Source organism: Vigna unguiculata, chromosome 2, assembly GCF_004118075.2.
Source record: "Vigna unguiculata cultivar IT97K-499-35 chromosome 2, ASM411807v1, whole genome shotgun sequence".
Lineage (NCBI taxonomy): Eukaryota > Viridiplantae > Streptophyta > Magnoliopsida > Fabales > Fabaceae > Vigna > Vigna unguiculata.
Window position 1 is genome coordinate 60,052 of NC_040280.1, and position 72,089 is coordinate 132,140.

Consider the following 72,089-nt stretch of genomic DNA (forward strand, 5'->3'; position numbering starts at 1 on the left):
TACGTATAAAGATTGGCACGAGATGCTTCCTTTCGCTTTGCATGGGTATCGCACTTCAGTACGTACATCGACTGGGGCAACGCCTTTCTCTCTGGTATACGGAATGGAGGCAGTGCTACCTTTCGAAGTAGAAATTCCATCCCTACGAGTGTTAATGGAGACCCAATTGGAAGAGGCTGAATGGATTCAAGCTCGGTTTGACCAGCTCAACCTCATTGAGGAGAAGAGGCTAACAGCAGTGTGTCACGGGCAGTTATACCAAAGAAGAATGAAAAAGCGTTCGACAAGAGGGTGCGCCCTAGAGAGCTCCATGAAGGCGAGCTAGTCTTGAAGAAGATCTTGCCTATACAGAAGGATCATAGGGGCAAGTGGACTCCAAATTATGAAGACCCATATGTGGTGAAGAGGGCATTTTCTGGTGGGGCACTAATTCTCACAAGGATGGATGGGGAGGAGTTACCGTTACCGGTCAATTCTGACGCGGTCAAGAAATTTTATGCATGATGATTCCTTGATAGGATACGCTACTAGGGGATACCGACATTGTATCCAAAGTTTGTGGTACTCTGCTTTGTATTTCGTTCAATTAATACAATTTGGTTTTTTTCCATAAATTTGAAACAATTGATGTCACGCTGAGCTCGTAAAGAGAACAAGTAACAGATAGTCTAAAAAAAAAGGGAAAAGAAGAATAAAGCCATATACATACCAATGAGGCATCACAGGTATGATCTCTAAGAGCAGGCCCGCTTCTAAAGGGTGTCGTGGAAGTAAAATAATAAAATAAATAAATAAATAAATAAATAAAATAAAATAAAATAGAGAAGGAAATCATCTTTGGAATTTGTTGTTAATAAAGTTGTCAAGTGCATTGCATTTTCAAAAAATGAGGAGAAAAAGGGAATAAAAATACAAAAAGTGGGGAGAAGGGAAAGTTTTTTCCATGGTTTGTCACTCTAAGCATAACTTGTGTTCATCCCTTGTTGAAGCATCTGCATTCATATTGCTCGAACCTCCAATTCGTTCATTCCCCTCTAAAATAAAGGATTGCCCTAGGAAATAAAGAAGAGTGTACTATGGCAGGTTTTTTAGTTGACCTTGTCTGACAATAGGCCAAAGCCACAAGTTGGGAAGAACAAAAAGGATTGTTTGTTAGAACGAAAAACCTACAAAGGCGATATGGGAGAAGAAAAGAAGATGAAAGTAGAATGGGTTAGATGCTGCCGAATTTTGGCTTAGAGCTAAGTTCATGTGAAAATAAGGCGAACAAACTTTGGAATGACGTGTGGCCTCCTTCCCCTACCAGAATGTAAAAGAAAAATCATATATCCATTTGCACCCCCTTTGAGCCAAAATAAAAAAAGCTTCTTTCAGTATCCCTGGACAAGAATCATCAGCATGTCAAGTTACCCGAAACACAAAAGAGGTGTTCAAACAGATCAATGAAGAAGAAATCTAGAAATGCATGTTAGAAAATCACAGTGATAACAATGCAAAGGACATGAAGGATGTGAAAAAGGGGAAGAAAAATGAAAATAACGATGATAGAACACCACGAAATTTCAAGTGAAAGGCTTACAGGGTGTCACGCAAATGATTCTTGTTCCAAAATTAATACCTGCAAACTCATACTTGGGCCTTATTAACCATTTCTTTCATAAACCTCTAACCCCTAGCCACGCTACAAGCCAAGAAAAGTCCACATTGATTGAAGAATGTTTGTCTTGATCTTCTCATGAGCTTAACTCGTGGACAAAAGTAAGCGGTTGACAACACAAATCGGCAATAAAAAAAAAGGGAGGGAGAGTGAGTAAAAAAAAAATAAAGTAATAAAGATAGAAAATGGAGGAAAAATTTCCCATCAGCCTGTGAGTTAAGCAAAAGATTCAAATTGGGGCAATCCTTTCCGTCTCATCAAACTACGCTCTTGTCCAACGCAATAAAACTGGGGCAGTTTTTTTAAAACCTTGCATGTTTCCTCTTTAGTATTAACCTTGCCACCGGTAATGTTGCCCATGAACAATTGTTCAGCCTCTTACAAAACTTGTTCCTATCCCTCATTCATTCGTGAGTTCGAGCTAGCATGTTTTGCATGATGTGCAAAAACAAAAAAAAAAAAGAAAAAAAAAAAGAGAAAGAAAGAAAGAGAAGGTATTAAACTCATAGTTTTGCAATGTGCACCAGGATCTTTCACCAATCCCCACTATTTTTGCTTGAACATAATATCAGGGACGTGACTTGAACATGCCTTGGATTTGACGACGACGTTGACAATTAATTCCAAAACAAGAGCATCTTTGAACAAAAAAAAAAACAAACAAACAAATAAAAAGAAGAAAGACCTTCACATGAATTTTATCCATGCATCCATCTCACCATATTACATCATCATCACGTAAAAAAAAAAAAAAGAAGAAAGACCTTCACATGAATTTTTATCCATGCATCCATGCGTTCATCATGTTACGTCATCATTCAAAAAGTGGATTCAAAAGTTCAGTCAGGACAAATGCTTTGCACAAGCTTCACCAATGATAGGCATTCACGGAATGTTTGCCGGCACATGGAAATCATCTGCAGGTTATCCTTTCAAATAACGACCCCCTCCTTGGGATTGGTCAAGTACAGATCCTCAGATCCTCACGACCCTCTCCTTAGGAATGGTCAACTCTTGTGTTCTCCTTTCGGATAATGACCCTCTCCTTGGAATTGGTCAACTACAGATCCTCAGATCCTCACGACCCTCTCCTTAGGAACGGTCAGGTCCTTGTGTTCTCTTTTCGGACAACGACCCTCTCCTTAGGAATGGTCAGGTCCAAGTTATGACCCTCTCCTTGGGAATGGTCAAATCCATTTGTCGTATTGAGACCCTCTGCAAGGCAATGGTCATCGATTTCATACATAAAGGTCCTCTCCTTTGGAATGGTCATTGATTCTCTTTATTGCATTGAGACCCTCTCCATGGGAATGGTCATCAATTCCTTTACTTTACATAGGGCCCTTTGTAAAGAAAGGATCATTGATTTCTTGATTTACATCAAGATCCTCTACAAGGCAATGGTTATCGATTTCTTTACATAGAGACACTCTCCATAGGAATGGTCAAATCCACACATAAAAATGCAAAAGAAAAAAGAAAAAAAAAGAGTCAAACTTTCAAAAAATAAAATTCCAAGAAAAACAAAATAATTTCAAAAATTGAAAACAAAAATTTAAAAGTTTGTTTTGGCATCACGACTCTCTCTAATAGAATGGTCAGTAATTTCTTTCTCCCTTTCTGGATAAGACCTAGTGGAATCCATCTTCACCTTTTGGATCCTGACCCTCTTCATATAATTGGTCACCACATCCCTTTAAATTAGTTTTTATTCACCTATTTTTGTAAAAACTCGAACGAAATTAGTGTTTTTGTCTTTACTTATCTTTTATTATAATACGAAAAGTCAATTTTCGTATTATCGATAAAATCTAAGTAAAGAGGGGCAGCTGTCAACACCCAATTTCGTCCGGATTGTTTTTTTTTCTTTTTACTACCTTATTATTTTTACTGATTTTTATTATTATTTTTATTTTTATTTCTTCCTTATCTTATTTTACTTTAATTTTATTATGTCTTTTTATCTTATTTTTATTTCTTTTTTTATTTTATTTTATTTTATTTTATTTTATTTTTCTTTCTTCTTTTTTTTCTTTTTTTTTTTAATCTTCTTCATATTCATTTTATTTTATTACTTTTTATTATTATAAAAAAAACGGAAAAAAAGAGTGAAAAAAAAAGAAAACGAAAAAAAAAGGTAAAAAGAAAAAACTTTTTTAAAAAAAAAAAAAAGAAGCAAAAAAAACGAAAAAAAAACAGGTGAAGAGAGATTTGAAAAAAAAAAGCATAGAGGCGCGGGCATTTATTTTTTTCTGCGCGCATCAGACTAGTATTTTCTTCATTTGGTACCCTTGGAGACGTGTGCAGTGGAACTGCTGCTACTCATGCACAAAAAAGGAAATTAAAGCAGCTGTATGCATGGATTGACGGAAGACTCTGCAGACGGGGCAAGGGGAAGCAACCGCCACTTCCCACCCTTTTACCTCTCTGGACACACAGAAGCTAAAAGGGGGGAATGAACAAAATTTTGAAGATAGATATTCAGATATCACAGTAGCACCCGGGGGGACGAAAAAAAAGGGAGAACTGGAGCAGGGGAGAGGCCATTGATCACACCCCTGTAACACAGAGAGACTACTAAGAGGTAAGTTTCACCGTTCAATTATTGAATGAATATGATGTTGGTTGGTTCTACTGTATTTGTTATGATTTGCTAGTGTGATGTTGTCGTCCTCGTTATTATTTGCTTATCAAACTCCTCACGCATTCCATCGCTCAACTCCAATCCTTCAACCTCAAAAACCAATTTCATTCACCACTTCACCATGATCAACCCAAAACCCAACGTTCATTTTCCTGTCCCAAATTCACCATTCTTCACAAAGTCCACATTGACTCTTCCTCCGCTAACTACCGTCCCTCCAGACCACTATCATCACCATTAGGCTTCCATCTCCACCATCCAGAACCATCACGCAAATAACCATACGCTCTTCATATATCCTGTATGCCCCTAGGTTACAAAAATCATCATCATTGACACGAACTCTTCAACCATTAGTCAACCTCTCGTTCTTGATCTTTTTCCTTCACCTGCACAAAAACCAGAGAGAACAGAACCCACATGCTCAAAACAACAGATTCACATCGTCTCAATCATCTTCTTCACGCCGCAACCCTAACTGTCCATCACAAATCAACCAATCTCGCACAATACACCAAACACTCGCGTCTCAAAATCCAGTGACCCAACATCCAATCGAAACAGAGAACCAAGAGAAGATAAACTCTCGCCGGCGGTGAGGTCGCCGGCGAATCGAAGCTCGTCGACGGTGGAGTGTGGCCACGTGGCGTTCTCGAGCCTGGTCGCGTGCGGTCGCGAGAACGGAGGAGGGATGGTCGCGTGGTGACGAGCCGCGGAGTTCTCGCGCGCCAACGGCGTCACGATTCCCTCGACGGTGACGGCGGGACCGGTGACGACCTTGAGGTGGCTGAACCCGTTGACGACGGTCTCTGGCAGGCGAGTCCTCGAGGCCATGAAGAGGATGAGTGCAGCCCTTGTCTCGCGCGCGTTGGAGAAGAAAGAAGGAGGGGACGCGTCGTCACCGGCGTCGTCACCGATGTCCCTGGTGCGGCGAGGCAGAGATGGAAGTGGTGTGTTGGTGGTAGGTGAATGGTGACGGTCTTGGTGTCGAGGGAGAAAGGAGGCTTGCCTCTTGTTTCTTTGAGCAGTTAGGTTTAGGTGATTTGTTCCATATGCCACACGTTTTTTTTTTTTTTTCACACAGCACACCCCCCCTTTTTATCTCTGCACCCCATGTTCATCATTTCTTCTCTTCTTTTAATATTCTCACTCTCTTGCATTTTGAGTCTGATCATGTTTGCTTCCTTCCCGCACCTCCATTCTCTTTATCCTTGCGCACTCCCCCTGTTTTTTTAATTGCAGCCCTTGCTTCACTATGCACACACCTCCCAGTATTTGCTGACGGCACCACCATGTTTACTGACCCCACTCCCCTTGCATGCTTTATAGTATTTTTGGGCTTGTTTTATATTTACTTGTTACACTATCATTTTTATTGTAGACACCTCATTTACTTTATGTACCTCTCACTAATTACTCATGTATCCCATGTTTTATTTTTCATTTTCATCCTTCTTAATTAATTTGTTTTTTTTATTTATTTACTTTTTCATTATTATTATTTATTTTTTATTTTTTTATTTTTTATTTATTTTATTTTATTTTTATTATTTCTAAAAAAAATCAAATATTTGAAAATTGTTAAAAATTACAAAAATAGAAAAAATCTAAAAAAAAAAACCAAAAAAATAGTTTTCTTTCACTTTATCGTGTCTGTCCGGTCGCTCGCACCGTGTGACACTCATTTTCAAAAATACCAAAAATAGTTTTTCTTTCTCTTTTCGCGTCTGTCCGACCGCTCGCGTCGTGTGGCACATACTTTCAAGTAATTCAAAAATACTAAAAATATAAATTTCAAAATATAAAAAAAACAAACATATCTTCTAAAGAACTACGTAACCCTGATTTCTCATTTTTAATGAGAATACGTAGGACCAAGGTCAACCCTTGTCGGGCCCAAAAAATTAAAAAAATATTTTTGTTTCTTTTGTCTTTGTTTTTTTTGGGAAAATAAACATTTTAAAAATCACATCAACTTTGCATTTTTAATTAAAGGTACCGCCCTTGTGGCGACTCCAAATCTTTTCAAACTCGTTTTCTTTTTGGTTCGTCGTCCCGTCGCGATCCCGGTTGTGACAGGGTTCGTATCGAATGTTGAATTCTGATAGCTCGACGGCCTAGGATGACATCCGTCTTGCTAGGTCTGGTTTTTGTAGTATTTTTTGGATTGGGTAGTTGGTTTTGACTGTGATGTTGTGGTTTTGGAAGTATGGGCGTAGGCGGCGAGCTGCGTGGACCAAGGACAAGGCTAACTTCTCCACCATTTGGTACCTGGTTTCAGGATCCTACAGCGTCCTGCTAACAAAGTACACAGGATGTTGCGTGCCTTCTAAGTCTTGGATACTAGCAGAGGTTGGCGAGTGTGTGAAGGGGCCGGGTTGTAGGGTTGTAGACACTGATGGTGTGGTCGGTAGCGGTGATGTATACTAACAAGGGTTGGCGAGTGTCCGGCTTGTGGAGGATGGGTGGTGAGGTGAGAGTGGTTTTGAGTTTCTGAAATATTTGTTCGCAGTCGTCTGTTCAGCCAGTTTGGGTAGGAAGCAAGAAATGGCTGTAAGGCAGCCTATGAGGCGTTGGACCTCTTTGATGGTAGTGGGACTACGCATCTCGATAATTGCCTTACATTTTTTGGGATTGGCCTTTATGTCGTGTTGGGTCAACATAAATCCGAGAAATTTACCACGGTCGACGCCGAATACACACTTGTCAGGGTTGAGGCGGAGGTTATATTGGCGTAACGCGGAGAAGACCGCCGAGAGGTCCTCGGCATGTTGGTGGTGGCTTGGAGACTTAACAACCATGTCGTCAACATACACTTCGACACCTTGTCCCATTAGATGGCTGAAAACTTTGTCCATCAGTCGTTGGTAGGTTGCTCCAGCGTTCTTAAGACCAAAGGGCATAACTTTGTAAAAGTAGTTGGCGTCATCCGTGATGAAGGCGGTCTTGTTCATGTCAGATGCGGCCATGGGGATTTGGTTGTATCCAGAATATGCATCCAAAAAACTAAGCACTTTATTCCCTGTCGCGTCGTCAACAAGTCGGTCGATATTGGGTAAGGGGTAGGCATTACGAGGACAGGCCTTGTTTAGATTCGTGTAGTCTATGCACATCCTCCATTTGCCATTGGTTTTCTTCACCAAGACTACATTAGAAAGCCAAGTGGTGTATTGAACTTCTTCGATGAATCATGCGCTCAGTAACTTGTCGGCCTCAACCTTAGCCGCTAGGCGGCGTTCTTCGCCAAGTTTGCACTTTTTCTGGGAGATGTATTGGGCTTCTTTGTAAATGGATAGCTTGTGGGAGGCGACTAGAGGGTCCACCCCAGGTAAGTCAACGACTGACTAGGCGAAAAGGTCTGTGTTGCTGACAAAGATAGGTGTGATGATGGCACGCTCGTCAGAGTTCAAACTGGTGCCTAAGTTGATGGAGTGGCCATTGGGAAGCTCTAGAGGGGAGGTCTCATCAATTGATTCGAGACGAACATCTCGGCCTACTCTGGGGTCTAGATCTTCGCTTGATAGGGCGATGCCGGAGCAGGTGGTCGCTCAATGTGGTTGGTTTGTTGAATTGGAAGTTGTGGGAGCAGGCTGGCCATGTAGCCTTCGCATGCCAGGCGTTGGTCGCAGTGGACAGTGAAGATGTCACCGGAAGGAGAAGGGAACTTCATGGCCAAATGGGGGGTGGAGACGATAGTGTCGAGGGTGTTGAGGGAAGGACGGACTAGGAGGACATTGTAGGATGTTGGCGCGTCGACGATAAGGAAGCGGATGGGAATGCTTTTGGTTTGGGTTCCGTCATGAAACACGGTGTGAAGGTCAATGTAGCCGCGGGTGGATACTTGTTCGCTAGAAAAGCCATAGATTGGTTCGTCATATGGGGCCATGGCAGTGTCCGGGAGCTGGAGTTTTTGATAGGTGGCCCAGTAGAGAATGTCAACAGAGCTACCCTGGTCGACAAGAACTTTCTTAACGGCATAGTTTTCAATTTCAACGGTGATGACCATGGGGTCGTCTTGTTGATGGTCGAGGCCGTGAAAGTCGTCGTCTGTGAAGATGATGGGAGGCATGCAGCGTCTGTGGTGGGAATGGGTGATATGATTAATGGATTGAATATGGCGGAGGTGTTTCTTTCTGGCAAAAGAGGTGGATCCTCCACTAGCGAAGTCACCAGAGATGGTGTTGATAGTGCCACGTAGGGGAGGATCGGCGGGGGTGATGTCGGTGCGGGCCGGTTGGGGTTCCTGGTTAGCGGGTTGGGCTGGGCGTCTATCGTGGCGAGAGTCGTGTGTAGGGCGTTTGTGGTCGGATCGAGGGGGTGGCGGGATCGAGAGGAATGATCATCTCTACGGATGAAACGACGAAAGTGACCAGCACAGACCAGTTCTTCGATTTTATCCTGGAGTGCTTTGTAGTCTTCTGTGGTGTGGCCATGATTGTGGTGGTAGCGGCAATACTTGGTCATATCAGCATTAGGAGGAGTGGTTGTCTTGCATGGTGGAGGGATGAGGTCAGCTTGTAGGGCCTCATCAAGGATGCAGGATCGGGCTACAGTAAGAGGGGCATATCTGGTGAAGCGGGGTTGGCGGGGCTCGCGTGGGTGGGTATCAGGGCGGGGAGATTGTGGGGTAGGGTTGGCGGTGGTGGCTGCATAGTCATTGCAGAATTTGGTATGGAGGGTCTGCATTTCCTCCATGCAGACATAGTCGGCCGCACGCAATTTAAGTTCGTGCATAGAGGCAGGTGGATGGAGGTAGACGTTGTTGGCGAAAGGGCCGGGTTGTAGGGTGAGTGTCATGCATTGGAGGATCATTTCTTGGTTGAGGTGTGGGGTGCGAAGAGCTGCCTTACTGAAATGATCTATAACGCTCTGAGTGGTTCGCCTTGTTCTTGTCTAATGCCCAGGAGGGAGATTGTGGTAGTTTGATGTGGGCGGCTGCCAGCGAAATGGGTGGAGAACATATGGGAGAGAGCGTCGAAGTTGTCAATGGAGTAGGGTGGAAGAGTTATGAACCATTCTAGAGCAGGGCCCTTGAGGGTAGTGGGGAAGGCTTTGCAGAAGACCGCGTCTTGGGACGTGTACAGGGCGACATGGGTGATGTAGACTTTGAGGTGTTCATCAGGGTCGGTTTCACCGGTATAGCGGTCCAGTGTGAAGGGTTCCCACTAGGCAGGAAGGGGAGTGTTGGCGATAAAGTCGGTGAAGGGGTGACGACGTCTGGGCTGGTAGTGTGGGAGCGGATGGGGAGGGATAGGATGGTTGATCATAGTGGGGAAGGTGGAGGTAAATTTGTGAGGGGGGATGTGGGTTGTCGGGAGGTATTGTGGGTTATAAGGTGGAACATGTGTAGTGTGTAGGGTGGTGGGTATATTGTAGGGGATCTGGGTGGTGGGGAGGGTAGTAGCAGGGGTAAGGGCTGCAGTGTGCCCTGGTTGGGTGGATGGGAAGTGAGTGGGATGGGTGGAGGGAATGGGTGTTTGTTGGGTGGTGGTGAAGGTGTGATGGGTAGGGTTGTATTCGCTCTCTTCTTCTGTGGGCTGGAAGGCCGGGGACCTTGCAGCCTCAGATGCCTCCTTGGCCTTTCCTTTCAGAGTGGTATCAGCTTCGATCTTTCGCTTGAGGCGAGAATTCTCATGCCGTAGCGCCTCCATCTCATCAGCGCTATGTTTCTTCAGATCTGCCAATTCTTGTTGCATTTTAGCCTGGCCGTCCAGGATGGCGGCCAGGTCAGGAGTGATGTTAGCGGGTCCTGGGGGACCAGCGTCAGCCTGCTTGTTAGCTCCAGCTCTGCTACGGGTTGAAACCATCTTCAGAGAAAAGCAGGTACTAAGGTGTTCGTCTCGTGCCCCACGGTGGGCGCCAATTGTTCCTATAGAGAACAAACAAGATAAGTTAGGCACAAGCGTCACCTTACCCACGTAATCTGCTATCTCCTCAGTTGGCCTCTTCCCGGTTGATACATGTCGGCTTGGACCCAAGAGGGGTTACCAACAGAAGGGACTCCGAAGCTCAAGTGAGTCAAAGCTTTCAAAAGGTCAAATCAGGTGATTAATGGAGTAATGAATGCGTACCTTTAATTACTGGGGTCCACACGTATTTATAGAGTATTAATTATGTTTGGTTACGACATGAGCTGGCCCTAGTTCGGGCTGCAGGTGGGCCTGGGCCTTGGCCCAGGCCCTTAGTTCGACTATCGTGGGCTTATTGGATGGCAGGAGGGCTTTCATTTCGCTAAGTCTTTAGAAACGGTCTGATCCGGTTACTTCTCCAGTTGACGGATGTCGTCTTTGCCCGTGCACTATCCTAGATTGGCCGTTTTGTTATTAGTTTAGGCTTCGTTCGGTTATGAGTTTAAGTCTATGCTGGCCCGAGTCGTGTACTTGGGTTGTTTCCGGCATATACGTAAGGGTCGTCATTTATATGGTTAAGTTGACCAGGTATGGTATAGTTAAGTTGGCCAGGTACGGTACATAAATAATAAACCAAAAAAAATTAATTAAATAAATTGGAAATTGATATCTAGAATAACAAAGCCACATCTGAAACAAACATAACTAAAAGTCTACATCCGGAAATCAAACCTCCACATCCGTAAATGCAATTCATCAGATGTCGACATTCAGAAGCATCCTTCACCGAAAGTCGACATCCGGTGAACAAAGCCCACTTCCGGAATACTATCCACATTCGCCATTTGCTTCACCGGAAGTCGACATTCGGTGCGTATACTAACCTTACAGAAGTCGACTTCTGGTGATGGTTTTAAATGCATTTTTGTACTTACGAAAGTCCACTTCCGATATTTTTCTCTTACAGAAGTCCACTTCCGGTAATGATTGACTTACGGAAATCAACTTCTGGTATTGATTGGCTTATGGAAGTCGACTTCCGATCCTAGTTTTGACAAATCTCAGTAAAACTAAATGATTCGTAAACATGGCAAGCATGGCGGGCAAAACACAAACATAGAGATAGATGAACTCACTTTGTTAAATTTGTTGTCTTGAGGAATATGGGAGACGAGAAAAAGAAGAGAGGAGAGAGCAACAAGAATGAGACCACAACAAGAAGAATCAACGCTAACCATAACACAACCACAACACAAGAGACGGAGGAAGGAGTTAGGCGAGAATGGAGTGAGGCTTGGTGGGATTTGGGGTCAGGACGACGCTAGGGTAAAATGTAGGGGTGGGTTTGTTTTCATTAAATAAGAAAAGAGGTAGGTTCAAATTCTGAAACATTTAATGCAGCGGTCAAATGATCAAAGGTTAGTTGTGGAATTTAAAAAATACTTGAGACGTAGAAAAAATATTGGAGTTATAGGAAAAAACCCAATGACCTTTGGTACAATGCCCTTTGGAAAATTATATAATTTCATTAAAAGTAACAAAGTTTCAACCAATTTAAAAGGTGGGTTATTTTTCTTTCTGAAATTAACTATTTTATTTCTTTTTAGACTTAAGTATCTTATAAATTTGGATATTTTTCGATTGAATTTTTATTAAAAATTTTCAATTTATTGATTGCTAAAGAATTTATATTTTTTAATTTAGTTATTTTCGTCATATTGAGACGGAACTATTGTTTTGTGTGGTCATCTTTTGTATTGCATCCACATTTAGAATTACGAGGTTTTGTAATTAAAATAACACAATATTATAGTTAATATAAAATGCTAAATAAATTTTATTATTTTAATATTATTTTATATTATACATAAATTTTCATATTTTTTAGCACATGGAATGGAAACAAAGATAAGAGAACAATCAGATTATTCAATTAGCGAAAAAATTAAACAAAATTTAATTAAATAGTAATAATAATAATTATTCACAAAATAATTTAAAAATGCTCAATTAAAATTTTCTAAATGTAGGAAAAAAAATTATGACTTAATTAAATCTACTATGATACACTTTTTGTAAGCCCCATTTCCTTTCAGCTTTATAAGTGTTTGGGCCTAGCCATTCGTGGGCCTAAGGCCGGAGACCCAATACCGCTTTTCAGCCCCTAACCCCTTAATTTTGTTCCATTTTCAGAGAAACCAACTTTCCCTTCTCTCATCTTTTCTTAGTAAGAGCTCTGCTAGGGCACAAAGTTCGTTCGTCTCCAAGGCAACAACACCTCTTCCTACCTCCAAGTAAGTTGAATCTTAGAGATTTCTGGTTTGTTTCTTCTCCTTTACTCTGGTTAAGCATGTTGGTCGGGTTAGGGTTCCAGCTCTTAACTTTGTTTTGGGCATGGGGTTTTTGTTTCAGCTCACTTTCTTAGTTCGTGGAGCTGTGGTGCCTGGGTTGCCTTCTCTAAGTTGTTGCTCCCTTCTCTTGCGCTTAAAAAGGTAAGGGAAGCTAGGTTCTTTTTCATGTTTTAGAAGTATGTGGTGTGTTTTTGTTCTGTTTCATGCTTGAAATGATTTAAAGAATGCTTGTGCTCGTATATGAATGAACTGTGTGGTTTGTGTTGGCTGCTTTTGGTGCTGCATGCGTGGAACAGTGGTGAGAGCTTGTATTCTCGCCCGAGCGAGCTCGTCTCGCCTAGGGGAGAATAGCAAAAGCTCACCCTGGTTCTGCTCCAGCATCTTGCTCAGGCGACCAATTCTGGTTTTGAGCGACGCATTGTTTCGCTCAAGCGAGAATGGCTCGCCCAAGCGAGTACTCGAGCAAACCAGATGTGCTCTCTGCTCGTGTCCTCGTCCTGGCGAGGAACTTTAGTTTTGGGCGAGTGGTGGTCTCGCTCAAGCGAGCTGGTCTCGCCCAAGTGAGAGCTCGTAGGGGGCTACTATTGCAGGACTCACCCAGGCGACAACGCCTAGCTTAAGCGAGACAGTAGTGGCAGCTTAAGGGAAGGCGTTTATCCTGAGCAAGAATACGGCATAATTGATTTTGTTTTCTTGAATTTATCCATGGCTTGGCTGTATGTCTTGAAAATGCATGGTTGTTTTATCTATATGCTTTGGGATGGGTGCTTTTGGTATGAGTTATGGCATGGAATTGTTGAATGATGGTTGGTGAAATGAGAATTGGATGTATGAGATGAAAGTGGTGGTTATGATATATGAAACATGAAATTGATGTGAGATAGGCGTAATTCCATGAGTCTTGTGGGGAGATCTCATGATGGTGTGTAGTGTATATATTAAGATAAGGATTCAAGTAAGGATCACATCCCAAAACTCTAAAGGGTCAGTGAGTCTTAAGTAGAGCAAACTGACCCAAGTGGTGAGAGTGGCGGGAGGCCCTAGTCTCTGGCAGGATAATGGTCTTAAGAAGAAGAAGCCGTATGCTAGGCCTCATCCACATCCTCAGGGGTCTAGAGGCTTTTCTTCCCCGCCTAGCAGGATCCAGTGCCATCATTACGGAGGACCGCATGTGAACAGTTTTTGCCCGCAGCTATCCGGTTTTCGCAGGTGCATCCATTGTGGTAGGGAGGGCCATTTTGGTAGGGATTGTCCTACCCTGAGGAGGACCGTGGCACGACCTTCATCACAGACTCAGAGTCAGACTTAGTAGAGGAAGGGAGGCAGCAGGCCTCAAGCTGCAGGCAGAGTGTATGCGATGACCAGGTCAGAGGCAGCAGGTTCAGGTAACCTTGTGATTAGTTGTTGTGTGATTTCTGGCAAGACCTGTTGTGTGCTTTTTGATTCTGGAGCGACACATTCTTTTGTGTCAGAGTCTTGTGTGTGGGAGTTGGGGTTGCCGGTGTGTGAACTATAGTTTGATCTCGTGGTATCTACTCCGGCATCTGGGTTGGTTAGGACATCTACGGTGTGTGCTAGGTGTCCGGTGAAGGTGGAGGGACGCATGTATAAAGTCAATCTCATATGCCTCCCTCTGCAAGGGCTAGATATGATCTTGGGAATGGATTGGCTCTCCGCTAATCGCATTCTCATCGACTGCCAGGAGAAGAAGCCGATGTTCTCTAACTTAGAGGAGCCTAAGTTGTTGTCTTCCCATGGGGTTATGAAGGAAATCCAGGACGGCGCACAGTGCTATATGATCTTTGCCAGGATGGAGGTTGAGAAGGAGGAAAGAATAACAGTGATACATGTGGTCAGGGAATTTGAGGATGTGTTCCCTGAAGAGGTACCAGGCTTTCCCCCGAGGAGAGAAGTCGAGTTCTCCATATACTTGGTACCAGGAGCTGGTCCTGTGTCGATAGCTCCTTACCGCATGGCCCCAGCGGAGTTGGTGGAGTTAAAGAAGCAGATAGAGGAATTGCTTGAGAAGCAGTTTATACGGCCGAGTGCTTCACCGTGGGGAGTGCTTGTTTTGCTACTAAAGAAGAAAGATGGTAGCTCAAGGTTGTGTGTGAACTACAGGCAACTGAACAAGTTGACTATCAAAAACAAGTACCCCTTGCCAAGAATAGATGATTTGATGGATCAGCTACATGGGGCATCGGTGTTCTCTAAGATTGATCTGCGATCGGGTTATCATCATATTCTGGTGAAGGCAGAGGATGTGGAGAAAATTGCTTTTAGATCCAAGTATGGGCACTACGAGTATGTGGTTATGTCGTTTGGTGTGACCAATGCTCCAGCCTTGTTCATGGACTACATGAACCGGATCTTCCGGCCATTTTTAGATAAGTTTATCGTGGTCTTCATAGACGACATTCTCATCTACTCCAGGACACATGAGGAGCATCCCGAGCATCTGAGGATAGTGCTTGGTATCCTGAGGGAGAAGCAACTATTCGCTAAGTTGTCAAAGTGTGACTTTTGGATGAGGGAGGTGCAGTTCTTGGGGCACGTGATATCGGTCCAAGGTATAGCTGTGGATCCAGCTAAGCTGGAGGCTGTGATAGAGTGGGAATGTCCCAAGTCCGTGACGGAGATTCGGAGTTTCGTGGGTCTAGAGGGCTACTATAGGAGGTTCATAGAGGGGTTCTCCAGTTTTAGTACGGAGCTAACCAGGAAGGATCAACCTTATGCATGGACTGATAGGTGTGAGGAGAGCTTCAGGGAGCTTAAGCAAAGGTTGACGAGTGCTCCAGTTTTGATCATTCCGGATGTGAGTAAACCCTTTGAGGTTTACTGTGATGCCTCTCATCATGGCCTTGGTTGTGTCTTGATGCAAGAGAGGAAGGTGGTGGCCTATGCCTCAAGGCAACTAAAGGTTCATGAGAAGAACTACCCCACTCATGATCTCGAGTTAGCAGCAGTGGTCTTTGGTTTGAAAATCTAGAGGCACTACTTGTATGGTGCGCAGTTCCGTGTGTTTAGTGACCACAAGTGCTTGAAGTACCTCTTTGATCAAAAAGAGTTGAATATAAGGCAGAGGTAGTGGATAGAGTTTTTGAAGGACTACGACTTTGAACTCCTTTATCACCCGGGGAAGGCGAACGTGGTGGCGGATGCACTGAGTAGGAAGACGATGCATGTGGCACACTTGATGATAAAAGAGATGGAGTTGCTTGAGAGCTTCAGAGATATGAAGATACAGGTTGAGTTGGAACCAGAATTCATTAGGTGTAGCACCTTGGTTATATCTAGTGACTTCCTGAGCTTGATTAAGGAAAGGCAAGCAACAGATGCTAGTCTACAGAAGGTGAAAGAGCTACTGGGATCGGATCAGGCCAAGGAGTTTGCCTTGGGTGGTGATGGTGTGTTGAGGTTCAGAGGTAAGGTCTGTGTGCCAGATGATGCTAAGTTGAGGAGACTGGTTCTTGAGGAGGGACACAAGAGTCGTTTTAGTCTGCATCTTGGCATGACTAAGATGTACCAAGACCTCAAGGATAAATTTTGGTGGCAAGGCATGAAGAAAGAGGTTGCACAGTTCGTATCCGCCTATTTGACTTGTCAAAAGGCGAAGGTGGAGCATCAGAAACCTGGTGGAATGCTCCAGCCCTTGGATATTCTGGTGTGGAAGTAGGATAGCATAGCTATGAATTTTGTTACCCACTTGCCTCGCACCGTGAGAGGACATGATGCTATATGGGTGGTGGTAGATCGATTGACAAAGAGTGCTCACTTCTTGGCAGTGAATCTTAGAATGTCTATGGCCAAGTTGGCCTAGCTCTACATCCGGGAGATAGTGAGACTTCATGGGTTGCCTAGTAGCATAGTGTCTGACAGAGACCCCCGGTTCACTTCAAGGTTCTGGCAGACGCTGCAGAAGGCTATAGGTAGCAGGCTGAGGATGAGTTATGCCTATCATCCTCAGACAGATGGCCAGTCGGAGAGGGTGATTCAGTCCTTGGAGGACTTGTTGAGGACCTGTATCTTGGACCACCTTGGCAGTTGGGATGAGGTGTTACCGCTAGTGGAGTTCACCTATAACAACAGTTACCAGGAGAGTATAGGGATTGCGCCTTATGAGGCTTTATATGGGAGGAGGTGTAGGACTCCTTTATGCTGATATCAAGATGGCGAGTTAGTTTTGGTAGGACCTGAGTTGTTGCAACAGACCACAGAGTATGTGCAGTTAGTGAGAGATAGGTTGCAAGCATCTCAGAGTCGGCAGAAAGCATATACAAACCGGAGGAGAAGACCCCTAGAGTTTGAGGCTGGTGAACATGTGTTCTTGAGGGTGACCCGAACCACTGGTGTGGGGAGGGTTATCCGCTCAAGGAAGTTGTCCCCTAAGTTCTTGGGTCCATATTAGATCTTGAGGAGGATAGGGCCTGTAGCTTATGAGATTGCATTACCACCCCAGTTGGCTAATCTCTACCCAGTATTCCATGTCTCACAGCTACAGAAGTACGTGTTTGACCCGTCACATGTGTTGGATGCGGAGGATGTGCAAGTCAAGGAGGATCTCCGGGTAGTGGTACAACCAGTGGCTATAGATGATCGCCAAGTTAAGGAGCGAAAGGGAAGAGCCACCAGTCTTGTAAAGGTCATCTGGGACTGAAGGACAAGTGACTCTACCTGGGAGCTAGAGGAGGACATGAGGAGTTCATATCCACATCTTTTCTGGTAAGTCTTAATTTTTCGAGGACGAAAAATTTTTGTTGTTGAGGAAATATTGTAAGCCCCATTTCCTTTCAGCTTTATAAGTGTTTGGGCCTAGCCATTCATGGGCCTAAGGTCGGCCTAGTAAGGAGACCCAATACCCCTCTCCAGCCCCTAACCCCTTCATTCTGTTTCATTTTCAAAGAAACCAACTTTCCCTTCTCTCATCTTTTCTCTAGTAAGAGCTCTGCTAGGACACAAAGTTCGTCCGTCTCCAAGGCAACGACACCTCTTCCTACATCCAAGTAAGTTGAATCTTAGAGATTTCTGGTCTGTTTCTTCTCCTTTCCTCTGGTTGAGCATGTTGGTCGGGTTAGGTTTCCAGCTCTTAACTTCGTTTTGGGCATGGGGTTTCTGTTTCAACTCACTTTCTTAGTTCGTGGAGCTGTGGTGCCTGGGTTGCCTTCTCTAAGTTGTTGCTCCCTTCTCTTGTGCTTAAAAAGGTAAGGGAAGTTAGGTTCTTTTTCGTGTTTTAGAAGTATGTGGTGTGTTTCTGTTCTGTTTCATGCTTGAAATGATTTAAAGAATGCTTGTGCTCGTATATGAATGAACTGTGTGGTTTGTGTTGGCTGCTTTTGGTGCTGCATGCGTGGAACAATGGTGAGAGCTTGTATTCTCGCCCGAGCGAGCTCGTCTCGCCTAGGCGAGAATAGCAGAAGCTCACCCTGGATCTGCTCGAGCATCTCGCTCAGGCGACCAATTCTGGTTTTGAGCGACGCATTATCTCGCTCAAGCGGGAATGGCTCGCCCAAGCAAGTACTCGAGGAATCCAGATGTGCTCTCTGCTCGCGTCCTCGTCCAGGCGAGGAACTTTAGTTTTGGGTGAGTGGTGGTTTCGCTCAAGTGAGCTGGTCTCGCCCAACCGAGAGCTCGTAGAGGGCTACTATTGCAGGACTCGCCCAGGCGACAACGCCTAGCTTAAGCGAGACAGTAGCGGCAGCTTAAGCGAAGGCGTTTATCCTGAGCGAGAATACGGCATAATTGATTTTGTTTTCTTGAATTTATCCATGGCTTGGCTGTATGTCTTGAAAACGCATGGTTTTTTTATCTATATGCTTTGGGATGGGTGCTTTTGGTATGAGTTATGGCATGGAATTGTTGAATGATGGTTGGTGAAATGAGAATTGGATGTATGAGATGAAAGTGGTGGTTATGATATACGAAACATGAAATTGATGTGAAATGGGCGTAATTCCATGAGTCTTGTGGGGAGATCTCATGGTGGTGTGTAGTGTATATATTAAGATAAGGATTCAAGTAAGGATCATATCCCAAAACTCTAAAAGGTCACTGAGTCTCAAGTAGAGCAAATTGACCCAAGTGGTGAGAGTGGCGGGAGGCCCTAGTCTCTGGCAGGATAATGGCCTTAGACGCTTAAAGGCTAACCTTGTGTGTGGTAGGGTGAAACCCATTGGCAATGGCTCTGTAGAGCAGTAAAGGCCACCACAAGTGCAAGCGTCCAGTGAATTCGATCTTAGTATATGTATCCGGATAATTGAGTCGTAGTGTCTTGCTTGATTGTTATAACATGATTCCTTGCGCATACTACGTTGCATGCTGGGATTGTTTCAATTACTTGTGTGCTGTAACATGTTAAATATAATTTACACTAGCTTACCCTTCTTTTTTGTGTATGTCCTGTTTTGTTTTCTCTTTTGCGATGATCACCTCTAGTGGGAGCAGATGGGGGAATTCTTGGAAATAGGTCTGATGGTAGCAGCGGTGCAGCTTAGTAAGTTCGTGTGTGTGACTTGCAAGAGCAGTTTTAAGGCTCTAAAGTCATTGTAATCCCCTGTTCTATGAACAGCTTCTTTTGCAAAACAGTACCTTTCGGTTTTACATTTAGCTCATGGCATGATGTTTTGTATGCCCTAGTAATTTCCAGTACTCTTCTTGGGATGACTGTAATAGTGAATCTTTATGCGTCCAGTTGCTCTGATTACTCGTTGATTTCTATAATTATGCAATGTTTAAATTTAGTAGATTTAATCTATTTAAATGGGATGTCACACTTTTCATTTGGACATACAAATTGTTTCTTCAGTCTAGTAAAATCATAAACAATAACATAAATATCAATTAATTTTTTTAAATATTTAAAAGAAAAAATGTTTAAATGATACATTATTGTATGACTAAAACATATCATTTTCACCCTTTAATGTAAATATTTTCGGCTTCTTTATTGGAAAAAGAAAGTGAAAGATATGGAGAATACTAACTAGTGTCCTTAGGAAATTGATTAAGAAATAACTAATGTACGTTGGATTTATCATTTTTACATTAAAAGCTGGAATAATTAATTCTATTAATTAAAATAATATAAATGTATATAACTAATTTTATAAAGACAAAAATATACTTTAAAATCTGTAAACAATAAAAATAAGCCTTTTGAAAATTTAATTAAATCTTAAATTAATACTTTAATTATTTTTTTTGTAAATTTTTTATATATTTAATACTATTTTTTGTTGATTTTTTTTTAATTTAAAATTTTAATGTTTAATTATATTTTAATTTTTAATAACATTAAAATATAATTATTTAATTATTTTTTAACTTTTAACAATAAATATTAAATAAAATATTATAACAAGTATACAATATTTATAAATATTCTTATTTTTTAAACAAAATAAAACTATATTAATTGTAATTAGGTCAGATTTCATTTAATATCATAAAATTTTTGTACATCTATCAATTAAATTTTGAAAATAAATTTTAGATACATTTTGAATCATCCTAATTCAATATGTTATTTTATATTTTTTTTCATAAAACATAAGAAATACATATGATTATCATCATCTTATTTTATATCATGTTGAGTGTGTAAAAATAACCAATTGAGAAGTAAACAATTAGCCGTGCTATTCTATTTTTTATTTTTATTTTTTTTTTCTATTACCGATTAAGAAGTAAAACACATACATTGGGATAACAAAACTTGATCAAACGATGTGCTAAACACAAATACAAATGTATCTATCTCACAAAATAATAATAATAAATACATGAATTGGTGTAATATTGTCTCAAAAGAATAACTTTTAGCTTCCTACACAAATCAAAGTACTAAATGTCAGCATTTTCCCAATATTTACAACATAAATCCAACTTTTCATGAATCAATGATAACCGGAAATCATGAAATTTCACCAGAAATAGAATAAATGAACTGTCCTAAAGCAACAATTACTTCAAGTGTGGGGAAGCTTTATGATTTTTTGTAGAACCAAAGTTCTAGCTCTTATAATGTCTCTGCTACAAGTATCAGCTTGCCCTCCTAAATCTTCAACATTCTTCATAAAAACTTCTAACTTCTTCTTGATCTCCTCTATTGCAACCTTCACGGCATCCTCTTCAATGGCAAATTCCACATTCTGCAAAAGAGATTCAATCTCAATTTCCAACCGATCAATGAGGACCCGAATGTTGTCCAAGTCCTTTATAGCAACATAGGTTCCAACTTGCATCGCGACAGTTACTTCCTTCTGTCCTCTCATGACAGTTTCATAGTTCTTCAACAATGAGTCAATCCACTTTCCCATTGAACCAATTGGGATTGCAGTAACAGCAGCTAGAACAGCTGCAACATGTGGCGTAGCAATTGCTGCAGCCACAACTGAACATATCAACACAGCAGCAACTGTAGCCACAAATATCATGCTTGATACCTTCCTCCAGGTGTGGATTTGTTTCACTTTCTTATCAAGTTTGCTTTGTCTCACTTGCAACTTCTCAAGCATGAGTATCTGCTGATTGTAAATAGACTGATACATTTGGAAGAATTCTTCAGTGAAAGGGTCACCAGCTGCCTTGAAATTCTTCAGTTCCTGTAATGTTCTGGTGTAGCGCTTCTCTCCCAACCCGATTTCCTCTTCAAACTGTTGAAGGGCCACAAGAATAAGCAATTGGCTATCCCTGGCTCGTTTCAGGCACTTCTCCAATGCAGTGCAGAAATCTAGAGTCTGCAAGCTGTTATCAAAGTACTCCTCAACAAGCTCAAACAGTTCTTGATTCTTCCATATATCTTTCTTGCAGTCTAAGATCACCTTCACAACTTCCTGATTCATTTCCAGAAGGCACTCTGTGACTTGTTTCAGAGACTCAAAAGAAAGGGACCGAACCTCGACTCCAACTGCCAAAGTATTCATGACTTGATTCGCTCGAGCTTGAACTGTGGTATCAAAGGACTGCAAATCAGAGTCAAGTTTCCATGCAGTCTCATATGACCTCAGTTCAGTTGCCATATCAGTATTGAAGTTAATTCCGGATGATGTTGCATGGGTCTTCTTGCTCATATGTGACCCCATTCTTTCAACTGAAATGATCTAATAAAGAACAAGGAATAACCAATTTCAAACTCAGTACCTGATTATCATCAGAAGAAGAAGAAATTAGCCCCACCAAGAAATTCCTTAACTGATTAGGTAAAATTCAAAGGTGTCCAGTTTGTGATTAAGGGTGCACAAATAATCTTGGCCTAATCACAAACAATTTGAGGGCAAATATAATATATTTCAAACAGGCTAATAGAGACCATTGCTACATAGATTTCTACACATGAGAAACCCTATCATATCACAATCAATTTCAAACTAACCAACCAGTGGATACAAATGCTATTTCAGATATTTGCACCCATTAGAAACATTACCACATCACAATCAACTTCAAACAAACAAATACTCGTAGAATTCTTTTCACACATTACAAACTTCACAACATTATCATCAGCATCAAACAAACCCCCGATTAAAAAGGATATTTCTTTCTCATTCATTTGCATACGAAAAAAGAACCTTTAACACACAAAACACAGTACTCCATATTATGAAGAATAGTGAACAATTAGAACAAAACAAGCAGACCCAGATGGCGAATTTTGCAAAGTACAAACCTTTGAGAGCAATTGAAGAAGATAAGAATTTGCAGAGAGTGATTACTTTTGATCCAATGATAGATTATGGCGTCACCCTGTTGATCTATTTCTAAAAAGGGAAAAAAATTGAGAGGCTCAATGTGAGGAATTTAAGACCTTGAAGACAGCTGAACACCTGTTACTTATTTACCACAAATTTGGGAGCTTTGAGATGTGAGCGAAACAATAACTTGCACGCATAAGAAGATTTCTGCAAAAACGCGTGAAGCAAACCAAAGGAATGCACGTAAGATTTTCCTTTTAACGCGCAAAAAGCGTAGAAGAAAAACAGTGACAAGGGTTCAAGAAACAAAGTGAGTGGCACAAGTCTGAACATAGGACTTCTTGAACATCATAGGAAGTGAAACTACACATGGAATCTTATATTCTTAGATTATCTGTTGAGACAAGTTTTTACATTAAAAGACCCCTCAAAACTCAACCAGACTAAAATACTTTATTATGATAGATATTTTATACTATACTAGTGAAATAATTATAAACAAATTATTATAAATGTAAGGAACTTTAGACACATATATAATAATAATTTAATTAGATAATAACAAAATATTTATATTATCAACATATATGATTAAATTTATTTCCTTTATATCAAATGTCAAGAAAAAGACATCATGTTTGTCAATAAAGTTTAAAGTTTGATGAGATTGTTATGTATTATTTCATGAAAAAGGTATAATGTTAGCTTTATCTAAATAATAATTCATCTCCATTGTGTGGAAACAAACAAAATCATTAAATTGTTCATTTAATTCCGGATCATATTAAACAAATGGAACATTCTAAGTTATACATCAAAATCTGTTATATTAAGATGATATTAGAAAAAAAAAATACAAGATAAAAAGGTGGAAAAGAAAACATTCCAAATTGGTGGTTCATAAAGCTAAGACACCTGGAAGTTGAACTTTTAAAGCATCTCAATTTAGTTACTTGATAGCCAAGATATATTTCAAATTGCACTGAACACTAAAATTAGAAGTAAAATAAAAGAATAAATATTAAAGTATGACTTATAATATTCAGAGTTCAATGTACATACGTATGAATATATTTACGAATATTAGTGGATAAAGTTCGGGTAATAGCTTCTTTATATTCCATCTGTTGTATAAATTAGAGTTATCAAAATGGGTTGAAATCTGCGAGCCAACCTAGCTCACCACAGGTTCACGCCGAGTTAGGTTGAAATTTTTTTTTTACATTTCATTACGAGTTGATTTTTGACCCGACTCACCTAGAACTCGGCTCACACAGATTGAACCCGTGGTGAGCCGGATTAGCTCACCAATCCGCAAATAAAGGGTCACACAAGTATTTTTTATTAAGTTGGGCTTTGTATTTGAGTCATGTTAGGTTTATTTTAGGCAACACATATTTTTGTAATTTTGGATTGTATTAAAGTTTATTTAGATTTTAATTAGAATTATAATATAGTTTTGACTAAAAAATGTTAAAAAAATTGTAGTTTTTTTTTAATTAAGTGAGCCCGTGAGCCAATCTGTTTAACCCACCAACCCGCGGTGGACCGGGTCGGGTTGAAATTTTTTTAGCTCACTAATTAGTCTGCCGAGTTGGGTTGGCTCACTAAGTGATCAACCCGTTTTGATCAACCCGTACCTGTTTTTGTATCTACGTAGGTATCTGTTAAGGGGATACCTGCATTTTTTTTATATCCACAAATATTAAAATATTTAACAATATTTTTTTAAAAAATGTATTTATAAAAAAATTTAAAATATTTAACAACTTTTTTTAAACATAAATTCAAATAAAATAAATACATAACATTCATAAATTTTAAAATTTTAAGCGAAGTCCAAATATAATTTAAATAATATTGAATGACAGTTTAAAAAAAATGGAGATTTTTTAAAACTAAGTGATAAAAAATAACCTATTTAAAATCATTGTGTTAATATTTTAATCATTTATTTTTAGTTTTCGTAATGCAAAGTAGAGTATAGCGGATACATGTATCCACGAATACACAATATTGTAATACCGTATCCACCATGTTAACAAGCGAATATAAAAAATATTTGTACCCATTATATGCGGATATTCATTTAAAATATTAATTTTCTACCTGTTACGAATTTTATTTGCGGATAGTTGTAGGTACAAATTATTGGCATCCTTATTCTTGTACCTAATGAAAAGATTTGGCTTTAAATAATCTCATTAGAAAAATATTTAATTAAATTTATTATTATTATTATCATTATTATTATTTTAAATGTATATATTTATGTATTAAAATATCAATTTCTTATATGAATAAAAGACACTAAAAATCTTAAATGAAATCGTCTCTATTAATAGAAAAATCTTAAATTTACTTAGTCTGGTTAGGTAATATTCATTTCTTTAAGTTAGATATAGGATAATCTTTATCATCTTTTACATTGTAACTTAAATGTATATATTTGGCTATTTTTACTGATTTTTTATAACTATTTGATCTTTATATAATTATTATTTTTATTTAATATTTATAAAATTATAATTTTTATTTCGTAATATTTAACATCACAGAAGAAAATATATATTATATAGACATTGAATATGTGACAACATTATATTTCTTTACTTTATTTTTATTTTTTTAATAAAATTATTTAATTAATATTTAAAGAAGACATTTATATTTACAAAATATGGGAAATTCTTCATGAAAATGAAATGAGATGAGATAAAATTTTATATCTATTAATTGTAAGAATGAGAAAAGAAATAAATTTTGACTTTAAAAATAGAGATGAGAGAGTCAAATTCATAGACTATTTGATACTAATTGTTATAGTCGAACGCTTACTATTAGACTAAAAATTATAGCCTATAGTTAGGACGCAACTCTTTACTTAAGAGTGCAATAGTCCAAACGCCACTTGAGACACAACCCACTTGACCTCTGTTACGGGACAATTGATGTCACATGCAACAAGAACTTCTTAAAAGTATGTATGAGGTTGACAAATTCATTAGTTTGAATGATTTTGGATTGTTTTCGTTGAAGATGCATGTTTTTCTGGTTCAACAAGGCCTCTTAAAGCTTGGGAAGATGAATCCAAGACCATGATTGAGGATGATAGGAAAGTGTTGTTGGCGAAGACTCATCATACAATTATTCTGAGTCCTTGTGACAAGGTGTTAAGACAAGTATCAAAGGAAAATATCAGAATGGAACAATGAAAAAAGATTGAAAGCTTATACATGACTAAGTCTTCAGTGAACCGAATGTATTTGAAGCAAGTATTGTGCTCACACAAGAAGAATTGTGAAAAAGCAATTAGTGATCAACTGGATGAATTGAATAAGTTGAATCTTGATTTGAAGAGCATTGACATTCAGATTGATGATAAGGACCATACATTGTTGTTCTTGTGTTATTTGTCTAAGACACATTATCTCAAAATTTAGAGCCAATTTGTTGTTCTTTTTGAAATTATTTTTCTAATAAAATAAGTTAAATTTTTATTTTTGTTTAAGTGCTTGCTCAACCTACATATTTCAAAATTAAGTAATTTTCAGTTTATTCCAATAAATAATTCCTATGTCCTTCTTAAGTTAATATTATTTTAAAAATTGCATATTCCAAAAGTACTTATTTAAAGTTTAAATAAAAACTTACCCTTAATATCTTGTCATTGGTGTTTATTAGACATAACAGAATTTTCTCCAGTGATGATAAATTGAGCTGACACAGCAATATATCTGACACAGATTAGATTCCGAATCAAACAAAGATTACAAGCAAAAACTAGACACATAAAGAAAGAAGAAGCAACAAGGAGGCATGAACTTGAACATTCAAAATGAATATGGACAGAAATTTTGCACTTGAGGAAGTGCACTTGCACAGATAACTGAAAGCAGTAACAATAATTTCTTTCCAGTGATTCAGTTACCAGAAAGACTACGGATACTCTACAGCACAGAGATGAGTTACTGAGAAGTGAACTTGTCTTCTAACTTTTGCTTTAGTCTTCCCTTTTTAGACTTCTTTAACTCCCATGGTGGCAGACACCCTTTATAGTGAGAGTGCATAAATAATGAAGACATTGAAACTTCCTTCTGAGGCATTGAGATTGATGACAAGCAACTGAAAGCAGTTCTCAGTCTTCTTTTCTCACTATCACACCCTTGAAAGTTTGGATCATGCTGAACAGTTGAAGTTTTAAGAGCATCAGGGAGTATGCAGTTGCAGAAGGAACCTGCAAGGAGGACAAAAACTCGGATCTAATGCATATGCTTTGCAGAACAAAAACTGATATCTGCAGTATAAAAATATGCCACATACCTATTCTTGCGAGACGATTGACCCATTTTGGTATAGAATTGCCAGTTAGTTTGTAACAAATATCCTCACAGAAATGGTTGCAATTCTTGACAATCAAATGATAAGTATCACCATTGTAATTTGCAGACTGACGTTCCATGAACTCTCTAATCTGGAAAGGATCTAAGCTAGTAGTTCCCATGAATATGGACTTCCTAAACTTAAAACCAGGACACTGCCGAGGTTCAACCTCAAAGACACCACTTGTTGGATAGTCATGTGCTCCAAATGCATATTCTACTCCATAAACTGTCAGCATAATAACTCCATTTTAGAAAACATTCAGGGAATCCATGATTATATTCTTTCTTTCTCCAAATACAGCTTAAGCCACAAATATTCACAGATTAAAGTGATATGTACATGCACAGATACTATTAAGAGTTCAAGATGAGTTGGAAGCTCACATTGGATAAAAATGAGTAAGATGACTAATATATAAATACAAGGACCCATAAACCTATCGTCTTAAAGTTTTGGGTTGAAAGTGGTGTCCTAGTTTCTTATACAGGCTTTTTCACAACTTATTGGTACTGAATTTCCCAGTGTCTTCCCTCATGAAAAAGCTAACACATACATAATCCTCTTCTCCAAAATATGAAGAAGTATCAATTTATTATCATCTAGCAAAACTCTAGGCACTTATTCTTTTCTAAAATAAAGAAACAATTTTGGATTCATTTGAAAAGGTTTTAACTGTCAGCTAACCTTCAACACCAGAGTGGAAAATACCAAGGCCAGCCCAATACATATAGCCATTTACTGTTGTCAAGTCATAGACATTGAGATAGACAGGTGTATTCCCAGGTATGTTGCCGGCTGATTTCACTTTAGAGAATATGCAGAAGGGGGTCACCGATTTGTCTCTAAGACGAAGACGCACAACAGAAGGCCAACCATTTTTAAAACCTGATTTCATTGTATGAGAGAACCCAGAAAGCAGTCAATGTCTATATCCTACCTGCATAAACATAAATACCAACAAAAATTCATTTTCACAAAGAACATGTTATTGAAAAAACATCAAAACTGAAAGCACATCATTATACTCTAGACAAAATGTTTTTACCATTGAACAAGGTATTCAACTGATGATTATGTGTTACAGTAAAAAAATGGATGACACTTGTTTTTTCTTGAACACATTAACTGAAAGAAAATGGATCTCTTCAACCATATAGCTTTGAAAAAATGCATTAGTAATCAATTGCCCTTTTTCCATGTTTAACATCTTTTAATCAAACTGACATCAGTAAACATTAGAGTACTACCTTCTACTTACTCAACATAAAAGAAGGTACAACATTTTCTTTATTTTAGTTCATTTATGGTGTTTGCATTAGACATGAAACAAGAAAATAATCATTTTCATCACATTATCTAGTTTAAGGTTTGTTCTCCTGTTCTGCATAAGTCACTTTTAAGCTATGCAGCAAGGAGGAGATGGCAGTTAAAGAGAGAAAATATAACATTCAAACATTGAGACATGCACCACAATGGCTAATACATAAACTAATCTTAGCTCACCAAGAAACTCATCCTATTTTTCTTAAATTTCTCTACTAAAAGTGTTTATGGAGAAGTATGCCCAAACAAACGTTTTATAAGTCATCTCCACACATGCCCAACCCACCTAAGAGGAGATTCTCTCATTTTCTCTATAACAGGTACTGCCCAACTTTTTCTCCAATGCATTGATTCTCAATCCTATCTTGTCTAATATGTTCACTCATCCAACACAATATTCTCTTCTGCCACATTGAGCTTATTCTCTTGTTGGCTCCCTTTATGAGAATGTTAATGCCTAAAAGGTATATTTCTGGCTTAAAGGAAAAATTGGAGATGTCTTCTAGCTTGTTAATACGAGGCTTTACTAGGTGGTGAATCTTCTTCCTACTTTCATTTAGAAAGTCGTCAAATTCACACGCTTTAAACAAATGATATTGATGAGTTAATAACACGAACAATAAAGTTTAGTTGGAATGGAAGAAAAGACGATCTGTGAGGTATAGATAAATGTAAAGGAACAAGTATGAGTGTGGTGAATCTGACCAACATTGAAGGACAAGACACTCAAAGTGATCAATTTCAACATACTGGTCAATAAACTAAAATGAAGTTGAGGAATACATAAACCACAACTCATTCTAACCAATTTAAAATAGAATAAATGGAAATCTACGGGTTAACAGTAACAAGTGTGTCTGAATCTGCAAGGCCTATTGTATAGATCTGGCTTGTCTTGTCTTGTGCGTTTTATGAACATTACATGGACATTTAATGTACTTCTACTAAGAACAGCATAAAATGCAGCAACATAACCAATTCGGAAGAGTTATCAGCAAGAGAGATCTTCCATACTGAAACACCATAACAACTTCCACTCATCTCTGAAAGCCTCCACAAGACTCTCTTTAAAAATCATAATAATAGTATTAGAAAAACACCAGTGCATTAAGTTTGAGAAATATTCTTAATGGGAAGACCATCATAATCCAGAGATTATGCATTGCCCACGATACAATAGGTTTAGCTACTAACGACTATGAACCCTGTTTAATCTTAACAACAAGCTTCACTACTTGTCCATCAGTAACAACAACAAACTCCACTTTACAAGGGAAGATTGCAGAGGGATAAGAAAATGAAAAACGGGGAGAGCGTGTTGCTAGAGATCGAATCCAAACACCTTAAGCAACTAAATTTACTCGAGGCAACATACCATGTTTTAAACTGAAGCTATAGGTTCTCCAGGCTTTTCCTTGCCTCAACTAAGACCATAACATTTGAACTTATCTAAGAGCTTTTGGAACAACAACAAAACTTATGTATGTAGCATCTAGAATCTTGACATTATAGAATACAAACAAGTCAATGGTTCAATTTGAGCGTTTTCATAGGATATAAAGTGATTTTGGAGCAAATACTACATGGAAAACAAAAAGTAATTTTGAAATCAGCTCCAATCAGACAACTAATAGTAATGTAACAAATACAGATAAACAACCTCGTTAAGCCATCCCAGATTCCACAAAAAGAAATGCCAATAACCATCTTTTCCTTTTAAATGAAGCCAAATGATGGATTCATAAATCATAACATGTTAAAGTTCCAACTTTCATGCAGAAAAAATAGGAGCAAAATGATGAGTAAAGTTTACATCTTTGAATAATAATAACATAACTGAAGATCTAACTGGCATATGAGGTCAACTTCAGTTACATGAAAGTGGTGGGAGAAAAATTTAGCAAAATTTAAGGGAGAAGAAAAACAGCAGGCCTCAGATCAGATTCCAAAACCAAGTAAAAAGAACAAAAAGAAAAAATAGACAAGGGTATGAGGTATGAAGTTGCTGATCTTCCACAAAAACAAAAGGGAAAAATAAAAGAATTCAGCTTTAAAGAAGGAAGGAGTGAGTGAAGAAAGTGGAGCAATGCAGGAAACATGGAAAGAAGAGAGGCAGAAACAAACCTTTTGTGCAGCAAAGGGTAGCTGAAAGAAGAGAGGGTGAAGTGAAAGAGTGGTTCAAGTTGAAAGTTTGAAAGAGCCATTGGTTGTCTGAGACAGAAAAAGAGAAAGGGGGAGAGAATGGAACAATGGTTGTGCCTGAAACTCACACATTGTCTTGGCTCTGACAGAAGTGAAGGGTGTGTATGTATTGTAGTAAAGTGAGAGTGCAGACACAAAAACTGGTTTGTCTGGTTTTGGTGCCTAATGAGGAAATGTAATCATTCATAAGTAAGCCATTTCTTTTGGAAAATGGTAGGAAGTTCATGGTGGGGTTGGCTTTGGGTTCATCAAACCCATTTTCCAATACAATTAGGAGTGGGTTGGATTATATATTGAATAATTGATACACACAAAATAAAATAAAATTGTTTTAAAATTTAAAAATTCTTGTTTCTTTTGTTATTTCATTTTGATAAGTTTCAACTATTTATATATTATATTTATATTTTTATGAAATGTACTTTTAAACAAATCAAATCAAATTTTAAATTTCAAAAATTGAGGCTAAGATGATAAGACGTAAAAACGCCTTCATCTGACATTCTAATTTCAGTGTGTACTGAGATGTTTTTAATTGTGTTTGTTGGTAGAGTTTTATGTTACACAAGAAGTGTTTTCCTTTTAAGAAGTAAAAAAAAAAAACTTATTTTCTTTTGTATATAAATATTAAGCTTGTAGTAAATTTATTATTAGAACAAGAAGTGGATAGATGTTTTAAATATGTCATGAAAATCTAGTATTTATAAAAAATAGTTTAGAAATTCATAAATGAATTCTTTATTATTTAATGTGCACATTATATTTTATTTTTTAAAATAATCAATTAAAATTAAAACATAATATATAATTACTCAATAAATATAAGTTAAATTAAAATGGAGATGAATAAGCAAAGTAAAAGATTAAAAAAAAAAGTAAGACACAGGGAATTTTGCAACCAAAAAGTGAGAATGTGAAAGAAATTGTGAGCAGACTTGACACTTTGATATTGACCGAATCATGGCATTGCTTTGAACAATGGAATGATAGATTGCAATCTTTCTCTCTCCTTATTCATTTCCTTTTTCAATAACTTCATTGGTAACACAAAAATGTTTTTAAAATAGTTATTTACAGCGGTTTTTAAATCTTATCAATATTGTATTTTTTGTTTGCATAGGTAAAAGGAAAATGAATAAGAAAACAAATTGAAATAAAAAATATGTTATTTAAAACAGTCCAAAGAAAAATTAGAAAATATTTCATTAAAAATAAAAGGTCAAAATGAAACACAAATCCTCTTAACTAACATAAGTATCTTTATAATAAGATATACATATGTTATAAAATTTAAAAAATATAATTCAGAAGGACTAGTGACTTATTAGTCCAAATATCTGGTACATTAAAATAATAATACTTTTTGTGTATAATACACATAATTGGTGCTTTTTGTCTGTATTTACAAGTTGTAATAAAAAGTATTTGAAGAAACAGCTGGAATATGATTAATTTATAAAATATATGCAATCGTCCTTTTAATAATATCTTATTCTTCTATCCTCCACATGTTGCAGGGAATCCTATGATGAGAAAACCCACTCTTTCATAAATGAAATTTTGAATCTTCAAATGCTAACAACCTCACCAATTTAAATACAATTGGGTTTTCAATAATTCACCATTCAGATGCATAGTATTTCTATTACTTTTTTCATGTGTTTGTGATATTTTATTGTAACCGACACAAATTAAAAAAATAGGATAGGGTTATTGATTTATGTTTTTTTAGTTTTAGTTAATATAATTTTTCATTATTATAATTTATCAGTACTCAGATAGACCAAATTTTATTTTTATCATGTCCAGAAACACGATGTGAACATGTTGTCCTGTTTACTTTACTACTGCAAAAGAGATATAGAGATTGTTGAGATATAACATTCTTTTATCATATTTTACTACGTAAACTAAGATAGATACTTTTTTTTTTATTTCATTATCATGTTTTTCCTTTTTAATTTTGTCAAATTTTTAAACATTTTTAATTTTATTTTTGTTCTTACCAAGTTAAGTTAAGATATGTTGAGTTATTTTTTTCATATGATTTGGTTATAGTTCTGATATATATATATATATATATATATATATATATATATATATATATATATATATATATATATATATATATATATATATATATATATATATATATATATATATATATATATATATATATATATATATATATATATATATATATATATATATATATATATATATATATATATATATATATATATATATATATATGACATTGGTCTTATACATACAAGACATTTGATACCACTTTCACCCCAAGACCTTAAGACAATCGTGTTATGAATTTTTATTAGTATATAGTGTTTAATTTTGTCTATTTTATTCAATATGAGACTTTTTGACTCACACTTAAATTATTTCCAAAAATCTCCCCTCAAGGGTAGGGATGGCGGAGCGGGGACGGGTTTGTTATCCAAAACTCATCTTTGTAAAAAAATTCATCTTCATCCCCATACTCAAACCTAATAGGTTTCAAACTTTTGTCTCATCACATCCTCATCGGGTAACGGGTATAATCTCGCACCGATGTCCGTACTCGTTTTCTTACTACTTCAATATTAATTTTAATTAATTCTCATAAAATAATAAAAAATTACGGTAAAATAAACATAATATTATCAAATATTCAATATTAGGAGGATGATTGTTTCTTTGATATCAAATGCTTCGAAATAAATCATAATTGTTTAATTTTATATTAGAATACAAAAAAAAAATCATGAGAACAAAAACATTTATTAAATTTGCAAAAATATTTTTTTTAAAATATAAAAGGAAAACAAATATTCAAATTAAAATATATTTTAAATGTTTGTTTACTTCAATTTTTTAAATTCTAATGAATCTTTTTTTATACACTAATAAAAGTTATTGTACTGCACCTAGGCGGTCCCATTGATAAAATCTGTCGATATGAATTCCCGCAGAATATCCATACAAATATCAAATATCAGATGAATCAATCAAGTAGGCGTAAGCGGCCCAAGCCGCCTACATCAGAAGATAAAACGAGAACTATTACAGACTTAAGGTACTACAAGCAAGTCCCTTAGAGCCAATAGTGATCGAACCAATGGGCCTGGCCCAAGCCCATGTCCACCTGCAACCCCAAACGATGGCCAAGTCCATGACGTGGTCAAACATAATTAATGATCTATAAATACGCATGGACCCCAACAATTAAAGGTACGCATTCATTGAGTCTAGATTCTCTACTGGTTTTTTGGTGTTGTCCTCTGCTGAGCATTAAAAATACATTGTGTTAGTATTTTAAATATCTTTTTAATATGTTTTAAAACGTCAAAATTAGTGGTAATCATGTGTATTATGAAGGCACAGTAGAGACACAGCAAAATAAAAACATAGCAGAGAATCCAAATTCGCATTCATTAATCCCTTAATCACGAGATTTGACTTTTTGAGAATCCTTTGCTGACTTGAGCGTCAGAGTCTTCTCCGCACGTAACCCCTCTTGGGTCCAGGCCAGTCCAAGCCGGGAGGAAGCCTATTAGAGAGATTGCTCAATTAGGTTTCTTTCAGACGAAGTTGATTAACGTCGTTAACAACGTGTCACGTGTCAATATGTGTTTTTTTAAATTTTTTTTAAATTTTTAAAAAATAATAATAAATGCCACGTGTCAGGTCCCTACATGTGACACGTGGCATTGTCAGTGCCACGTGTCAGTGTCACTATTACATGTCATTGTGTTGATTTCGATTTAGTCCCCATATATGTCTTTTTGTTTCAATTTAGTACCTACTTATGTATATCTGATTCAATTTTGTCCCAATTTTTTTAATAATTAAAATATTTTTGTAATCCATTTTTTATAAGATTAAAACTAAATAAGTGTAAATATTTTTACAAAATTAACTACTAATCTTTATATTGTTTCTCTCAATTTCAAACCAAATTTATTATTTATATAAATAATTTACTAATATTTTTTTATTAAAATTGACTTTTTAACATATTACTTTATAAATTTCTTTTTTATTAAGTACTTATGTTTTGTTAATTATTATTATTTTTCCAAAATAGAACAATATTGTCTCTTACTAATTTTAAACCAAAATTTCTATTTGTATGAATGTTATACTACTGTTTTTTTTATTAAAAATGACTTAATAAAATGACTTTTACCACTAAATTATAATATAAATATCAAATACTTAATTTTTGTAAAAAATTTATACTTAATTACTTTTAACTTTATAAAAATGAATTTTAATTATTAAAAAAATTAGGTCAAAATTGAATCAGATACACATAAGTAGGTACTAAATTGAAACAAAAAGACATATATGGGGACAAAAAGACATATATGGGCACTACAATGTCACATGGCACTAACAATGTCACGTGGCACACACAATGACCTGACACGTGGCATTTTTAATTTTTTTTCAAAAAATTAAAAAAAATTAAAAAATCAAATAAAATTAAAAAAAAAATTAAAAAAACCATAGACTAACATATGGCATGTCGTTAACAACGTTAGTCAACTCTATCTGAAATGGACCTAATTGAAGTACTTTTCAAAAGTTAGGATGCAATTGACACTTTTTTAAAATCGGATACCAAATTGACACACTTGTACCAAAGTGGGTACCATCGGAGTAATTAAATCATAAAAATATTAAAAAATAATAGAAATATTCAAATGTGAGACATAACAAAAATTAATTTACATACATCATTTTAACATAATTACATAAAGGTTATGATAAATTGAAAAATACATTGGAGATACGAATGAGTTTCATGACAAACCAAATAATCAGAAAAAATAAAAGATAGAAAATATATATAGGTTAAATTACTCTTTTGGTCATTCTATTTGTCAAGTAATATTAGTTTGGTCCTCAAGTTTTATTTGTCTCAATTTGGTTCTCATTTTCTTAAAAATTATTCAATTTAGTCATTATCGTTAGTTTGACCAGACGATGTTAAAGTCAACGTCACATGTCAAATTTTGGTTTTTTTGAACTTTTTGAATTTTTTTTCTTTTTTTCTTACACGTGTCACTTCACAATTGTGTCAAATGTAAAAATGATTGAATTTGGTCCCTATATTTGTTTTTAATTTCAATTTAGTCCCATTTTTTGTAAAAATTAAACAATATTGTCCCTCCTTAAATTAACACCCAATTTACTTTTTTATAAATCTTATGGTGATATTCTTACTAAAATTAATGTTTTTATTAAATTAACTTTAAATTCTATACAAAACATTAAACTTTGGTTTTGTTTTAAACTTGAAATTTAATTCCTAAACTTATGTGTGACAAGTTATTTGATTTTTAATCTTCACTAAATTTGTATAATATGATACAATTGATGTCTTTATATATGATGACAAAATTATTAATTGTTGAAATTAAGTTTGGGGTTTAACTTTGTTTAATAATAAAACTAAAAAAAGCTTGTTTAAAAATATTTAATAAAAATGTCAATTTTAGTAAGAATATCATCATAAGATTTATACAAAAAACTAAATTAAGTGTCAATTTAAGGAGGGACAATATTTGTTTTATATTTACAAAAAATAGGACTAAATTGAAACTAAAAACAAATATAGGGACCAAATTGAATCATTTTGACACGTGGCACAACTATGGAGTGACACGTGTAAAAAATTAAAACAATCAGTGGTTGAGAGAAGATTATTAAACCTTCAAGATCCAATAATGTGGTGGGAAGAGGATGATCAAACCTTCGAGACCCAATAAAATGACAAAGCCAGAACCAATGAGACATTGATAGTGAAGAAAGAAAAAATAGGATTTTGCTTGTAGAGGAAGAGTAAGGTGACACAGAGGATGAGAGAAAAGTTGGGAGTAAAAAAATTAAGGTTTGAGGCGGCAAAAGATGAGAGAAAAGTTGGGAGTGAAAAAAATAGGTGTTCCTACGGAGAACAAATAAGAGATGTCAAACACAAACGTTACCTTACCTCAATCCACAATCTCCTCAGTAGGCTTACTTCTGGCTGGCATATGCTATCTGTTGGTGTCTCGGCTTGGACCGGTTTGGACCCGAGAGGGGTTACCTGCGGAGAAGACTCCGACGCTCAAGTCAGCAAAGAAGTCTTAAAAAGTCAAATCTCGTGATTAAGGGATTAATGAATGCGTACCTTTAACTGCTGGGGTCCATGCATATTTATAGATTATTAATTATGTCTAGCCACGTCATGGGTTGGGCCCTTGTTTGGGTCGTAGGTGGGCCTGGGCTAGCCCAGGCCCCTTAGCTCGATTATCGTAGGGGCTTTGCTGGTAATGCTATGAGTCTGTCAAGTTCTCACTTAATTTTCTTAAGTTAGTGGCTTGAGCCGATTACTCTTTAGCGGCTTAGGCCAGTTACTCTTATTCGCTCAGCATATATGGTGATTATTTGCGTCCTTGGAGGTTATGTAGACAGATTTTATGGCTATAGTCAGGCTAAGCCGCCTAGGTGTAGTACACCAGTCCCCAGCCTTTGCCGGTGTATCTATAGCGGCAAAGGATGAGAAATGTTGGTGTGTTTTGTTAGGCCGGCTAGGTGTAGTACATTAGGGTTTGAGGCGGCAGAGGATAAGAAAAAAGTTGAGAGTGAAAAAATTAGGATTTGAGACGGCAGAGTATGAGAGAAAAGCTGGGAGTGAAAAATTTAGGGTTTTAGCAAAGGAGATGAATGTTTCTTGTTGAATTTAAAGCATAACAAGGAGATCACACGTGTAAAAACCACACTTTGCCACCTGTTAAGAGTGTTTATACTTCTCACTTTTGGTTAATTTTGTGTATTCTACTTTTTGTGTTTGATATGAAAAAACTTGCATTTTGTACCTGTATTATGTATAGATAGACAAAATAAATTATATAAAATAAAATTTATTTAAATAATAATATTAGTAAATGCATTTGTACAATGGTCAATATTTTACTTATAAAAGATTAAAAATAAAGTTTTTACCTTATATAAGATAAGTATATAATAAATAATAAAGTTACGCTATGTGAACAAATGAAAAGTAATATCTTATATATGAATTTATTTATAACCTAAAAACAAGTGGCCGTTGATATTATTGAAAATGACGGTTTGATTTTCTTTCAAATGTAGAATAAATATTTTATGGAGGAAAGAAAAATAAAATTATTTCATTATGAAACAAATTTTAATCCAGTTAATTACCAATTAATAAAGAACAAACTAATTTTCTCTACAATTCAAAATAATAAAACAGTGTTTCCGTTCTATTTTTTATTTATTTATTAATTTATACAATATTATACACTCACACACAACACACTAGTTTGTGTTTCGCGCCACACAGGTCTTCGTCTTTCCCTTTCTTCTTCTTCTCCTTCTCTCTCTTTCTCTTATACGCTACTCTTTCAGTTCTGCTAGATTTGAAGCTTTCATTTCACCTTTTTAGATTTTAATTGGTTCCATTTTTTAATTTGGTTTTGTTTGTTTCCCCTTATTGTTATTGTTCACTGATTCAAACGTGTTAGTTATGTGCTTTATCCTCTCGTCTTTTCTATCCTACCTTTTTACTCTTTTTCGTCTTTTAGTTTGTAGAATTTATTTTATTGGAGAATTTCCGACAGTGCAATTTTCATTCGGTGTGCATCTTTACATTACAAAAAATTGGGAATATGTGTTTGTATTTATGTTATTGGATTTTTTTTTGGCAATGCAGTGTTCATTTTTTGTAGGAGGGTTCCCTTATTATGCATATCCGTGTTGAATTGGAAGGAATAAAAATTTGGGGAGAGGGAGAGAACATTTTCAATTTTATATTTTTTAAATGGAAATAAGTTACCTTTATTATTTGTTTTGATATTATTTGGAAAGCGTTTTGAAGAGTTCATTGGGCCTATTGGAAATAGTGTTATTACCTTGTAAATTTGTTTAAGCTTATTTCAAAAGTTAAGATCCTTAATTTGTTACAGGAAGCTTCATAGTTAAGCTTATAGTTGTTTTATAAAAGTTATGTTAGGATTAGCTTCTCTGTAGATCCTTTTAGGGAAAAAAATTAAGAAGAAAATGATCAATTTGACTTCTGCATAAGCTAAATTAGCTTATGCACATGTTTAAAAAAAAATAAATAGAGAAACTACAAACACACATATATATGAGAAAAACTCAAATTTGTACATGTATAAGCTAATTTTTCTTTTCATTCTTTTTATCTTTAGAGAGCTTATTGAGAAGTTCGTTCAAACTAGCCTAGAAGATTTTTCGAATAAGTACTAATGAAACAGTTATTCTCTTTGTTTCTTGAAAGTTTGAATAGATGAAATTTGATCATCCATTATCTGCCAATGGCAATTTCAGTGGGTGTGTACAATTAACTGATGAAATTCAATTTTCAATTTAGTTTACCAAATATTTCTTGACAATTGTCCTTCTGTAGAAAATGCATTAGAAGAAAAAGGATCGTGGTCTTATATTGTTTGTACTTTCCTTTAGCACAGCTGGCTCACATGTTTAAACGAACCCATCCATGTTCATTGCTGATTCTCATTCACTTGGTATTTATTTTTATTTTTTTTAATTTAAAAGCGGTTGTTCATCTTGAAAGGTACTGAGTTACAAGCTTCTCAAGCGTGATGGGAACACAAAAATCTAATATGTTTGATACAGCTTACAATTATTTGGTGCCTGAAGATGTCAGTAATCATGCCAATGCCATCTTAACCAATTTTCCTTTTCTGCAATCTGATTTTAACTAACATCCTAATTTATTTTATTTTATTTTCTATTTGTAGCAGGAAATTCTTGACAAACCTTTGCCAACACACTGGGCTCCTTCTATGCAGGTGAAAAATATTTTCCGGTTGGAACCAATTTGTGTTGGTATTTAGATCATGCACACTTGGTGTTTGTCACGTATAAAAAAGCTGACTGTGTACATCTCTTTTAAATAGGCATATAACAATTCTGCGTCTACCCCGATTCCCTTTTTATATCAACACGCAGCTGGTTACATGCCTCTCTATATGTGGCCAAACCAGGTAGTGATATACATAACATTTGCCAATTATGTCAGGTTTCTTTCTTTGCCTATGATAAAGGGACACGTTTCTCATAGGAACTGAGATCCTAGTTAGTTAGGAAAGGGGCCATTTATGAATTGGCGTAGCTAATTATCAGGAAAATTATTGTTTTTGTACTAGAGCAGTTCTGTATTAGAAATTGCATGATGGCAGTTGCGCATAGAAAATAATTGTTGGCAGCTATGTGTTAGGAGTGTATATATGTGTGTGTATATTTGATAGTAGGTTGTGTAATTAGGAAAGGTGTAGTTATTTGCGGTTGGTAGCTATAGAAAAGTCTCTGTAGGAGACCGTAGTCTCTGGGATAGCAAGTGTTTTACTGTATTGTTTGTGTTATTTCAGTGTTCAATACAATATTTTATCAGTTTATGAATGGTGTTCTATCAGTTTCACGTTTCATTTTCACATTCTTTTATGTTTGGCCCAGGCAAACTGCACACTACTTCAATCTGATGTTTTACAGGATCCAATGAAGCTCTCCAGTAAACCTAAAGTATCTGAGGTAATCTTAAATCTTCAATAAATTTTTACAGAGTACATAAAATATTTTATCCGACCATAATTTCTATGAAATTCTAGTTTGCAGTGGGTGTAGGTTTAATAGAATGTGTACTCACATTCTTGTAGGGTTAAACTTAATTTTTTTCCCTCTTACAGCAATTTCCATGTTGATCAAGTGTATCTGTTCATATATTTGCTGATGCATACAGTACAACTTCTTTTTCATTTCGGTCAGGATGCTGTACTGGCCTTTTCAGAAATAGTACACAGGACTTTTGGCGAGCAAAACCTAAATTCAATAAAAAAATGTGCTAGAAACTTACAACCTAAAAGTTTAATACCTAAGGAATCAAGAGGAGATGGAAGCAATTCTTCGATACTGAAAAACAAGGATAGAGTGTTGTGCAGGTACATTTTGTTCTGGGACTATTTTTATTATATTTGTCCAAACCTAAATAAAATATAAAATATTATTTGTGCCACAGTGAAGCATATGGAAACAAGGGATCACTACATGAAGACCATGACACTGCTAATGTATGACGTCCTATTTTTTAAATTTTTTTTTTATTGAGGTATATTTATATGTCTGAGGAATGCAATATGTGTTCTATTACTGCTACTTTATAGAGCACTTGAAAACTGGTAACTTAGTAAAGCTTAAAGATGAACTTTTTTATTGTGTGTAGTTCAAGATGCTTAGAATCTTTGGCTGAGAAGGACTGATGACATCCTTTATGTTGCAGGATTTTCCTTCAACTAAGGAGCAATACTGTAATTTGATGCTTGAAAATGGTATATTTTAAGACCATAATTTTTTCTCTTGGTTATTTGAACAATGGAAATTAATGCTTTATTATCTGATATTTCAAAACAAGGAAAATGCATAGAAGGTGATCAGTATATTTTCTTAATGAAATTCATATTAATTCTTAGAATCTGGCTTTTTGACCCAACACGACTTCACAATTAACTTGTAAGGTGAGGACGGCTTAATCCCTATTATAAATAATGCTTTGATCATATCATTAGGTGATGTGGGACTAAACACATTCCATACCCAGCACAATAAAGGTGCTGGAGGAGATTGCAATGAAGGAAGCCCAAAGAAATTGTAACTAAGGCAGTTTTCCAATACTAACAGTCCTTCTTCCCATTACTCTGCAGCAAGTTCAACGCAACCAAATCAGGGTTTGGAGACGGGCCTAGATGCAATTGGCACTAACACTGAACTTGTGAAGTTGGTATGCCAAAGTTATATTGATTTTACAGTCTGTTTGATTAACTTTTATTTGTTAGATTAGCAAAAAGCAAGAACAATCAATTTACTAATATAAATTGAAAGATCCCTTTTAAATTATTATGCTGAAGATATATGCATATATAAAAAGGTTTTGTTGATGTAATTGTGCTTTTTGTATCTTAAACTACATATTCAATGTTGAAATATATTATAAGCAAAACCAAAAGAAAGAAAAGGTTATACGGATCAACTCCTTCTATTTTTCTCTTCTGTATAAGCTATTTATAATTAACAAAGTACCAAACATGACTGTAGAGTTAAAATGGAAACGTAATGTTGATTGTCAGTAAACACAAAATGATATTATCTTTAACAGCCCCCTAAACAAGTGCCCTTTCAGCGTGAAGCATAGACAATTCGTAGGCTGATTCTACCATGTGATGAAATACTAATTTTTTTAGAGGAATGTGGGTGAAAGGGTTCAACTCTTGGCTACTTGATCGGAAGATATCATCATGTCTAGGATAAAACTCAAGCTTTTAGACAAAGCCACATGAATGATTTTTCCCTCTAAGATTGATATTCCACACTTCATTCCTGTCAGTTGAGCCTTTCACGTGAAATACTATTTCCGTATTATTATTAGCATTCTAGCTGCAAATGTGTATGTGTTTAATTCTTGGCCATGTTACTGTGTCTACTATTTCATACAGAGGTGGCTTTCTTTTGACAGGAAAAGGATGAAATAAGAAGAGAAAGAAAAAGACAGTCGAATAGGGAATCGGCTAGGAGATCAAGGATGCGGAAAGAGGTACATACATACTACTAAAGTATTGTGGATTTTTATGATTCAAAATAAATTATGGAGACATGGATAAATTAGAAATTTTATATCTGTCCTGATTTGTTGGATCAAGGTAAGGGTAACAAATATGAATCAGATCATATTTATTGTTTAGCAATATCTCTACTATTTTCTTTTTGTAATTTGTAGGAGATTTGTTTCCGGTTAATGTGTGTTTTATTTTTCTTATTTGTAGCAGATTTGATCTGCTTAATTACAAGTTGTATCTTTTGTTGTTGGGATCAATTAAATAAGAGAATATTTAATTACAGAATTTGTGGATCTATTGTTGCTATATCTCTAGAATTACAGAAAAGTATGAAATTGTTCTGTGAATTCAACAATAATTGAAAAGGTAAAATGAAGTTTCTGGTTCATTTCCTATGTTAGTAACTTAAGGATTGCTGGGAAGTTTTTCGTCTAATCTCTTTGTGCCCTTTTCTTTTACATTCCCTAAATAAATTAGTATATTTTGTAATGATCTAAGCATGATTAAATAATCGAAATTAAATACAATAATTGTTTAATTTAATCAATTTCTCCTAATCTTTATTCCTACTTCACGTCTTCATCTAGTTTCTTTTTTGTTTTGTTATTTTACTTGTGCATAGTTGTCAAATTTGTGTGAACTAATAAATTCGTGTACTTTTATGATTCCACGTAGAATAAAACAAGTTAACTTTCTATCAAACTCTTTGGGATAAAGCCTGTAAATTTTGCAAACTCATTGAAAATTTGTATAAGCTCCCGAGTCAAGAAGTGAGTCAATAAATTTCAAATCAATTGTAATTTCTGCTTATCATGACTGAAAGAAAATGAGCCCTTCTAAAAAAACTTTAATAACTTATGCTTTTCTGAATTTATATATAACTAGGTGTTTTATGTAGTTTGATCATATTTATTACTGATAAACTATTACACTTTATTATTATGATTTTATATTTTCTTTTATCTTGAAATTGAAATGTTAAATTATTAGTAATGTTAATAACAGTATTTTGTTGAATTATTTCTTCTATTATGTTAACTCTTCCGAGTTTGAGTCAACTCTACGGATGTAGTTTATGGAAGCTTACAAGTTTATGTAAACTCTTGACAAAATTACAAAAAAAGAACCCACATGCCTATACAAGATTCATAGATTATTTTGTATTTTTACAACCACCCACTTGTTAAAACGTGGGACAGAACTCTTCCAAACAATATTTCTGAGCTTTCTAAAAGCAAAATCATATCTTTAATACAGAAGTAGCAATTTTTTACTTGTGCTTTTAACTGACTTTTATTACTTTTTTGTGAAATAGTAGTGGTTTCTTTCTGGAAACCCTTACTGTTTTCTTGAAGTTTGTATTCAATTTCATCTTTTCCATTTTGGCAGAGGGAATGTGAAGAGTTACATAAAAAAATGGAAATTCTTAAGGATGAAAACTCCGTGCTCACACAAAGGCTCAAGAGTCTTTCTGAGGAATGTCTGGAAATCTGCAATGAAAATGATGCGATAGAGGTCCATCACTTAAACTTCATCGCCTATTTGTTGAATTATTTACCGTTCATTCAAATGTAGTATTTAGGTCCTTTAAAAGACAGTGGTCCTTGTTTAGTTATAATATCCAAAGCCAATGAGATAGGCCTAACATTACATTCCTAACTCATTTAAAGGCAATGAATCTGAGTAATTTTCACTTATTTGGTTCTTTCAAAACTCGTTTCGTTATTATGAATGCGGGACTTTATGACTTGTGAATTTCCAATATTCTTTTCCCACCGTTTGACTTACCATTAGTATGCTCCCAGTCCAGCGGGAGCTATTTGATTATTCCCAAGATTACAAACCAAGAATTAAGTCTTGTCTAATGCTTTCTCAATATGGTTAAGCACCAAGCAATGTCTCCAAATCTCTATCTAGCTAAACCATTATCTCTAATATCATTTATAAACCCAAAAGCCAAAAAGATGTCCATCAAGGGGCTAAGAGAGAAACCAAGATATATCTTGTCTAAAAGCCTTGTATGATGATAAGTCTGTATTTTTATCTTACTCACAGGGTCTTCACCTAACCTCTGCAATTTTAAAAGGCCAGTTTTCTTGCATTATGGTCGTGCTCTTTCTCGTGACTCTGGCTGAATTTGCCCTCGTGATGATGCCCTCATTCAGTTGGTTTCTTAGATAATAATTATTTAATCACCAGCATTTGATGATGATTTACAAGTTAATTATGAGTCTTGAATTGATGATCATGTTGGTATATTATTATTATTATTATTATTATGCATTTTTTTTCCAAGATTACTAATTTGTTTGTGATATGGTGAAACAGGAAGAGCTGGTTAAAATGTATGGAACAGAATCAATATCATATCTGTTGGCCATGAAGCCACGCTGACTCTGTTACTGGTTAAGGATCATTACAATTGATCAAAGTATATTGTTTTATTTTTTTATTAGGGCAAGTTTTGAGTTGTGACCCTGCCTTTCTACTTGGCTTAAGGAAGTAAGTATGCGAAAAATAGGGATTTCTATAATAACAACACATTTAAGGTGGAATAAGGTATCAAAATTCTTGAATTAACTTCGTCTAAATTTGTTGTTAAATAAGCTAAACCACCCTAACTATTTAATTTTGCTTTTTATTTAATGTATATTTTAGGTTTTGTGTCACACATTTTTAAGTTGGTCTTTATACATTTTTTTTAAATCAATCTTTATACATTGACTGATTTGGTTTGTATCGTCACCAATTTCTACGCCTATAGTACATTTTATTTTGTTTTTCATAATTGAATACTATAGATGCAAACGTTACATGTTTACTCCTGCTGTCATGTTAACTTGAGTCATGAGTGAAATGTCTGTAAATTTGATTTTCATATTTAAACAATTCTATAAAGTTGGAGGCGTTTCATTCTCACAACTCGTTCACCTTCAATTTTTTTTTTCTTTACTCCAACCTACATTAGCCACCTAGTCAAATAATTGAAATTAAAGTAAATTTTGGCAATTGGTAATAGTATGCTACGTAGTTTATTTCTTAATTTTAGCATATAAACCTCTGAGGCTCTGATTAAAGTAATGCTTATTACCTAAAACAACTAAAACCAAGGAGTATGAGTTTAGTGGATGACAATGATCTTAAAGAATATGACAAACTAAAGTTTGAATTCTCTCTTGAAAGAGGTGTATGTAACTGAAGCATGTCTGTTGTTATTTGTATCACACCTAACCAATTCAACCAAATAATAATAATAAACGATCACCATATCTACACGCGAAGTAGTTCAGGTAATCGGCCTAGGCTGGCCTAAGCCTAACCGGCCTGAATCAATAACCTAAGACGCTAAAAGGAACAACCAGCCTAGGATGACATATGAGCAATGGCAGCATAAGCTGCTAAAGGGGTAATCGGCTTACATCGTCCACCCTAAGATACTTGACGAAATCAAAGCACTCCTGAAATTCAGTAAGCCCACAACAGTCGAGACTAAGGGCCTGGCTAAGGCCTAGGCCCACCTATGGCCCAAACCAGGGCCCAACCCATGGAATGGGCAAACATAATTAATAATACATGGACCCCACGAATTTTGAGAGCCTTCACTGACATAAGCTTCGGAGTTCCTTCTGCAGGTAACCCCTCTTGGGTCCAAGTCGATATATGCCAAATGGGAAGAGGCCAACCAAGGAGATAGCGGACTATATGGGTAAGGTGGCACTTGTGTCTAATTGATCTTATTTGTTCTATGCAGGAACATTATCCATTTTATAAATAATGATAGAAATATTTACGGGCAATTAATTCTCAAAATTATTGAGGAGAATGGGGAACAAAGATATTAGGAGTATAAATTAATATCATTAAGAAAATATGATTTTTGATTTACATTCACCTTAGATTGATAAAGTTGGCCAAAACATTAACTTGTGAACAAGCAATAAAACAAGGAATAATTTTGATAAGAATATTCTTAACTTATCTGAAATTAAGTATTGATGTAAGAGATTGACATGTTATGATTTTCATGTCTCAAAATAAAATAATGACAATCTATTTTAGTGTGTTTGATTTGTTTTTGGAATATTGAATTTGCAATAATTTTAATAATACGGTATTGTCAACATACGAAGTGTTGGATTTGTTTGAGAAAATTTAAGTTCAATGAAAATGAAAATACAACATAGCCAAATTATTTTACAAGGCATGAAAATACTATGATTTAGTAGGTGATTTAGATATTTGCGCTTACTTATTACTTTTCCGATAGATTAAGAAGGAGCTAAGAAGCATGTGTCTAGTGACCAATCACTTGGTATAAGGACAGGTGACAGAATTAGTGTCACTATAAGCAATCAATTTAAGATTTGTCTTGGTAGGAAAGAACAAACTTCATTGAGAGATTCCTTTCGAATAATAAATTATTTGATGAATTGTTGTCAATCCTAAATGACGAAGATAATGCATAAATTTATCACTTGCTGAACAAAAAATGATATGCCAGGTCGTATACACAAACACTACAAAGTTTTTCCTACACCTATGAGACACTTAATAAAAAACATATTTTTAATTTTTTTGTTATTCTTCTCAAATAGTTTTATATTTTAAAATAAAAATATGATATAATTAGTGTTAGATGAGTGTTTACTACAATAAAATATGAGGTTTGTTTATCACCATCCAATGGTCAAATACTTAATGCTACCTACAACAAGTTGTTGATATAATAAATGATCGGACAAAAGATCACCCTTTCTGATATTTAACATTTACTTCAAGATAAGTTGATAAGTGTCCATCAAATTACTTGTAATTTTTATTGAAGTTTTTGGATGGACGCTTGCTTGATTAAAGTCTCTTCAATAAAACATTGAAGAGAATTATCTATAACTGAGTGATCAATGAACAAAGAAGAGTCATATTCACTCAAATAAAGAAGAATTCACCGATAGTGGAATAAAACTTTTCAAACCATGTTTTGAGAGTTTGGTTCAAACCACATAAGGAGTGTTTAGAGTTTGCACACTAGTCTTACAACATGCTTGTTGTATTCTTTTTTTTTTTCTGTTGAGTTCGGCATTCTTACTAATGAAATATGAAAAGATCCATGATCGATAAAGAAATGAAATTATCTAAGGAAGCTTACTAAAGTTGTAATATGTGACATGCTAGACTAGGTCATACAAATTTAAATTCTATTAGAAGAATAATGCTTTTTAATCTTATTCCTAAATCTTCTTTTGATTTGAAGAAAAAAATGTGAAATATGTGTTCAATCAAAGCAACCAAGAAAACCTTTACATAAATGCATGAAAAAGGAAATTAATTTACTTGAATTGATACATAGTGATGTATGTGGTAGTAATGATGTTTTGACACGTGGTGGTAAAAGATATTTTATTACTTTTATTGATGATTTATCTAAATATTTTTATGTGCATTTAATAAACCACAAACATGATTTTTTTGAAAAATTCAAAATATATAAATCTGAGGTAGAAAATCAATTAGAAAGAAAAATTAAGATCGTTCATTCTGATAGAGTGGGTGAATATATGTCTTTAGAAATGAGTGTTTTTTGTGAAACTCATGGAATTATTCACGAAATAACACCTCCATATAGTCCTCAATCTAATGGTGTTGCTGAAGGAAAAAGAGAACTTTGCTTCATATGGTGAATGTTATTCTTACAAGTTTGGGTTTGCCTAAAACTATGTGGAGTGAAGATTTATATTTTGATTGTTATACTCTTAATAGAATTCTTTATAAAGATTTGAGTTAAGGAAGAAAAGAGAACATTTTTTTAAACTATTTTAAAGTGTGGAGGTGTGTTGCAAAGGTTAATATACAACCTAATAAGAAAATAAAAATAGGAGTTAAAACAGTTTATTGTGTTTTTATTGGTTACTATTTGCATAATACTACTTATAGATTTTTGGTTATTAATTCTGAAGTGAATGAAATCTCTAATAATACTATTATGGAATCTAAAGATGCATTTTCTTTGAAAATGTTTTTCCTTTAAAAGATAAATTGAGTAAAATTGTTTATGATACCTCTAATTTTTGTTTGCCTTCTGGTGGTAATGTTATTTGTGATGATTCTAGTTCTGCTTTTCCTTCAAGTGAAAATGCTAATAAAATTATTAATATTAAAATAAATAGCTAGAAAAATTACTATTAATATTATTACAATTATTGTTATTATTAAATTTATTAATATTATTAGTAGTAGTAAAATTATTAGTGAGAATTGTAATAATGCATTTCAGGTTGGATATTTCGAAATACATTTTTATATTTTGGAATATACAATCGGGAAATTATCTTTGGATCCAAGAGTATATTTCAGATAGTATTTCCGGAATGATTTGTAACAAACATATTCTAAAATGCTTATTTTGAAATATCTTTCCGGATCCGGTAACACATTCCAGATTGATCAATCTGAAACTTATTGGAAACCCTAAATAAACTTGCACCCACCCCATACCAGCGACACCACAAACGACACAAAAATGAAAGCATAACCCATACCTCTTTTCAATCAATGAAGAAGCTTCTGTGGATGTTCTACCACTTAAAAAGTTTCAATGGTGAACCAAGGGAGTGAAGAAAAAGTCAAAGAAGGTTGAGAATGAATGGAGATGAAGAAAGGTTTAAGGGTAGACTAAGAGGAAAGAATAGGAAGTGAAGGCATATAATATTTTATTAACAAATCTATAAGGATAAAATGGGCATTTTAATTTAGGGGGTGTAGGAAGATTAAAGTCCTATGATAAGAGTAAAAGGTGGTTAGTCCTAAAAGCAAACCCGTGCCACCCCACCAACATATTATTACTTAATTGTGATTTTTATAAATATTAAAGATAAAATAATATAAGTATGTTTATATAGAACAAATCTATATAGGGGATGTCAAAGTGAGTCAATTTAACTCAACAAGCTGGCTCACCACAGGTAAAAATAAGTTAACTCAACTTGACTCACTTTTTGATGAGCCATAGATTTTGTAACCCGATTTTACCTACCATAGGTGGTTATTGAGTCAGTGGGTTAACCCACTTAAGGGTGATCCTTGTTGCTAGCTCTCCACTTTTGTCCAATCAACTTCTCCAATTGAGTAAGTTGCTTTCCTACCTTTTTCTAATGGTCAAATATTCTTCCCGTTGTATGTGATTCATTCCAGCTCGCAAGTAATTTCTGAGTCTGGTGGAGCTCTTAGTGCGAAATGGATGAAAGCTCCATGAAGTAGACGTGATCCATGGAAGGGAGTGGAAGCAAGTTTTTAAGGCTCTTGCTAAGCATTGGTTTGGACTGAGGTGTTTGAAGGTTTAGCTTAAGACAAAGCTAAGGGAAGGTGGCTAGAGGAGATGATTCAATCCTCTAGCAAAGGAGACTCTCAAATGCAATAGGGTGGAGTACTCTCAACACTATGCTTCTATTGCAAAATTCAAGACTGTCTACAAATGAGTGAAATTTTGGCTTTTATATGAAGCCATTTACACATGAGAAAGGAGAGCCATTGGATGGAGTGGGCCTTGATCTTGGCCCTTAGATTAAGCTTGGAGAAGGAGGCTTGATCTTGGCCATTGGATGATGCTTTGGAAAATGAGGAAGCATTCCTAACCCTTGGATGCTTTGGATCCATGAGGTGTAGGAAGAAGTGTTGACTTCCACTTAGTCCATCTTGGCTCTTTTGATAGCTCATGGCCAAATCTTCTATCGGGCTTAGTCAAGCTCAATTTTATCAATTGAACTACTCATTGTTTGACTTATTATTCTAGAAAGCAAAGCCTAAACAATGGGCCAATATTATTGCTATTCTATTACTCTTTGAGACACCTCTTCAAATCTTCACATCTTCTTTGGCCCATGTGAAGAGTATGAGAAGCCCATGTGGGTTTGGGCCATCTTGAATGAAGCCTAATTGGATCTTTTTGAGCATGCTCCTTGTTATTGGGCATCTTGATGGGCTTGGGCTTGAAGGTGCATGTGGGCCATGTATTGGGCCTTAAGCATGATTTGGGCCTAGGCGTTGACCTAAGCTATAAGCCTTGTTGGGATCACATCAGAGTCGTCTTTGTGAGTCTCTACTGATCAATGGTTTTAATAGTATGCTCTGATCATGTTTGTGTTGTTCCTAGGTTAAGTTTGTGCATCCTGTTAGATTGAAGGAGTTTTGCTACTCTTTTAGCTATCTAAGTTATCTAACAAGTAAGGGAAGCTAATTACACTATGAGTTATAGTGATTTATTCACTCAACGAGCCATTTTGTCACTGAGCGAGTGGACATTTGGGCACTTTTCTCCTAGCGAGTGAATGATTTCACTGACCGAATACATCAGAATCTAGAAGTCATTTTCTATGCAAAAACTTTGGTGCTTTGTGGTAAATGTGGATTATTGCCTAGGAAATTATTGATATATGAGATGTAATTGATATTGTTTATATGAGGTTGAGTTTAGATTGGTTAATGCTAATTCAAGGAAGATTAGTAGTGACTTATAGTAGTGTTGCATTGTTGTAGGAATTCCGTTGGAAGTTATCCTGACACTCTAATAACTATCCAATTCTCAAGTAGAGAAGGATAGGGAATGTGTTAGGAGGAGCATGAGGTCCTAGTCTAGGGGCTTTACCTTGGCCAAAGGCATTAACGGACTAACTTTGTGTGTGGTAGAGTAAAACCCTTTGTCTATGGCTCTATAGAGCATTAGATTCCACCACAAGTACACAACTTACCAGGGTCCAATATCAATGCATGTATCTGGATAATTGAGTCATACTTTTAGCGCTTTGTATGAAATAGGATGATTGGTCATGTATGATTTAATTGATTGTATTCTTTAATGATTAAATTGTTTTATACATTAGCTTACCTTTTTTTTCTATGACTTGTTTGTCTTGTCTTGTTTTCTTTTTGCAATGATCATCTGATTGGTGTGAACAAATGAATAAGTTTAGCTAAACTAGTTAAAGATGAAGAAGATGCAGCAGTATAGATGGTTTTTAGGACCCTTATGTATATCTTTTTGAAAAACTCCAAATCTTTAGATTGTCATGTATAAACTTGTATTTTAGTTTATCTTTTGGATGATTGTAATATGATAAATACATCTCGTAACACCGTAGGAGGATATAACTTGATAAAGCTAATTTTATATAAAATAAGGAATCCAATAACTTATATGGTTCCCAAGCGCGGGAAAAATTTTAAGACTTATACCGCATAAAATAAAAATACTCCTCAAAGGCCTTATTATACTACATATATCAAAAGCTAAAGAAAAGAAAATTACAAAAAGTTTGAAAATAAGTCTTAAAGCAATCCCCATAACTAGTCCTGCTCCATCGCTACGCATCATCGTCCTCACCTAGATTTACGTCTTTTCCCGTGTGACAAGTCACACGATCATCGCCAAACACAAACAGAAAGGGTGAGTTGAAATAAACAATCATACATAAATAATGATAATTACAACTAACCAAAGTAACTTAGCCATTTTATTATTCGTAGATTCCTTGTACCATATCACCCCAATCTCATAACCTATATGAGAAGAATGCACACCCAACAATGGTCTTAGGGAATTTTGTGCTTCCACGAACCTGCCCGCTCGTTGTCCAACCCTACGAACCTCCCCGCTTGTAGTCCAACTCTACGAACCTCCCCACTCGTAGTCTAACACATGTGAACACCTACTATGAACCTCTTCGCTCATAACAGCCTCAAACGTGAGCACGAAACATACGAACCTCCTCACTCTTATCCCCACACAAGAGTACAACCAATACAGACCTCCCCGCACATATTAATCATGTGTTTTCACTTCCATTACGAACCTCCTCGCTCATAATTTATTCAAGCATATCCCAGACCAAACCATCACAACCCTCCATGCAAAATCCTTCACAAAAAGCCTATGCCCTTGCACTATCGCCTGACGCAGCCTAAGCGTCACTAGGCGAAAATATGTTGCACACCACCTGGCGGTACATACACGCCCTCAAGCGCCAAGTGCTCTAGGGACCTCTCTGTTTGTAGCTCTCGCCTGGCGATACCATCCTCACTATCAGGCATTACACCAGTAAAACGAATTCTACTTGTTTAAGTACTGTACAATGATTTCTAACACACCAAGGCATCACATTCACACATCCAGGATACCAATTACATATTAGTACAGTTCAACATGCCTCAAATTACATCTTCACAGTTCCTAAGTACCAAGCAAACATAATCATTCATGCATTCAGAATTTGGGAATAAGACATCCCTTAAGTGCAACTAAGAATATACATTAAATATGTGAATTTATACCCAACAGTCTCAACATGCATGTAATTATACAAACTATCATAGTACATACAATACGCCTTCATCCTAATGCACCACACACAAATCAAGATTTATCAAGTCACATGATCACATATCCATACATAAGTGCACCTTAGTAGCTATTTGATTTTGGTAACAGATCATACATGCAATTGAAATACTCCGAAACATTAACCTTCTAAACTTATAAGTCATGCAAGAGGTTTAATGATATCAAAAGCACCTATTCTAATCTTTTCATTTCCATAACTCAAAACCAATTCAAGTTTAAGATTAGTCTATATCCTTCACTCATGCATCGAGCACACCCAAGTATGAAGATGTACATCATGCCATCATGCTATTTTTTTATGAGCAAGAATAGTCCCCAAACAACCACAATTTGATTTTCCCATATAGCCAACAAAATTAGGTTGTTGTCCACCATCCATCGCCTGGCGGTATACATGTACGACAAGTAGTGCATCAGATTTCTACAAATTCCAGATACTCTTACACTTGTTCGAAAACCCTAAAACCCCCAAAAACACAATTCAATCACCTAATTGCAATTAAACCACATTCAATCATGTATCCAACATGCATAAATATTCAATTAATCCAAACAATCTCAAAACAACCAAATTTGAAATTTGCACACCACATTCCACATTCATTCCCAAGCCCTTTTTGAACCCTCATGTGCACAAAAACCCCAATCATCAAATTACAATCAGAAGTGAATATTTCCAGTCAATTATACAAATAAAAAAGCTAGTAAGAGCCCAGGAATTTGTAGAACATCAAAACATATCACAAAAACGTAAAAAAAAATGCAATAACGCAATGTTCCGGTTTGCATCGCTTGGCAGCTCTTCATTGTCGACGAATGGTTCATCACAGAACCAAGAAAATTAGGTGAAAACAAGATGAGTCGCCTAGCGGGCCTTCATAGCCGCCAGGCGGTTTCTGGGCAAAAGCCCAAAAACTTCGAAAAACAGCATGAGTGGACAAAAAATCATACACCCAAACAGTAGTACTTCACAAAAATGTATAATTTAAATTAAAAGTAGAACAAATCCCTTTACCTAGATTCCAAGCTCCAATTGCAATCCTAGTGATCTCCTTTGCCCTTAAAAGCCTTTACCTTTTCTTCCACACCAAAAATTCCTTTCCAGCACTCACTCCTCTCTTTTGGGACACGAATTTTGCTGATCTCTCTTGCTCTCCCTACTACCACACCCAATCGGCTCTTCGTTTCCCCCCTCACTTTCAGCCCAAAATAAATCAATAAAATAAAAAACGAAAATTAGCAAAAATAATGGTTAATGACCATTCAAGTGCCCTTTACTTGGAGTTTACTACACCTCAATTGGCACTCTTTTACCCTTCTGGTTGCTTAGAGAATTTCTAGGATTCTACGCTTTCCACCACTTAGCAAAATAATAAAACATAAAAAAAAATTAACTACTCATGGCTAGCCAAGGTTCGAACTCACATCTCTCTAATCCATTAAGCATATGCACAACCAATAAACAAATATATGTTTCATGCCAATTCATTGCACACATAGGATTATAAATCACGTCCCACCACCAAAACATATGTAGACAATAAAGCAACAATTAAAACATCACACTAATGGCATACACATGCCACTCAAACCCAAGTCCTCTCAATAATAATCTCCACCACTTGAGCTAGTACTATTTCTTTCCATGACTTGTCAAAGTAATTTCTTAGAGGTTCTTTCAACCAACAATTATTGGTCATTAATTATGTATTCTTTCTTTAAATTTCTCGAGTCTTACATTCCCCCCAACTTAAAAGAATTTTCATCCTCGAAAATTACACTTACCCTAAAACAAGTGTGGGTAGGATGTCCTCATTAGATCCTTCATTTCCCATGTCACTTCTTGCATACCTTCGTCCCAGAGAACCTTTACTATTCATATTTTCTTCCCTCTCAGCTTCTTGACTTGAGAATCTAGTATCCTTATCGGGCTTATGTCCAAAGTCAAGTCCTTCGTAAACTGAACATCATCTGCCTCTAGCACATGAGTGAGACTTGCAATGTATTTTTATAGTTGGGACATGTGAAACACATTATGCAAGTTCGCTAGATGCGGTGCCAATGTGATATCATATGCCACCAAACCGATCCTCCTGTTAATCTTATATAGTCGTATGTACTTCAACGTCAACTTTCTGGATTTGATTGCTATTCTAATGCCAGTAGTTGGGGTAACCCTGAGAAATACATGATCCCCCGTCTCAAACTCCAATGACCTTCTCCTTTTATCTCCATATCACTTATGCTTGCTCTACGTCGCACGCATCCAATCCTGAATCAGTTTGACCTTCTATGTTGTCTGCTGTAACAGTTTGTAAGATTCGCGGAAGTTAATTAATTAATTAATAAAAGCGGGGAGGTAGCTTATTTATGATATTAAATTTTAATGGGGATGATGTGGAAAAGTACTAGCTCAAATGGTTGAGAGTACTTTGATTGTGTGAGGGGACTTGGGTTCGAGTCCTATGTATGCCAATTGTGTGTGTTTTTGTTATTATTGATTTAATGATATGTTGGGCCACATTTTTGTATGAGATGATGCTTGAATTGCGTGTGTTAGCAAGAAACATAAGTTGGCCTGGTGTTTTAGCTTTGACTTGGCATTGGGAAGGTTATGGGTTCAAACCTTGGTGAGTCAAATTTAACTTTTTTTGCTTAAACTTTAGTTGTGGGCAGAATATGAAAAGGTGGAGAAAACTAGCAAAAAGTGGGCAGCTAAAGGGCTGAGAAACAATCAAGTCATAGCCCTTGAAAAGCAATAAAACCCAAATTTAATCATATTCCTGTTTTTTTTTTCATTAACCAAGTAGTAAGACCTATAAAAGGCAAAATTTGAGAGGAGAATAGGGTTTTGGAAGTCTGTTTTCTAATAGCTTCAAAGGGAGAGCGAAAATTGAGAGTGAAAAGGGAACTTGGGAGTGAATTAGAGAGGAGAAACTGAAGTGGTGATAAGGATAGCCAATTGAGATCAAAGGAACCTCCCGAATTCAAGTTTAAGCACGAAAATTTCAAGTTAGGGGAGCTGTACCGAATTTGTATGCTTTTGGTTATATTTGTTGCATGTACTGGTTTTTATGTGGTGAATTACGTGTTGAAAATGAGGGAAATTGGGGGTTGTGGGTTTTGGATACTGTTGCATTGGAATTGGCCCTAAATGTATGTATATATTGAGGTTGTGTTCTGTAAATATTATGAGTATGCAAGGTGGAGTGGTTGGGGCATATTTTTGAGTCCAAATGTGCTCATAAGTTTAATGAATTGGTATCTTTTGATTCGTGTTTTGAGTCTCTAGAGTAGTGTGTGTGTGCGTGAATCAGTGCCAAAACCTGCAATTCTCGCTCAGGCGAGCCAGGCTCGCCTAGGCGAGACATGCAGGGACTCATAAACCTCTCTCTGCTCGAGCAGTTCGCTCAGGCGAGGTGTTTTGATTTTGGGTGACTGGCCATCTCGCTTAGGCGAGTGCGTCTCGCCTAAGCGAGAACCCCTGTATGTTTGAGTGTTTTGGATGCACCTCTCGCGCAGGCGAGGTTTTCTATTTTGGGCGAAAATGCCTCTCGCCTAAGCGAGGATTCGAAGCACGTTCTGATGTTGGCTTAACCTGCAGCCCAAGCGAGAGATGTGACTCTTGGGCGAAATGTGATCTCGCCCAGGCGAGGGTAACTCGCCTAAGCGAGTGTTCAAAGCTGTGTTTGTGCGTGGTGCTCGCTCAGGCGAGGTAACCTAGCCTAAGCGAGATGAACTGGAGTGCTTAGGCGAGAACTGGGAGATTAATCCTAGGTTGGATGGATGTTGGCGTAAGGGCAACCAAATTTTGGTGGTATTGGATTGATGGGAGTTGAATGGTGACGTTTGGTCTATAAAGCTCCTAAGATATCTCAATGGTGGGCTTGCTGGTGTTCCTTGGGTGGTGGCCCGGAACGTATCCTTGAGTAGTGGCTCGGGATAGGGGTTAAGCATGTGGCATTCTATGGGTTGTGGCCCAGAATGACTTCCTTTGAGTTGTGGCTCGGGATAGCGGATGAAAACGAGGAACCTTGAGTTGTGGCTCGAGTTGGCAAGTGTGCCGGTGTGAGTGTGTTGGTTGTGGCCAGTACGGATGGGTCCAGATGGATTGCCCTCCTCAGTGAGTCATTGACGAGTTTGGTAGTCTTGGGACGTTGCAGACTATGTTCGTATTTGGGAACTCCACCTGGCGTTACGGTGTGTGATCTGTAGCATGGTTTCCGCACGTGCTCTATCGGTTGTGGCCGATAGGTGTGGCAGCAAGGCGCTTTGAGATACTTAATAGGAGATGTAGAAGACTGCTAACATGGTTGTGGCCATGTGAAAGGACTGGAACGAGGTTCCCTGATATACTTTATTATATATGATGGTGGCCATGTGGTGGGAAGGTAAAGAGTCTTCCACGAGGTGTATCGATGTACATGGTAGTGGCCATGTGATGGGAATGGAGCAAACGTTGTGGGAAATGAAAGGATATTATATATGGTTGTGGCCATGCGGTATAAAGGAAGAATTGTGTTATTGATATAATGTTTTATCTTTTATACATGTATATGTGTGTTTGGTACATTTTTATGTGTTTCTTCTGTTAGCTCACCCTATCTGCTTGTGTTTGGCGATGATCGTGTATGCGGTACACGTGAGCAGGTGATGATGCATGTGGAGCTGGTGAGGCTTAGCTGCGGAGAGGGGATGATCATGGGATTTTATTACTATGTTTTCTTGGTTTTGGATTTTTGAATGATATGTAAACTTTTGAGAGATTCTGAAACATTATTTCACGTTATAAGCTATGAGACAATGTTTATTATACGATGTTAAAAGTTTTAAATTTCCCTAGATTTTTGGGAAATGAGGTATAATTAATTATTGTGTAATTAATTCTTTATTTTATTTTATTAAATTCGTAATATCCTGACAGGATGTTACACAGTTCACGTCAATTAGTAACAGTTCATGTGCAATAGTAACTGACTCCCCATCATGGTATCAACATAGTGGCGTTCTACACCTCTTCCCATACAAGTCCTTATACGGTGTGTAAGACCCGTAGAATTTAATTAATTAAATAAATAAATAATTAATAAATACGGGAGGGGTAATAATTATGACATTAAATTATGGTTGGTATGACGTGGAAAAGTGCTAGCTCATGTGGTTGAGAGCACTTTGATTGTGCGAGAGGACTTGGGTTCGAGTCCTATGTATGCTAACTTTTGATGTTATGGTTTTGTATTTAAATTTATGAAAACATGTTCTTGTATATTATGATAATTGAATTGTGATTCCTAGCATGAAATATGACTTGGTTACATGGTTGATAATGACTTGGCAATTGCTTAGGTTATGGGTTCAAGCCTTGGAGAACTTACATTAAACTTTATATTTTTGGCATTTTTGGTTTTGACGTGAATATGGAAAGGTGGGAAGGAAACCTAAGTGAGTGGGCAGCCAAAGGAGGCTGGAAGGGCAGCCATAGGGAAGGATTGAATGGCACATTATGTCTTATTCAATGCCATTTTCGTTTTGGTAATTAATCACTTAGTCTAGGCACACTTTAAAAAGGAAAATTAGGTTAAGGGCTAAGGTTTGACAAGCTGGGAAACTATACCTAAAGAGAGAGCGAAAATCTGAGAGAGTGTGAGAGGTTCTGGTGTGATTTTGAGTTGCTGAATAGTGAGGAAGCAAGGAAGGTGGGTGATCAAGGGGGAATCTTACAAATTGTCAAGCTTAAGCGAAGGAGAACCAGGTTAGAGGAGTTTACCGCGATTATACTGTTGTTTGGTATGAATTATGTGAAAATAATGTTTAAGATATGCATGCACTGTGTTTATTCTGAGGTTCTGTTGAATTTTGGAAATTTTCCAGAAGCCGCCTGGCGGGCTATACATAGCCGTCAGGCGGCTCATCCATTTCTATGCATTTCGTTGTGTTCTGGGTGCAGCGCCTGGCGGTGAATCCCTGTACCGCCAGGCGACTAATAGTCTGGGCCATTCTGGGTGTTTTTGGATGAATCGCCTGGCGGGATTGGTTATGATCGCCAGGCGGTGCGGGTGGAATACTCGTTTTAAGCTTTTCTTGAGTGTTTGGCGTGAATTGTTTGGAGGGAAATCAAGGGGTGGGTCTTATGAATGGATCTGGTGTAGAAGTGTTTTGATTTCGAGTGTAATTGACATGGAAATTCAATGGAACAGTGACCAAGCGTTTAGGGTTGAACAATTGGGGTTTGATGTCGTGAGAGTGGTCAGTGATTGGAATGCTTGAATAATTTTAATAGATGTGGGTGTAGGCTGCGAGGAACACGATACATCAGGGAGATGGCGCGAGAAATGATGGAGATTAATCTGGAATGAAAAGCAAGGGAGAGTGGGACTGCGAAGGTGTGGGAATTCTGGAAATTTTACCAGAAGTCTGATGCACCGCCTGGCGGCACGGGACTAGCCGCCAGGCGCCAGTACAGTGACGTGGATACTTGTGGTTATTCTGGTCTAGGAGGGTGTTTTAGGATAATTGGCGTTCGGTTCCTTGGTAAATCAATTTCTAGTGTATCTGTGAGGGAATAGAGTATAGAAATTTCACTACGGTAATGATATTTTCCCTCTTACTTTATAAGCGAACTTGGGGGGTGTATAAATTGGTCGAGATAATGGTAATAAGAAGCTTGGGAAGTATGTTAGGTCACAGGATATTCTAGTACTGTCAGAGACTTAATAACATGCGTGTCAGTATGGAGTTGGGGAAAATAAGAGTGACACCAACCATTGGTGATTTTCTTGTCTTGTAATTATTTTATAGGGAGTTGTAGTAAAGAGGGAAAGTGGTAAATTTTCATCTCAGTAAACAGTACCATGCACTGAGCTAGGAGTATAATGGATTGAGGATGGGTGCGAGGGCAAGATGCAAAGAGTAATTGACCAAAACCAGTACTGCATAAGTACTGATACGGCGCCTGGCGACAGAGTTGGGTCCGTCAGGCGGTAGAGAGATAACAGTGGGGTTCTGGTACAGGAGGCGCCTGGCGACAGGGGGATTCTGCCACGCGATGGCGATGAAATTTGTGACTTCTGGGACAGCATCCGCCTGGCGAAGGAAACGGTTCCGCCAGGCGACAGTTACAGACCTTGTGATTTATGGGGCACTTGGCGCTTGGCGCCTGGCGGCACGTGTCCCCCGCCAGGCGGTCTGCAAGCTGGCAGCGCCTAGCGGTACGTGTTCCCCGCCAGGCGATTTATACTGCTGTAGCTTTGAGTTTTGATTATGAATTTGTGATCTACAGTGCGTCTAGTGATGCTTTAAGGGTGAGATTGCTGGTGTTCCTTGAGTTGTGGCTCGGAACGTATCCCTTGAGTTGTGGCTCGGGATAGGGGTTAAGCACGTGATATTCCTCGAATTGCGGCTCGGAATAGCATCTCTTGAGTTGTGGCTCGGGATGGCGGATGAACACGAGGAACCCTTGAGTTGTGGCTCGGGTTGGCGAGTGTTGCCGGTGTGAGTGTGCTGGTGGTGGCCAGTACGGATGGGTCCAGATAGATTGCCCTCCTCAGTTGTTGGCTGACGAGTTTGGTAGTCTTGGGACGATACGGGCTTTGTTCGTATATGGGAACTCTACCTGGCGTTGCGGTGTATGATCCGTAGCATGTTTTCCCGCACGTGCTCTATCGGTTGTGGCCGATAGGTATGGCAGCAAGTCACCTTGAAGAAATCCTTAGACGTTGTAGAGCACGAATAATCTGGTTGGGGGTCAGATGGTAGGAATTAAAGAATAGGGCAATGTGAGATATTTATGTTATGTATGGTCGCTTGTGTTTATATGATTATATTTCTGTAACTTTACATATGTGATTTAATTGTTAAGCTCACCCTATCTGCGTGTGTGTGGCAATGATCATGTACGCGGTACACGGGAGCAGATTCTGTTGATGCAGGTGGCTCAGGTGACGCTTAGCCGCGGAGAGGGGTTATACTTGGGGAAATGCTTATGTTTTCTTTATTGCCTTTGAAAACAGTTGTAAACCCTGATGGGTAATTTTATAACGTTATGGTGTTGGTATTCATAGACTTTATTCGATGGTTTAGTAAAGTTTTTAAATTTTCCCGCGTTTTGGGAAAGTGAGGTATTATTAAATGCGCACGGTTTTAATTTATTTATTTTATTTATTTATAAATCAGTAATATCCTGACGGGATGTTACATTCCGCCAAGCGGCAGTTACAGACCTTGTGATTTATGGGGCGCTTGGCGCCTGGCGATACGTGTCCCCCGCCAGGCGATCTGGAAGCTGGCAGCGCCTAGCGGTACGTGTCCCCCGCCAGGCGATTTATACTGCTGCAGCTTTGAGTTTTGATTATGAATTTGTGATCTACAGTGCGTCTAGTGATGCTTTAAGGGTGAGATTGCTGGTGTTCCTTGAGTTGTGGCTCGGAACGTATCCCTTGAGTTGTGGCTCGGGATAGGGGTTAAGCACGTGATATTCCTCGAGTTGCGACTCGGAATAGCATCTCTTGAGTTGTGGCTCGGGATGGCGGATGAACACGAGGAACCCTTGAGTTGTGGCTCGGGTTGGCGAGTGTTGCCGGTGTGAGTGTGCTGGTGGTGGCCAGTACGGATGGGTCCAGATAGATTGCCCTCCTCAGTTGTTGGCTGACGAGTTTGGTAGTCTTGGGACGATACGGGCTTTGTTCGTATATGGGAACTCTACCTGGCGTTGCGGTGTATGATCCGTAGCATGTTTTCCCGCACGTGCTCTATCGGTAGTGGTCGATAGGTATGGTAGCAAGTCACCTTGAAGAAATCCTTAGACGTTGTAGAGCACGAATAATCTGGTTGGGGGTCAGATGGTAGGAATTAAAGAATAGGGCAATGTGAGATATTTATGTTATGTATGGTCGCTTGTGTTTATATGATTATATTTCTGTAACTTTACATATGTGATTTAATTGTTAAGCTCACCCTATCTGCGTGTGTGTGGCGATGATCGTGTACGCGGTACACGGGAGCAGATTCTGTTGATGCAGGTGGCTCAGGTGACGCTTAGCTGCGGAGAGGGGTTATACTTGGGGAAATGCTTATGTTTTCTTTATTGCCTTTGAAAACAGTTGTAAACCCTGATGGGTAATTTTATAACGTTATGGTGTTGGTATTCATAGACTTTATTCGATGGTTTAGTAAAGTTTTTAAATTTTCCCGCGTTTTGGGAAAGTGAGGTATTATTAAATGCGCACGGTTTTAATTTATTTATTTTATTTATTTATAAATCAGTAATATCCTGACGGGATGTTACACGGTGTCACCCCAATGTTTGAGTGATAACTATTATTGTATGTGAACTACATCAAAGGGAGTACCTCACTTCAACCACCCAAATGGTCTAACACACACGCCCTTAGTAAGCTTCCAAAGACTGAATGGTTCTTTTAGACTGACCATCCGTCTGAGGATGATAGGCTAAACTCACCCTCAATTCGGTACCCAATGTTGCTTGCAAGGACTGCCAAAATCTAGAAGTGAATCTCAGATCATGGTCTGATACTATGCTTACTAGAACCCCATGTAATATGACTACCTCCTTGATATACAACTTTGCCAACTTATCTATAGACATCCTCTGATTAATTGGTAAGAAATGGGCATATTTCGTGAGTCTGTCTATAATCACCCACATAGAGTCATGACCCTTAACAAACCTCAACAAGTTGGTCACAAAATCCATAGAAATACTATCCCACGTCCACTAAGGAATGTCTAATGGATGTAGAGTTTCGCCCGGTCTATGGTGTTCAATTTTAGCCTTTTGACACACCAAACAGGAAGCTACAAAGTTTGCCACATCTGTTTTCATCCTAGTCCACCAGAAGGATTCCTTGAGATCCTTATACTTCTAGATCATACCCGGATGTATTCTAAGATGACTTTTATGCCCTTCCTTTAGAATCCACCTCCGCAAATCCCGCTTCCCGGGAATACACATACTATCTCGAAAATGTAGGATGCCATCTGATCCTATCTTGAATTCCTTTCCTTTCTTAATGCCTAACTAGCCAATAATTTTCTACAATTTTGTATCGTTCCCTTACTCCTTTCACATCTCTTCTAAGAAGGCATTGGTGACCTTCAATATATTGCACCTAATATGATTGGAACTCAGTTGCAATCCCAAGTTCATATCACATAGTTTGTCAATTAACTCTAACTCTTTCACCATCAACGATGACATGTGCACCCGTTTCCAACTCAAGCATCCTCTACAATATTAGCCTTACATGGATAGTAAAAGAGCTCGAAGTCGTAATCCTTGAGATATTCCATCCACCTCCTTTGTCTCATGTTAATCTATTTATGATTAAATAGATACATCAAACTTTTGTGGTCGTTGAATACTTGAAATTGGGAACCATACAAATAATGTCTCCAAGTCTTAAGAGCAAACACTACAACAACCAACTCCAGATCGTGAGTGGGGTAATTCTTTTCATGAACCTTCAAATGTCGAGAAGCATACGCCACTGGCCTCTTCTCCTGCATCAACACACACCCCAGACCCTGATACGACATATCACAATACATGTAGTATCCTCATTTCCTCAAAACACGCTTCAAACTTCTTTGTCCAAGAGAAGGATTGGTCATTTTGAGTGAGTTGTGTGAAGGGACTCACCATGTTGGAGAACCCCTTTACCTCTTCTTCATTTCCTCAAAACACGCTTCATAGCTTCACATTTCTTTGTCCAAGAGAAGGGTTGGTCATTTCGAGTGAGTTGTGTCAAGGGATTCACCATCTTGGAGAACCCTTCTATAAATCTTCTGTAGTATCTGACCAATCCCAAGAAGCTTCTTACCTTTGTAGGATGTCATCTAAGCTTTCCACCACTTAGCAAAATAATAAAACATAAAAAAAAAGAAACAAATTACTTATGGCTAGCCAAGGTTCAAACTCACATCTCTCCATTCCATCAAGCATATGCACTACCAACAAACCAATACAAGGATTATGAATAACGTCCCACCACGAAAACATATGTGCAAAATAAAGCAACAACTAAAACATCACACTAATGTCATACACAAGACTCAAACCCAAATCCTCTCAATATAACCAAATAATCTCCACCACTTGAGTTAGTACTATTTCTTTGCAAGACTTGCCAAAGTAATTTATTAGAGGTACTTTCAACTCACAATTATTGGTCATTACTTATTTATTATTTCTTTAAATTTTTCGGGTCTTACACATCTTATAAGATGAAATGTTTTATTTAATGATTTTATACTACTAAATGAGATGTTACATATATATTTTAATTTTTTGTAATATAATTATTGTGAAAAAATTTTAATTTTGTCACTATTATAAATAATATTCGTTACACATAAAAACAATTAGACATAAAAATATATAAATAATAAATAATTTATAAATAGTGATAAATTTGTATTTATAATTAAATTTTTCTCATAATAATTTCATTGTGAATATGTTTTGGTAAACAAATGCCAACATTTCATGTTTTCTTATATTGCATTTCACATTATATCAATAAATATATATCTATAACTATATAAAATGAGGGAGAGGATTCCCTCTTTTGTGTCCATATTTTGTTTTTCCAGTTTTATCCTTAATTATTATTTTAAAAATTAATTATTTATAAATAATTTACTTTTAACCATTATTCTAAAAATCTCTTTTGTATGTTAAAAAACTCTTTTGTGTATATATTTTATTTTTTCAATTTTACATTTAACAATTATTTTAAAATTAATTATATATTTTTAAAGTAAATATTATTAATCTTAACTCAAATTTTTATGAAAATTATAAAACATAAACACACAAGCTACAACAGTTGTGTTTTGCTGGTTTTCATAAAATAAATATAATTTTTAATGATAAAACCTCAAAGTAGATAAGATTATCAAGGAAAACAGTCTTAAAAGGTCCATCATCTATACTTCATCACTTCGTCGCTTTTTCTCAATAAAAAACATATATTGTGTGCATGTGTGAATATATAGATTTTTTACATATATCCAAATTATTTAAGAATATGAGTATTTGAGTCCAATATTGAAATGGTGGTGAGACATAATAGAATTTTTTTTATTTTAATAACACTTAAAACTATTGGTTACCAGTACAATAAGAACAAAAATATTAGGAACAATTTAATTATCGTCACATAAAGTTAATTGTGACTTATTTATAATTTTTAATGATAAATACGTCTATCACTATAATTAATTTCTTTGATGTAAAGTTTTTGGCAGGATTGGAATGCTAACAATCTTGTTGGTTGAAAAAAAAACATATCATGCACATAAGAAATTTTTTAAGAACTGACCTAAATAAATGTGTATTAAATTCCAAACTTAAAAAGAATGTGTGCAACCTGCCATTTACTTCCTTTTGATACAAAGCATTGGACGGATGGATCCATCTTGCTCATTTTCGACTTACTTCTCAATGTTTTTTCCTAAGTGATCCTAATGCTTTCATCTTTCATGCCAAGAAATTGTCATCACTCAGTTTAATGGAGATTGGATTCATTGTTGCTGGGAGGAAGAAGACTCAATGAAGTGTATTATACCTACTCTACTCTACTCAATTAAGAGACTTATACCATGTGTATTGTACCTAGACTACCCTACTTAGATGAAAAATTAGTAGTGTGGAAAATACCTTGCTATACCTAGTATATTATATTAATTTTTTTAATCCAAATTTAAAACAAAAAAAACAAAAAAAAATCATGTGCGTACATACGGACTTAAAATTAGTTTACTCAATAACCCTTTTTATTTAAATTAGTTTTTATTTTTAAATTCAATCTTAGAAATACCTTTTGTATAAAAAATATATATATATATAATTATTATTTAGATTTAAAAAATCAAATTTGAAATATTATATATTTAATATTATATTATATTTTGTTCTAATATAAATAAAATAAAATAACACCTTATTTCGTACACTACGTCTCTTATATTTGTAAAAAGGTTAAAATATCTTTTTGGTTCCAATTTTTGTCAAGTTTTTTTAAATAAGTCCTAATTTTGGTTTTATGGTCAAATAGGTCCTAATTTTCGTCAATTTTGTTCAATTAGGTCCTTTTTTGCTAACACCGTTTAAATCATTAACGGCCATGAATAGTGACTGTCACGTGTCACTTCGTGGTTTTTCTGAATTTTTTTTATTTTTATTTTTATTTTTAATTTTTTTTTCAATTTTGTTAATTTTTTTTAAATGTACACGTGTCAACCTAGGAGTGTGCCACGTGTCACTTCGTGGTTTTTTTGAATTTTTTTTGAATTTTTTTAAAAAAAAATTAAATTTTTTTTTAATTTCTTTTAAATGTCCACGTGTCAACCCAGTAGCGTGCCACGTGTCAAAGTCAATATTCTAAATTCAATTTGGTCCCTATATTTGATATTTTTGTTCAATTAGGTCCCAATTTTTGTTAACATTAACCAATTTGGTCTCTCTCCAAATTAAAACCAAATTTAATTTTTATATTAAAATTCATATTTTTATTAAATATCTTTATATAATATATTAAAATTCACATCATTATAACTTTGATATAAAAATTAAATTTGGTCACATCTTCTATAGGGACCAAATTGGTTAATCTTAACAAAAATTAGGACCTAATTAAACAAAAATAACAAATATAGGGACCAAATTGAATATAGAATATTGACTTTGACACGTGGCACACTACTAGATTGACACGTGGACATTTAAAAAATAAATCAAAAAAATTCAAAAAAATAAAATAAAAAATTCAAAAAAACCACAAACTGACACGTGGCACACTCCTGGGTTGACATGTGTACATTTAAAAAAATTTAAAAAAATTTAAAAAAAAATTAAAAATTAAAAATAAAAATAAAATAAAAATTCAAAAAAACCATGAAATGACACGTGGCAGTCACTGTTCATGGCCGTTAATGATTTAAACGGTGTTAGCAAAAAAGGACCCAATTGAACATAATTGACAAAAATTGGGACCTATTTGAACACAAAACCAAAATTAGGACTTATTTGAAAAAACTTGACGAAAATTGGGACCAAAAAGGTATTTTAACCTTGTAAAAACTTTAAATCCCCAACATTTTGCAATACATTTATATTTATACTTAGGAACATGACTATGTAATAGAAAATATGTAATGTCCCATTTAATAGAGAATAAATGAAACATCACATATAATATAATATAAAGAGCAACGCCATGGAGTATAAATATCACACCACGATACCATTAACAAAATAGAATGTAATAGTTTGATAGTTGACCAACATACATAGGCAACAGTACCTACAGAGAGTACTTGAAGGAATGAGATTCAACCATAGCCTGGCTACACTGTAGAGTTTCCATCACCCTGGTGACCAATAGGGATTTCCACATCTACTCACATCAATAAATTGATGATCATTGCAAAAAGAAAAACCACACCCAAAACACACAAGCAAACATAAAGGGTAAGCTAGAGTATAAATCATTTTAACATGTTAAGGCACGCAAATACTTAAAACATATCATAAACATGCAACAAGATATGCAAACAATCATGTGATAGCAAACAAGCAAGACTCTAAGACTCAATTATCCGGATACATATAATCGGTTAGATTCACCAGATGCTTGCACTCATGGTGGCCTCTACTACTCTGCAGAGCCATTGCGAATGGATTTCACCCTACCACGCACAAGGTTAGCCTTCAAAAATCTAAGGCCATTATCCTGCCAAAGACTAGGGTGATGAGTGCGTATTTTTGCCCTCATTTAATGTTTAATTCTGGGTATTTTAATTGAATTTGTGTGCTTAAAGATTGATTTAATTGGGATTTCCTATAATTGGGTTTATTGAGCATCAGATACAAAAACATGTTAAAAATAGCTTTTTAGTTGCATAAATGTTCTTTGGATATTTTGAGGTGTGTTAGTGCAGCTACAGCTAAGTTGAGCTCATGGAGGTATGGAAATAAATTGCTTAAAGCTTCATGACACCTTAAAGATAAATCTTAGAATAGGAAATTATAAAAATCACAAAAATCCAAGCTAAGCATTCCATGAAGACGACAAGAAAAGCTTGAAAAAGTGAAGAAGTTTGATTAAGCCAAGAAGAGAGCAACAAAAAATTGGACCTTGCGGTTTTCTTTATCTTTATGATAGAAGATAATTTGAGAAAAATATATCTTAGATATTTTATTTGATATTTTTAAATAATTATCTTATTTAATTATATCATAAAATATTAAAAGATAATAACTACCAAATCTTTTTAAATATGACAAGATCTTCTTGAATATTTTTAGTTCCACAACAAACAAATATATCTTGAAGATATTGAATTATTTAGAAGATAATTTAAGGAGATTGCAAAGGGTTGATTTGGAAAATTAATACAAATACTAATTGGTGATAATTTATCATATATCTTTAATTAATTAATGAATTTAAGTATATTAGATATTGATATTATCAACCAATTATATTTGTCAAATAGTCTATATCTCTCCAAATATATTTAAATATTTATCTTTATCTTTATTTTAAAAGATATTTGAGAGATTTTAGCAACAGAAAAGTTCAGTCCAATTCCTATATAAACACACCAAAGGAGAAGCAGAAAGAACAAGCTTGGGACTTCGGAGTTTAGGAACCCTTAGGGGGCCTAATTTCGTTTCCTTTCTCTCTCTATTCTTCTTCTATTTCTATTTTGTATTTCATGGAGTGTTGAACTTCTTGGATTGATTCCATTGTAATTTCTTAATTGGATTCTGAGGTTAGATCAATTAATTTGTTTGTTCTTTTGATTATTGTTGAGATTTATTTTCATCTATGTCTTTTGGTTCTTAATTTAGTGAAAGTAATGATTTTTACATTGTAGCAAGTTAGCACGGTGTTAAATCTACGTATCATTACAATTGTATGAGTCCAAGGGTTTTTAAATTTTAATTGAGAAGTTACTTTGATTAATTTTAGAAACTTTCATATGATTACATGAGTTTTTGCTAATAATTAAGAAGTTACTTTGATTAAAGGTGAAAACTTAGATTAGAATTAATCAAGAAGTTACTTTGGTTAATTAGCTTTTTACTATATATAAGAGGTAAAAGAATGGACATGATTAGGATTAGTAATATTTAATTGAGAAGTTACTTTGGTTAAATTTACTAAGATTAATCTACAAAGTTCTTGCTTTTGATTAAGAAGTTACTTTGGCTGAAAGTAAGGACGCCAACAAATTAATTGAGAAGTTACATTGATTAATTTGAAGTCTTAAACAAGAAATTAATAACAATAATCTTTAGGAAACCAATGATGAATCCTATTTTGAAAAGCAGTGGAATCGACCTATTTTTCTTTATTATTGTTTATATCTTATTTTATCTTTTTATCTTTATCTCTCATATTTTTATTTGACTAACTCTTTTGTATAGTTTTATAAGAACTAATTTGTTAAAAATCAATTCTGTGTTCGTTAGGAGACGACTTTGGGTTACTTTACCCTTACTATTTTGTTGACTACTTTCTTAACAATACTGAAGTTGTTATAGATAAGTAGTATTAATTTGATCGCGTCAACGACAGCGTTATCATAGGGTCTCCTATTACTCTCATTTGAGTCAATCCGCTCTACGTGAGACTAACTGACTCTTTAGAGTTTCAGGATGCAATTCTTACTTGAATCTTTACCTAATTATATACACTACGGCACCACCATGAAACCTTATCAAGAGGTTCTTGGAATTATGTCCATCACATACGGCAACACACGAGATCTCACCAAGATGTTCAAGGAATTATGTTCATCACATCCAACACCACCATGAAGTCTCACCAAGAGTTTCATGGAATTACGTCAAACTCATACCATAGCCATGTCTCACCAATCAAGTATAGATTTATCATGCATAACAATCTCATGTCAATATCCAACCAACCACCAACTCATGATTCATGAATTTATTCATACCAATCTCATCAATTTAAATCCCAATATATAATATAGAACATACAAGGCATCATACTTGAACTATTTAAAGCAACAAATCATCCAATCATGTGAAACATACACGTATCCAATCAACTCTATCAATCTCGCTCAAACTGAAGAGCGCTCGCTTAGGCAAGAGGAACCCCTCGCTCAAGCCACCAGCTCTCGCCTAGGCAAGATTGCATATAGAGGGCACGTCAAGATCTCGCTCAAGCTAGCCCATCTCGCTCAAGTTAGCCCATCTCGCTCAAGCGAGATTGCTCTTACTCAAGCAAGTGGCCTTCACTTAGGCGAGTCCACAAAACAGAAAGAGGGTGAGCTACTACTATTCTCGCTTAGGCGAGAGCTTCTCGTTTGGGCGAAAAACAGCTCACTTACACGAGCATAGCAGATCCCGCCTTCTCCAGATTCAACCAACTCCAGCAGTACAAGCAACATATTAACACATGACCCACAACATATATCAAGCACTCACAACTTAAAGCAAACCAAACAGGCAAAAATAACTAAAAATAATGAAAACCCTAGTTTCCCTTACCTAGACCGATGGTAGCTAACGCACAGACAGCCTACAGAGGAGCACCACAACTCCAAGAATAGCTTTGCGAGCAAAGAATACTAACACCAGAACAAAAACGGGTTACTACGATGAACCTTAGTTGGAACCACGAAAGTAAAGCTAGAGAAGAGAAGGTATGGATTGAGGACCAACTTACGTGGAATAAGAATGGAGTTTAACCATCTTGATGAAGAATGGTGCCAAACCCTAGTAGAGCTCTATTGGAGAAAAAGAGAGAGTGAGGGAAGGAGTTGTTTGTGCAGAGTGAACAGAATGAAAGGAGTAAGTGGTTGTAACGGTCTTGAGGTACCCTATGAGCTGGACTTAGGCCCAACATTTTAGGACAGAAAATAAAATGGGTTTACTTCTTCCAACTGACTGAACCCTCTACGTTATTGTGTTTCTTTATTGTTAAAATATGGTTAGATCAATAAAGCAAAACTTATTAATTTATTACGTCATTTTACATTTTACGGCAATTTTTGTAGTTTTAGACAGTTTTTTCCAATCCCTTAAAATTACATAGATATGGATATCAAAATGGATTTCAATTCGTAAATTAACTCAATCCGTCATAAGTCTTTTACAACTTCTTCACAAATTTTTTATTATAATCATTTACTACTTCTAATTATGTAGGTTGTCAATTTGATATTTTTAAATACCAAATGATGTTGAACAATGTTTGAATAATTTGGATGTTTATTTTTTTATTTGCCAAGTTATGAAAATTGACACTTTTATTCTCAAGTATTATCTTTCTAATAATATTTGGTAAATGTTCTAGCTTGCCCAAGTTCGACTGACAACATCGTTAGGAACAACCACCATGTTCCTCAAGTATTGTCTGCTTTGGAGCATGGAGCTTCATCACGATTTTGTCCTTAAAAGAAGCCTAAGAGGGTGGAGGGAGGAAGGAGTATTTAAACTGCATTTGACCTCGACTCCTAAGCGATGTAGAACTTATTGGGTGTATCGGAACAAGGCCCCCAGTCGAGGGTAAGGGGAGTTGTTAGTCCATATAGACAAGGCCAATATTCCGACCTGACCCAAGTTTTTCCAACAAATCCTTAGGAACAACCACTGTGTTCCCAAGGTATTTTCCGTTTTTGAACGAAGAGCTCCATCACGATTTTGTCCTTAAAAAGAGCCTCGAAGGGTGGAGGGAGGAAAGGGTATTTAAACTATGATTGACCTCGACTCCTAAATGATGTGGAACTTATTGGGTGTTCCAGAACAAGGCCCCTAGTTGAGGGCAAAAGAAGTTGTCAGTCCACACAAACGGTGCCAATATTCTGACCTGACCCAAGTATGTCCAGCAACATCGTTAGGAACAACCATCACGTTCCCAAGGTATTGTACACTTTGGAACATAGAGCTCTATCACAGTTTTGTCCTTAAAAGGCGCCTCAGAGGGTAGAGGGACGAAGGAGTATTTAAGCTATGTTTAAGCTTGACTCCTAAGCGATTTGGTTCTTATTAGGTGTAGCGGAACATGCCCCCCATTCGAAGGCAATGGGAGTTGTCAATTCCCACGGTAGGCTCGATTTTTTTACTACAAGTTTGGCATCATCGTTAGGAACAAATACCATGTTCCTGAGGTATTGTCCGCTTTGGAACATGGAGCTCTGTCACGGTTTTCTCCTTAAAGATTTAGTAAGATTATCAACATAATCACTGGAGTACTGAATCTTAAAAGAATATCAACAAAATATCCACCAAGATGCTTACTTCAATTACCAGACAAAATATTTGAAGAATATTTCAAAGATATTAAGCTTTAGAAGATTAAAATATATATATATATATATATATATATATATATATATATATATATATATATATATATATATATATATTCAAGATATTTCAATACAAAATTAAGTACAGAGTTGCAGGCTCAGTCCAATTTGATAAATCTATAAATAAGGAGCCTAGTAGAGTTGAAAGAAATAACCATTTAGGCAGAAAAGAAACCCTTTTTTGCGGAAAATCCCCTTTGGGGGAGAGAGAAAGAAGGTATAGGCACATTTTGAAGGTTGGAGGCATTCATCTTCATCATTATTCTAGTATTCAAAATGTTAAGAAGTAGCTAACTCCCTTATTCATAGGGGTTGGGTGTAATGTATTCTTAACTCTTTGTGAATTTCAACATTCAATATAATTCTTTTCCACCACTCTTGTGTTTTGTTCTTGTTTTAATTGCATGAATATTATTGATTTCATATTTGTGGGTCTCTAATTATTGGACACGACATTAAAACCTAGGCTAGAGTAGACAACTAATTGATTGTGCATCTAGACATAAAGTACATCATTGTTCATTCATAACATCAAAATTTTGATCAGTAATGTGAACTTAT

General features: G+C 36.1%; 4 protein-coding genes and 1 long non-coding RNA gene across 9 annotated transcripts in view; 3 read left to right on the forward strand and 2 right to left on the reverse strand.

Moving 5' to 3' along the window:
* The window catches only part of LOC114173538, a 10,079-nt gene extending 6,548 nt beyond the window's left edge, over positions 1-3,531 (forward strand). The window contains 2 exon segments of the mRNA XM_028058006.1: positions 1-272; positions 275-3,531. The exon segment at positions 1-272 is cut by the window's left edge and continues 2,946 nt beyond it. Of these exon segments, the coding sequence (XP_027913807.1) occupies positions 1-272; positions 275-504 (502 nt within the window). The 3' untranslated portion in view covers positions 505-3,531.
* A 13,811-nt stretch (positions 3,532-17,342) lies between these two features.
* LOC114173689 lies at positions 17,343-19,238 on the forward strand. The gene is made up of 2 exons (XR_003602545.1): positions 17,343-17,702; positions 18,934-19,238. It is a non-coding gene; the product is annotated as an uncharacterized LOC114173689 (long non-coding RNA).
* A 991-nt stretch (positions 19,239-20,229) lies between these two features.
* On the reverse strand, positions 20,230-22,562 carry LOC114174223 (UPF0496 protein At4g34320-like). 2 transcript variants are annotated; one of them, XM_028059017.1, is made up of 2 exons: positions 22,169-22,562; positions 20,230-21,599 (listed from the first exon to the last, which is right to left on the reverse strand). In XM_028059017.1, the coding sequence occupies exon 2, from the start codon at positions 21,579-21,581 to the stop codon at positions 20,466-20,468; it is 1,116 nt and encodes a 371-aa protein (XP_027914818.1). In that variant the 5' UTR covers positions 21,582-21,599; positions 22,169-22,562; the 3' UTR covers positions 20,230-20,465. The 2 variants fall into 2 exon arrangements, with proteins under 2 accessions (XP_027914818.1, XP_027914817.1); XM_028059016.1 differs by having other exon boundaries at positions 20,230-21,639; positions 22,169-22,560.
* A 3,318-nt stretch (positions 22,563-25,880) lies between these two features.
* On the reverse strand, positions 25,881-30,339 carry LOC114170271 (deSI-like protein At4g17486). The gene is made up of 4 exons (XM_028055756.1): positions 30,027-30,339; positions 27,264-27,516; positions 26,517-26,804; positions 25,881-26,430 (listed from the first exon to the last, which is right to left on the reverse strand). The coding sequence occupies exons 2-4, from the start codon at positions 27,472-27,474 to the stop codon at positions 26,162-26,164; spliced, it is 768 nt and encodes a 255-aa protein (XP_027911557.1). The 5' UTR covers positions 27,475-27,516; positions 30,027-30,339; the 3' UTR covers positions 25,881-26,161.
* Positions 30,340-37,426: 7,087 nt separating this feature from the next.
* Positions 37,427-44,414, forward strand: LOC114173207 (G-box-binding factor 1-like). Of its 4 annotated transcripts, XM_028057465.1 has the most exons (12): positions 37,427-37,458; positions 38,713-38,800; positions 38,900-38,950; positions 39,059-39,145; positions 39,615-39,689; positions 39,924-40,096; positions 40,174-40,225; positions 40,435-40,483; positions 40,856-40,932; positions 41,665-41,742; positions 43,154-43,279; positions 44,093-44,411. In XM_028057465.1, exons 2-12 carry the CDS (start codon positions 38,741-38,743, stop codon positions 44,156-44,158), a joined length of 894 nt encoding a protein of 297 aa, XP_027913266.1. In that variant the 5' UTR covers positions 37,427-37,458; positions 38,713-38,740; the 3' UTR covers positions 44,159-44,411. The 4 variants fall into 4 exon arrangements, with proteins under 4 accessions (XP_027913266.1, XP_027913269.1, XP_027913270.1 ...); XM_028057468.1 differs by lacking the exon at positions 39,059-39,145 and having other exon boundaries at positions 44,093-44,414; XM_028057467.1 differs by lacking the exon at positions 37,427-37,458 and having other exon boundaries at positions 37,507-38,800; positions 38,903-38,950.
* Positions 44,415-72,089: the final 27,675 nt, after the last annotated feature.

What these genes read in the sequence shown, in the direction of transcription:
- LOC114174223 (XM_028059017.1), bottom strand. Translation starts at nt 21,581, where the DNA reads ATGGGGTCACATATGAGCAAGAAGACCCATGCAACATCATCCGGAATT.
- LOC114173207 (XM_028057465.1), top strand. Translation starts at nt 38,741, where the DNA reads ATGGGAACACAAAAATCTAATATGTTTGATACAGCTTACAATTATTTG. An exon ending in AAGGATAGAGTGTTGTGCAG is followed by an intron (nt 40,097 to 40,173) that starts GTACATTTTGTT and finishes TTTGTGCCACAG; the next exon opens with TGAAGCATATGGAAACAAGG. An exon ending in TAATTTGATGCTTGAAAATG is followed by an intron (nt 40,484 to 40,855) that starts GTATATTTTAAG and finishes ATTACTCTGCAG; the next exon opens with CAAGTTCAACGCAACCAAAT.
- LOC114170271 (XM_028055756.1), bottom strand. Translation starts at nt 27,474, where the DNA reads ATGAAATCAGGTTTTAAAAATGGTTGGCCTTCTGTTGTGCGTCTTCGT. An exon ending in TTTCCACTCTGGTGTTGAAG is followed by an intron (nt 26,805 to 27,263) that starts GTTAGCTGACAG and finishes TTATGCTGACAG; the next exon opens with TTTATGGAGTAGAATATGCA. An exon ending in CAATCGTCTCGCAAGAATAG is followed by an intron (nt 26,431 to 26,516) that starts GTATGTGGCATA and finishes TCCTCCTTGCAG; the next exon opens with GTTCCTTCTGCAACTGCATA.